This window comes from Pistacia vera, unplaced genomic scaffold (assembly GCF_008641045.1).
Source record: "Pistacia vera cultivar Batoury unplaced genomic scaffold, PisVer_v2 Contig173, whole genome shotgun sequence".
In the NCBI taxonomy this organism is placed as follows: domain Eukaryota; kingdom Viridiplantae; phylum Streptophyta; class Magnoliopsida; order Sapindales; family Anacardiaceae; genus Pistacia; species Pistacia vera.
In genome coordinates, this window is record NW_022195823.1 from 1,275,220 (window position 1) to 1,345,862 (window position 70,643).

The window sequence follows — 70,643 nt, forward strand, 5'->3', positions numbered from 1 at the left end:
CGGCGATGACATACACGTTTGGTGTGAGCTGCATCGGTATGATCCCGAAGTGATCCAGGACCGACCTGATGAAAGGATGGAAGGGAATCATCCCTCCACCCTTGAAGATCTCTTCGGAGATCGCAGCGAGGCCCTCAGCAGGATGTCGCGACGACCGGGTGTGGTCGAGGAACACCTCTGCGCGGACGTACTGTTTCTTAATCCTATTAAACTCTTCTCGGGTGAGAACCGAGAAGACGTCAAGGGACGCGTCCGCGAGAACTTCCTGCGAGGACGAGCTGGTTCCTTCCTCGGGTCTGGATGTTGATGGTTCCATTCCAGAGTCTGCAACACCGACAGACACGGTCATTTTAGTCTTCGTGTTTTGTCCCGTGTGATGGCATGGGACAAAATCCTTAAACCCTAACAGTAACCTGAGCCGCCACCCATGACTCGAGTCCGGCAACAATGGCGCTTCTCTGGTGGAACACCAGGGGACCCAATGTCGTTGCCCACCAACCAAACAAACAAAAAAAAAGGGAGAAAAAGGATCTTACCTTCTGAGATGCGTAACTAAGGCCGAATCTTGTTTCGGACGTCTGAGAAGCGCCCATCGAAAAAGAATAGCCTCTGGTTTGCAAAAGCTTATCACTCGAAGAAAAGGAATTTTAGTGGCCTCATCTGAAAAATGTTGAGTTTTTATATGGACTACGAATCGACGGTTGCTACCTCTCGGAATCGAAACAACAGCTTTCTCTCTCTCCCCGTATTTAATGCACCCCACGTCGCATTAAATGTCGTGATAAGGGTTGTTTCAAATGTGTCGTGCAGATAAAGCTGTCAAAACGACATCGAGTCAGCACACCATGCATTTAATGCACCTGACACACTACAGCACGAGCAGAGCGCCCGACAGCGTGGATGCAGGATCATTGAATCTCTCCAAGGTACAGAAAAGAGCGCCCGACGAATCCAGGTTGCTAGATTGATGGTTGTCAGGTCGTTTGGGCAAGGATTGCGCGAGGTCGTGTTCACAAAAGGTCCTGTCCCGAGCTTCTTCCATTCAGGTCGAAACAACCAAAAACCTCCAATCACGGCATGACTTAGTTTCCAAGGTTCGATCCTCAAACCTTAAAAACTAGAGGACTTCTGTTATACCCGGGAAATAGAGGGTTGACGTGGAGCCACGTGACGAAACGTGGCCTGCTCCCGTCAGAATGGTAAGCGCACGTCAGGCCTACCAAGCACCCTGGAGCTTCCATGTGTCCGCTTACCTGCTCCAAATCGTGTAAAATCAGCTTGGGAAATGGGTAATGGGACGTAAAGCCTGATTATGTTCTGACATTCACACCAACCCAAGGATTTAATGATGATTACACGCATTCAGCTTGGTATAAGAAGAGGAAGACCCCTTCATTAAGGGGATTCGATCATTTGACATTAGAATGCGTCTCCATACAGTACACCACATGCAATCAAATGATTAATGGTCAAAACAAAAGCCACACAAGTTTCACTGCAAATTGAAACGGATACCAATCAGTGCTTAAAAAAATTCGAGCAACAAAAATAAAATCATTTACAATTTAAGGAAAAACACATAAAACGAATCAAAAACAACACAGCATGAAACCTAAACCTCCATAAAAATAATTAAAATAATAAAAGCATGCCAAATTATGCAATTTCAGTGTAAAAGAAAAAAAATTGAAGTCAGCCACATTAAGCATCACAAGGATTACAATTTTCATTTAATTCATTCACGAAGCTGTAACAATATAATTACATAAGAAAAGGAATGAAAGAGCCAAAATTGGCAAAAATTAAATTAGGAATAGAACTCACGGTTTAAATTCGCATAGCATGCAATTCTCATAAACGTGTAAACAATTTTCTTCAATAAAACGAAAAGGATAAATATATGATAATTATGATAAGCTGAAGTAAAAATTGTTCCAATAGGGCATCTAGATTTTACCCTCGTCTAGGATTCTCAACCATATTTTGAGATTAATAAATTAAAAAAACAATCACAAGTAATAATTGGACATATAAGGATGATTTTATATAACCTTTCGCTGTATATTATGGCGACGGAATTCGAGCTTCGATTTCAGTCTGAATTATAAGCCAAAAAAAGACGACAAAAAGAAGAAGAAGGAAAATTTAATCATCTGGCACACGGAACTCTTTCAATTTTAAAAGATAATAGAAATACAACATCTTGGGCTACCTATCCCAAAATAAAATAAATATTTGGGCTCCCTTGGCCCAGAGTGACTTCTTGGGATTAAACGGCCTGGCCCATGGGCTTACAAGGCAATTTTAACAAACGGGAATTATCACAGAGGTTACTATATTATCAACCGGATGACGGTTAAAGATGTTTAAGAGTTATATTTAGCTTATAAATCACAAAATGAAATGAATAATAAATGTAGTTTTCTTGTACAGTATACTTCTTGTGAAAAAGTATTTAGCACTACTGTAACTGTTTTATAAAACAAAAAACTTTGTTATACCGAGAAATAAAGGGTGACGTGGAGCCACGTGACGAAAAGTGGCCTGCTCCCGTCAGAATGGTAAGCGCACGTCAGGCCTGCCAAGCACCCTGGAGCTTCCAGTGTCCGCTTACCTGCCCAAATCGCAAAATCAGCTGGGAAATGGGTAATGGGACGTAAAGCCTGATTATGTTCGAATTACACAAACCCAAGGATTTAATGATGATTACACGCATTCAGCTGGTATAAGAAGAGGAAGACCCCTTCATTAAGGGGATCGATCATTTGACATTAGAACTCTCTCTCTCTCCAAAAAAGGCTTTGTATTGCTTTTCAATCATCTGTAAGTCAGTCCGCTTTAGCGACCTGACCCACAATATAATACAATCAGTGGATGTAGGATTTGCTACCTTAGCATCCGAACCACTTTAAAACTCTCATTGCATTCATTCCATATTGATAATTCATATTCACGTGTGTTCCTTGTCCAATCAACGCTACACACGGTCAATTAGTTAGTGCCCAAAATCACGCATCAACAGTTTGGCGCTAGAAGGAGGGCTGATTAGCGTTACCCTTCCTCAGGAGAATCTTCGACCTACTGGTCCTACAGCAACAAATGGCCGCCAATCAGATCCGAGCAAGCTAATCAGCGTGCTGAAGGAGTCCCCTTGACCCAAGGGGATACCTCTCCAGGGTACTTACGTTCCTCAAAATGTCGCGGGGGATATCCCGGTAGCTTCGCAACTCGACCCCGCATTAGAAGCTACTTGGAGAGGTTCGATAATACTCTCCAAACGGTCAACCAGAGATTAGATCGTTTGGACCAAGGCATGTCATCTACAACAACTGGGGCGGTGCAACCGCCAAAGACGCCTGCAGGTCGCGCGAAAGCGCAGCAAAGGGCAGTAGCCGTGCCGCGAGCACTGCAGCGGACGTAAGGGAAAGCAGGTGGCAAAAGGTAAGCTACGGGCTCCCAAGGACCAGCGAGCGCAAATCGCGCCCCGAGCAGGGGGCGGCGAAGCTGAGACTCGCGAAAAAGTAAATCCCGAGTGTCCATGCCACGTGCAAGCGAACCCAAGCAAAAATGCCAGGGCGGATGATTCATATCACCACCAACAGAATGATCCCGATCGTTATGCGGGGGGGCCCCACACCTCGCGGGGCGGTTCGTACCACCGCGAGGGTCGTGAAAACGCTCCGCGTAATCCATCGCCTTCACACGCCTCTAGCCAGCATGTGTCGAGTGCGGCCGAAAAAGCCGGCCGAGGGAGGAGGAATCCGACCTCCGGACTTTCCTGAACCGTAATCCGAAGGCCGGACTCGCAGGAGAAAGCAACCCCCAATTGGCCCGTTACCGCAAATTGAGGAGCTATAGCGAGCTCTGGATAGGTTAAGGGAGCAGCAAAACGAACAGGCCCAAGTCGCCTGCATCCCCATTCTCTCCGAAGTGCTAGCTGCTCCACTCCCACCAGGGTTCAGAATGCCGACATGCGACCATTGATGGGGACCATGACCGCAGGATCATTGTACGAGTTCAAAGATCTGATGAAGCTCTACCAGGTTCAGACCTTGCAAAATACGGTGTTTGGCTGTGACGCTCACTTCTACGCCAAGCGTTGGTTAAGGTCGCTCGCAGCGGGATCAATCAGTTCGTGGCCTCCGATGAGCACGACGTTCTTATGGCATTTCCAAGCCAATCGAAATTTTCGATGCCTTTGAGCTATCTCAGCAACATAAGGCAAGAAAGAGACGAATCCTGCAATCTACATCGACCGTTTCCACAGGGAGCTGAACAAAGTGGCTCACGCTCTAGAAGAGTCCATCAACACTTTAAATGGAGTTTGTCGCCAAACCGACCTGTGGAAGAAAGCAGGCTGAGGACGATGTTTCTCTCACCAGATTTTACAGTCTTGCAGAAAAGTATCTCCGAATAGAAAATTCATTGGCGGCACTCCGCCGCCGCGATCAAGGTGCTCGAGCGATATGTCTGGTCAGGGAGAGAGTAGGAGAGCTGACCGCAAAGGAGACATTGATGATCAACGAAAAGGGAAGAAACTCCGCTACGAGCACAAAAGTCCTATGCTCCTGTTCCATCGCGACAGGGACAGACCTCAATACACTCCGTGAACGTTCCATATCTGTGATCTTGACAAATCGAGGAGGCCAGCCTGCTCGGTAAGCCAAAACAATGAAAACTCCGCTACGGCCAGAAACAGCAAAAAATACTGCCGTTACCATCGGGATAACGGGCACACACTGATGAATGCCGAGCCCTAAAGCAGGCAATCGAAGAGCTCATTAAAAAGGGGCACTTCAAGGAGTATATTGGAGACTCCCCAAAGGAGAGCCAAGGGGAGCAAAAGAAAAAGCGTCGTGATCGCAGCGGATACAGTAGCGTTTATATATTTTCGGAGGTCCGCACCTCGCTGGGAACACGCGGAGCGCAAGAAAGGTATGCTCGTGAAGCATATCACGACCGATCAGAGTAATGAATACTTCGCAGCAGCGACCACAAAAGGTCGAAAGGAGGAGCCGATCACCTTTACGAAAGGAAGTAGCTCGCTGCACCATCCTCACGAGGATGCCCTGGTGATCACGCTGATAGGATGTCATAATGTCTGCAGAATGCTTGTGGACAACGGAAGTGTTGTGAACATCCTGTCAAGACTGCTTTCGATAGAATGAACTTAGAAGGTCGACCTAAAGCGCCTCGATGCCTCTCTACGGTTTTACAGGGGACCACCTGATCCCAGAGAACGACCAGTACCAGTCACGCTCGGCGACTACGAAGAGGGGACTAGGGTTACCGAATTTCGGTCGTGGACTGCCCATGGCCTTTAATGGAATCTTGGGGCGACACTCTGTTGAGAAGCTCAAGGCAGTCACTTCCATTTATCACTCAAGATGAAGTTCCCCACTCCAACAGGGATAGGGGAGGTAAGTGGATCCCAAAGCGCATCTCGCGAATGCTATATAAAGACGGTATAGGGCAGATAAGGAAAGGGCATTTCGCGATGTGTGCCTCGCCAGGTTATGACGATCAGTCGGATCGAAACACAGCCTGGACCAGCGGAGGATAACATAGATCCGCGAGTCTAGGAAATCCCTCCTAGGGGCCCGGTTGAGGATCTGACCAAAGTTTCGGTTGATCCAAAGGAGCCGAGCCGAGTATTAAAGATTGGGAGCTGTGCTCACCCCAGCTCGCTTCGAGCTGATAGACTTCTTAAAGGAAAACATTGAAGTGTTTGCCTGGTCGCATGCAGATATGGTTGGGATCAGCCGGATTTATTTGCCATTCGTTAAACATTAACAGTGAGGCCAGACCGGTTACCAGAAAGAAAGAGCGATGGATCCAAAGCGGTACGCCGCACTAAATCAGGAAGTGGAAAACCTCCTCGAAATGGGTCCCTCGAGAGGCACTTCATCCAACCTGGGTCGCTAACCGGTCTTGGTAAAGAAGCCAAACGGCAAGTGGCCGACCTGCGTCGACTTCAGCGACCTCACAAGGCTTGCCGAAAGACAGCTTCCCTCTGCCGAGGATCGACAAGAGTTGATGCCACCTCAGGGCACGAGCTGCTGAGCTTTAGGAGTGGTATTCGGGATACAATCAAATCCCAATGTATGGGCTGGATGAGGAGCATACGTCCTTCATTACGGACCGGGGGCTATACTGTTACAAAGTTATGCTTCAGTCTCAAGAATGGGGCGCGAAGTATCAGAGGTTGGTCAACCGAATGTTCTCCGACCAGATCAAGAAGACATTGGAAGTATATGTGGACAAAATGCTGGTCAAAACCCAGGTCGCTTCCGGACACATTGCACGTCTCGCTGAGATGTTTGACATTCCGACTATAGAATGAAGCTAAACCCTCTCAAGTGTTCGTTCAGAGTGTCATCGGGAAAGTCCTGGGGTTTATGGTTAATCAGCGGGGCATAGAAATAAACCCCGAGAAGATTCAAGCCCTACTCGACATGGAGAGCCCGACCAGCAAGAAGCAGGTCAAGAGTCTAAATGGGCGGATAGCGGTACTTTGTCGCTTCATATCAAGGCTAACCGACGCTGTTTACCATTCTTCAATGTTCTAAAGGCGAACAAGAAATTCGAATGGACTCCGAATGCGAACAAGCATTCCAGAGTATAAAAGAACACCTAGGGAAGCCACCTCTCCTCTCTAAGCCCTTCCACAGGAAATCCTGTCCGTCTCTAGTTCGCGGTCAGTGCAGCTTTAGTGCGGGAAGAGGAAAGGCGCAGTGGCCAGTTATTATGCAAGCAAGGTGTTATCGGATGCCGAGATGCGGTATCCAGAAATTGAGCGACTAGCCTTTGCTCTGCTGATCGCGTCCAGAAAGCTGCAACCTTACCCATGCCCATACAATTAACGTAATGACTAACTACCCCCTTAGGCAGGTCCTCCAGAAACAGAAGCCTCGGGTAAGCTGCTTAATGGGCCATGAAACTGAGCCAATTCGACTGAAGTACAAGCCCAGATCAACCATAAAAGGGCAAGCTGTGCAGACTTCATCTCGGAATTTTCCTATCTCCCGAGCGAGCAACAGCCTAGCGAAGTCGTGCAAGAAGTATTCAGAACCTGTCAACCTGGAACCTCTACGTCGATGGGTCTCGAACAGGAAAAGAGCCGGTGCGGGTCTTCTCCTTGTGAGCCCTGAAGTGGCTCGAATCATGGTATTCTCGGTTCGGGTTTAAGGCGACCAACAATGAGGCAGAGTATGAAGCCCTGCTGCTGGGTTGCGACTTGCCAAAGAAATGGGTGCAACTCGCATCAGCATTGTAGCGACTCCATGCTGGTAGTCAACCAGATTTAGGGGAGTACCAAGCAAAAGAAGAGAACATGGTCCGCTATCTAAAGGAGGCTAAAACCGCTCTGGGGGCGTTTAAGCACTTCGAAATCAATCAGATCCCCAGAGATAGCAATTCTATAGCGGACGCTCTAGCAAAGATAGCCTCGTCATTGGATCAGAGGCCCCAGACAACATTCTTGTTCGTTTCGGGATGCTCCAACTATCAGCTCAACCGAACAGGCCGTACATGACTCAACCGGATTCTTGGATGACTCCCATCTTCCAGTACCTCAAGATGGGACTTTGCCAGACGACAAGGTCGAGGCAAGGGTCCTGGGAGCAAGATCTGTCATACACACATCGGGGACAAGCTGTATAGGAGAGGATTCAGTGCCCCTCTCCCGATGTGTAAAAGTGAGGAAGCAGACTATATCATAAGGAAATTATGAAGGAATCGCGGTAATCACACAGCCGCTCGATCTCTCGGGAACAAAGTTGTTCGTCAGGGATATTATTGGCCCCGGATCCAGGAAGATAGCACAATTTTGTCAAAAAATGTGACAGTGTCAACGGTTCGCGAACATTCCGCGAGTCCCCTCGCACGAGCTGATAACAATGTCTAACCCTTGGCCATTTTCCATGTGGGGGATCGACCTTATCGGTCCCATGCCAGTTGGAAAGGGAGGGGTCAAGATGTCGTGGCTCGGTAGATTATTTCACGAAATGGGTGGAAGCCGAACCGCTGGCCACGATCACGACTAGAAAGCTAAAAGACTTCGTTTTCAAGAACATAGTGTGCCGCTACAGAATTCCCCCACCCCTCATCTCGGACAATGGAAAGCAATTCGACAACGAGGAGTTCAAACAATTCTGCGACGAGCTGGGCATCCATAAAAATTCGCCTCAGTCGCAGACCGCAAGCGAATGGCCAAGTTGAAGCAGTCAACAAAACCATCAAGCACACTCTAAAGGCCAAGTCGGGGCGGCCAAAGGGAATGGGCTGACGATCTCCCCAAAGTTATGGGCGTACAGGACAACTCCAAGAACTTCACCTCAGAGACCCCTTTTTCGCTAGCCTATGGTTGCGAAGCGATGGTTCCTGTAGAGGTGGGAACTGGATCATTCGGAGGGACCGTTGATGAGGTTGAAAACGAAGCACTATGAGGGCAAGTTTGGATCTCGTTGAAGAGCATCGCTAAAGATAGCAGTCTACCAGCAGCGAGCAAAGAGGTTTTGATTCAAAGGTCAACGGAAGAGACTTCCAGGTCGGGGACCTTGTGCTAAAGGAATCTCCTTGGGACCAAAAGACCAAGTGCGGGGGTACTAGGGCTAACTGGGAAGGACGTACCGGGTTGACAAGGTGATCAGACGGGGACTTACCATCTCAAAAGATTGAACGGTTCCAAAGTACCCCGAGCTTGGAATGCCGAACACCTCGGCATACTATCAGTAATCCCGAACTCAGCTTCAATTAGTTTTTGTTAGTTTCCTCTTAATGTACGAGTATTATTTTGTTCGCTGGAAACAGTGCATGTGTTGTTCGCGGGTAAGAATTCGCATATAATAGTATGTAAAGCTGATGTAAATTGAACTTTGTATGAAAAAGGAATTGCAATTGAAAACAAAATATCTTCATTTATTACAAGCAAAAGTTAAGACTCAATTTCAATGGAGCCAAAGCTCCTACTACGTTGGTCGGTAGGGGGATCCTTCGAAGCAACACTCGAACCCTCTGCCTGGTCGGACCCCCTGGCGGTTGCTACTGCTGCTGCTTCGTCGTCTTCCTCTGCCAAGAGCCGCAAGTCTCTTGCCAACCGGTGGGAGGTCGGACACGGCGAGATCCGGGTTCTTGGCCGCAGTGGGTAAATAGCCCCGATCGCCCAATCGGCAGCCTTTTCCTCCATCTCCCTGACTGAACCCGCATTTCTTCAGTCAGTGAAGCGATCTTTTCCTGACTCTCCTGGAGTTCGGCCTCAAGAGCTCGCTTCTCCTATTCGGAGGCCCCTTTCCTGTTCAGCCTTCTGAGCCCATATGGAGGTCGTCTGGATCTCCTGGTCCAACTCTCCGACCTCCTTGGAGAGCTCGCGATTGTCCTTTGAAGTTCCTTCACTTCCCTGCACGTCGCTCAAGCTCCGCCTTTTGGAAGTCCACAGTTCGCAAAGTAGCATCCTTTGGAGCAGGTATATGTTCGCCGCTTCGAATGCTTGTATTCTTTCAACTTCGACGGACTCCAGGCTTTTCTTGAGCTTCGCGACCTCTCTAGCTCGTTGGACTCCTCGCGGCCCCCAGCCAAGCTTTCCATAGACATCCTCATCGCAAGCAAAGCCTGTGAGCAAGGAATGGTTAGAAAGAACAAATGAAATTTTTAATAGCAGCCGTTTATACCGACACCAAGCATCCCTCATAAAATGTGATACCGTAAATACAAGTATCAACCAAAACTAATTTTTATAGAAGTAACCCAAATTGAATGCACTCTTCCACCAACCATTAATACAAAAATGGCTTTGTGGATGTATGCAGACAGGAAAACAATGCCATGAAATAAATCCAGCAGAATTGTCAAATCAACCAAGAATCCCTCATAAATTATGATTTTGTGAATACAAGTTATCTACCAAAAGCACTTTTATAATCTGCTTACCTAATTGTGGTAAATAATTTCATTATCAAGCCATACAGGAATAGCCCTAATTAAGTTCATTTGACCACTATACACAGAGTTGGAAGGTTTAAAACCAAAGTCTATGCATGACCGTCTTATCAAAAAAGAGATATGAGCAAAAGAATCCCTAATCACTCATCAAATAATCCCCAAAACACAGCTCTTCAACTTGTGCATGCCAAGTGTCAAGAAACTTGAAACAAATTTACAAAGAACTTTCCAAAAATGCTGTACATTTTGATTGATATCAGAAAATAACAACACCAGAACAAGTTTTATGGCACACTCTCTAAAGAATGCCTGTCTTCAAGTTTTACTAATACCAATCATCATCAAATTTTTATATGGCAAAAGTAAAAGCCAGTAATTCTACATATTAATAAACTTGCCATTAGCAATAAAAATTACCTTTGCTACAACTGTAAGTATAGCACATGCCAGAACCTCTGTCTCCGGCCCGAACATCTGCTTCCAGCACTCTCCCAACCGGCCCTGCCGCAGCACTGCAACCAGCACCAAGAGAAAAATGCATGCGACTACAAAATGTCTTCACAGCTTTTGAATCATGGAGTACAATTATGAAGTCCATGAGTTCACCCCCAATCTGACCAACAGAGAAGGAAAACAATTTAAAACAGAATATATTAATCTCAGTAACATGTAAGAATGCCAAATTTAGTTATAAGGGATAGACAGAATAAATTGACACTGACACAAAAAAAATAACTGACATTTATATTTAAAAAAAATCTGAAAGTGGGTCCTCTTTCTGTTAACAGGAAACATTCAAATACGATGGAATTTTTCCACATTTATTTTTTCAATTTCTTTGGATGTATAAACACTGATCTTAATAATTAAAACAGAAGAACATACTCAAGGAATTTCAACCCACTAGAATATTTACCTGAGCACCCCACCCTAAACCAGCTGAGAATATGGCTGATGGAGCAGACCAGGAGCCATCTGACCTTCTAGCAACAACCAAACCAGTGCCAAGTTTGTAAGAAACTAGCACACCGGCTTTAGCAACCGTTAAGATTGCAAGGCCTTTGGCTCCTTTCAGAACAGCTAAGGGTATTGACCTCTCAGAATTCAATGCAGCAACCTGTCATATCAACAAATATAGGAAAATCTTTAGCAAAAAGATACAAGCGTAAATAGTATTTGTATGCTGAAGCACCAAATCCTGTAACAAGAAAAAAAATGCCACAAAACACAGAACTCTAATGTGGAATTAAGACCCAGAACAAATAATCAATTAGAAGCTACAAAATGAAACCATGATATCTGAGCCCAGTAACAAAACAAGACAATAGTACTATTAAACTTCAATGAAAATCAGAAACTTAACCTGTCGGTAGTTTCTTAATGTATTAGAAGCTTTGTATATCTCATATTCCATTGACAAACCAACTGGAAGGTTAAGCCATCCCCTTGCACATGTCCAATCCACAACATCATGTTTTGCCACTTGCACAGCATTGCTAATAGAGTTAATAAGAATTCCTTGTAAAGGATCAAGTCTATCATAGCAGGCATCACACACCCTCTGAGGATTCCGCTCCCTAAACTTCACAGGTAACAAACACCTCCCCTTAGTGCATGTTCTACAGAAAATCCCTCCACAAAACCGACAATGATGTCTACCAAGCGTGAGCGCTGTAAAAGGAGCAGTGCACTGCATGCACACGGTAGTAGAACTATCAGGAAGCCACTCTGGTGGATCAGCTTCCAAAACCTCTTTGTAAGCACTGTATCTAATCCCATCGGACCCAAGAAGGGGTGGCGCACTCGGTGTGTACACCGAGGAGTGCAAGTATGTATCCCCATTCTTCCCAGATCCAAGAAATGAAACATTTGAACTGGACTCTTGCTGAGTCGTGGAAACACTTGGAGCTTTGTTCCGCCCAGTTATGATTGCAAATATCCCATTCATCACATTTTTCAAGTTCACCTCAGGAGGCATATTATTACTTTGCATAGAGTAACATTGATCCTCACCTGAATCATATCCTTCATGAATAAAGTCTTCAGATTGAAGTGGAAACTGGTATGTATAATCTTTTTTGGAGGATTTTATGCCTGTTGGGTAGGTTTTCTTGTCTTCCAACACATCCCATACAGGTTCTCTATAGTCATCATCCTCATAATGAAATTGACCATTCTCCCTTTTTTCTATCTTAGAAAGCGAAGAATATACAACTCTACCATCATTGGTCTCCATACAGTACACCACATGCAATCAAATGATTAATGGTCAAAACAAAAGCCACACAAGTTTCACTGCAAATTGAAACGGATACCATATCAGTGCTTAAAAAAATTCGAGCAACAAAAATAAAATCATTTACAATTTAAGGAAAACACAATAAAACGAATCAAAAACAACACAGCATGAAACCTAAACCTCCATAAAAAATAATAATAAATAAATAAAAGCATGCCAAAATATGCAATTTCAGTGTAAAAGAAAAAAAATTTGAAGTCAGCCACATTAAGCATCTACAAGGATTACAATTTTCATTTAATTCATTCACGAAGCTGTAACAATATTAATTACATAAGAAAAGGAATGAAAGAGCCAAAATTGGCAAAAAATTAAATTAGGAATAGAACTCACGGTTTAAATTCGCATAGCATGCAATTCTCATAAACGTGTAAACAATTTTCTTCAATAAAACGAAAAGGATAAATATATGATAATTATGATAAGCTGAAGTAAAAATTGTTTCCAATAGGGCATCTAGATTTTACCCTCGTCTAGGATTCTCAACCATATTTTGAGATTTAAATAAATTAAAAAAACAATCACAAGTAATAATTGGACATATAAGGATGATTTTGTATAACCTTTTCGCTGTATATTATGGCGACGGAATTCGAGCTTCGATTTTCAGTCTTGAATTATAAGCCAAAAAAAGACGACAAAGAAGAAGAAGAAGGAAAATTTAATCATCTGGCACACGGAACTCTTTCAATTTTAAAAGACAATAGAAATACAACATCTTGGGCTACCTATCCCAAAATAAAATAAATATTTGGGCTCCCTTGGCCCAGAGTGGCTTCTTGGGATTAAACCGGGCCTGGCCCATGGGCTTACAAGGCAATTTTACAAAACGGGATATTATCACAAGAGTTTACTATATTATCAACCGGATGACGGTTAAAGATGTTTAAGAGTTATATTTAGCTATAAAATCACAAAATGAAATGAGTAATAAATGTAGTTTTCTATGTGCAGTATACTTCTTGTTGAAAAAGTATTTAGCACTACTGTAACTGTTTTATAAAACAAAAAACTTGATAATTTTTTACTAGAAAAAAAAATCCAAATGCTTCTCTAATCGTTTCAATTGGAGCCTACGTAAAGTATACAATGTGAATTTTAAAATAAACTACAAGAATTGCATCATGATAAGGTTAATTATGTACACAATGTAAATACATGGTTGTCTCAGTCCTACCAAAACGCAATTTCAAATAAAATTAATTTATTAATATATCTGATGATAATCCAAAACTATCCATTTTCTATTCTTTTATTTAACACACTCATCAAACTTTTCAAGTTCGTATAATTGGTTTTTTCTTTTTTAACTTAAAAGAAAATTGTATTGAATTAAAAAATAATAATAAATAAAGGTATACAAAAATTCCTACCAAAATATTGAAAAGCGCTACTGAAGTTTAAGTTTACAAAATTCAATTTAGAAAAAACAATTACAAATTTAAAAAAAAAATCATATTCATTTTATCTGCTACAATTTCTAATCACTGGAAGGATGGACGAGACTTTAAATATACCATATCCGATGAAGAGTGAATGAGCTTTAAAATAAGGTAGTTTTGTATTTCAGAAACTTAATTTGTATTCATTAAATTATATCTACAATGAGGCTTAAAAAGAGTAGACTACTCTGTAACATAACCATCAAAGGTATATTAACAGTTTAAGGCACCAAATCAACCACTGATGGTGCTGACCTCTTCATTTGTGCAATCCATCACCAATCCTTTAAATAAAGCATGTATCTCCCGAGGACAAAGAAAAATAATCACATATTACCATCCTTTGTAAACAATCAGAATAATCATTGTCAGTTAATCATACAAGATTGCTTCATTACAGAAAAACTATATATCATTTCAAAACAGCAGACACCGGTGGCTCCTGAATCTCTTGTTACTTCAGTTTTATCAACAAATGAAGACAGATTGCAATCTATGCAAGTTCTAAGATACATATAAATACTTTCACAGTTACATATTAGTGTCAATCATCTGTCTATTTCATACTCGAGCCTTTTTCCCAGGTTGTAAATCATCATCATAATGGCCCCCTTCACCACCGTCCTTATCCATCTTCTTTCTAGCTAATATCTTATTAATCTTGTGCAGCTCATTATTAAGTTTCTGGTCCTTGTTCTGTTTCCGTGTCTTACGCCCATCTTGCATCTTCACACCAAACTGAAAGGCAGCCTTTGGCATGGCTTCCTTCTGCTCATTGTATGTTGCCCATTCCTCTTCTGTCTCGAAGTCCCACCGATGAAGACGACCCTTTGCCTGTGGAGAAATATTTGGACAATATTATTAGCACCAGTCCTATATACCAGTTACTTCTTCACGCCAAACCATTTTTGAGTAAACTATCAAAAGATTATTGGTAAAAAATATAAAATGTCGTTTATTCACACTAGCAGAGTCTCTTAAGTAACTTCTTTAAGTTATTGTTATTCTTATGGGTTAACGACAAATTAAACCTGCTATAAGCTTTGCTCTTTTTTTCTAAATGCATTTATTCCATGCCATTCCAAACTATATAATAGGAAGTTAATTCAAATAAAAGCAAAAGCGTCATGCTTGCTCCTTATTCAATTGCAAAATGAGTTAAAATAGAACACTTACCCTTCCACCCATATCCATTTTTGACAAGTCATCTTCATCATCACTGTCCACAATCTCACGGTTATACTCTTGATACCCAGGATAACATTCAGAATAACTCTCAGAGATGAAGTTGGGATCCTTCTCTCGGGCATCTTTCTCTCTCAATTGTAGAAGCCTTTGATCATCTCGCTTGAACACAGAACCTAAGCCCCGATCCTTTTCTTCTTGAGTCATGAAGCGTGGATCTTGTGGCATGTTCAAACCTGCTTGCATATCATAATCCTGCATGTCTGGTTGTAGGTATTGTTCAGGATAAGCCAATTGTTCAGCATATTGGTAGTCCTGCCACTCTCCCTGGTAGCCACCAGCCAACGCTTGTGCTTGCATGGCATCATATCCATTCTGAGATTTTAAAGGAGTCAATGCAGAGAAGAAAAAACCATAGCAAACAAGACAGTCATAATTATTTTTACAAGGCAAAACTAATGCTGCAGTAGCTCTAATTTTTTATACTATTTCTTCCCCACACTTGTTGTAATTAAAATTTCAATTCTTACCTACTTGCTTAAACACTTGAAATGATAAATGAATGTAAGGATCAACTTACCATATCTTCCCAGCCCTGAGGTGCAGCAGGTGAAATGATAAATGAATGTAAGGATCAACTTACCATATCTTCCCAGCCCTGAGGTGCAGCAGGTGGGACGGGACCATAAGCAGGTTCACTGAAGTAGGAAACTTTTTCCTTATTTCTAGGAGACTCTTCCATATCCTCAGAAACAGGGCTTTGGCTCATGTCCTTACCAGGAACCTCATAGTCAACACCATCCCCCATAAATATATCTTCTTCTTCTGTCCTGGCAACAGCTGGACCTTGATTCTCTATTGAATCAGTATGACTTTTCCTGGGAGGTGGTGGAGGCGGTGGCAAGATCTCTCTTTCAGTTCTATTATTTGGTATTCCACCATTAGGTTTTGATGGTTTATCATCTTCATCATATTCATTACCAACAACAGTAGCAGTCTTTCCTGTAGCGGAAAATTTAGACAATATTGAGAAAACCAACCTTGGATACACAAACAATAGAAGATCTACATACTGCAGCATGTCTAAGATGAAAATAGCATGAACTATATCCCAATATCAATTACACAGTTAGATTTCTTTCTTTGTCTTAATCAGAATGCTACCACAGCCAGAATCACATTAAGCTTTGCTGGATGTGCATATTTAAAAGACTTAATGTCTTTATCTGCGAAAAACCAAAGGCTTTAATGCCCACAAAAAAAGGATTTAGCCTCCTACAATTTTGCGTAAGCATGTTTTAAGCACATCCCCAGTCTCTTAGGCACAGCACCAAAAATGATATTTTTCTTCCTCATCAACGAATTAACCACAGTGAAATGTTTTAGAATTTTATGTTTCTAATTTACAGCTTCAAGTTAATAGAATAACTCTTCTTCTATTGTGCAGCAAACTATAGCAAGATCCTAAGTGATATACCCACAATTGTGTACAGCTACTTATGACAAAGAGCAAAGAGAATAATTACCCTTTGCATCTCTTTCCTTTTTTTTCTTCTTGAGAACCTTTCCAGATGATCCAAGGCGAAGATATGTCATGATTTTAGCAATTCGATCTAGCACAGAACCATCAACACTAACAGTAACCATTTCCTGCATGGTAAATAGAAACCAAAATCAGCAAATATTCAGCATTAGAAACAATACCTCTTGAAAAGACCCTAACAGAATAGGGTGGAAAGTTTACAGACGTCTGGAACAGGACAATCAGCTTTACTCCTTTGCAAGGTAGTCGGTATATCATGAGTGTATCCACCCTCCTAGATTGCAAAAAAGAGAAATTTACGTCAGAAAACTATCTTTAAACCAATCTCAAACATGGTTAGAAAACCAAAAGCACACAACTAAGTCTAAGCTCATACTAGCTATTAGTCCACACACTTAACTAGCGTATTTTTAACTAACTTACAAAATATAAATAAAGTAAATAATCTTCAGAGGTTACATCCAGCATTTAAAAATTCAACCACTTGTGGTCCAAGTTTACAGGGAGAATAAGCACTGAAACAAGCTACAGTGTCACTGGTCATGCAAAATGGGCCACATGGTCCTTGAAAATAAATCAGCCAACAATCATAACACCATTGCATATCCTACCACATTGAACCTCCTTGGCAAGCAGGTGCACCTGGTCTTATGGGAGCAGTATGCAGTTCACCTAAATATAAGATCAATCTTGATGTTCAAATCAACCAAACAAATACTTGTATTTCTAATACGCTGGAACGCAGTGCAGTAAAAACCAACTTCAAGCAACTTCCAAGGAAAGACCATGATGATTGTTTTATGATCAAAATGATAAAATTCATATCTGGATAGAACAAACTACAAGAGCTTCCCGAACAGGCCACAAGGTTGGCAAGGACCATAGATTTATACAGTAGAACAGCTAAACATTTGCTATTGAAACAATAAGCATAGGAAAGGGGAAAACAATTCTTACCATGTTATAAATAAAGGACATTCGACCTGGAAGGAACATCTCATTTGTCTTGATAACAGTTTGAGGCTTGACTATAGATTGATACACTGACTAAAAGAGGAAAAAAAAAGTCATAAATACAAAGAATTTATGCAACATCATAAACTAAGGAACTTCTTATTTTAAAGCTAAGTTCCAAATAGGAAAATGAACCTTAGCAATTGCAGTCCGAAATGACACTTTGTTGTCTTCTTTTGAAGCTCTGCCAGTAAATGATAAATCACATGTCAATGAAACTGTAGCCAAGACTAAATTACACAATTAATAGCACAGGAATAATTGATATATTTTGCCATCCTCAGTCCATTATCTGAGATACGAATACAATGCTAGACCATGAATTAACCCATATTCAACCTCCTAAGTCATGGCATCCATTAGTAAATTGTTTATATGATAATAAACTATAATGTTTAAATCTCTCCCTATAGTGAAATTTTAAAGATCAGGGGTAATAAGGTAGAAGATGTCAACCAAAGATGAAAATTGCATCAATCAGTACATCCCTAAGGCAGAACACAGTTAGAAAAGGGATATTCCACTCAAAAACAAATTTGCAAGTTCAAGACAGTTGATTTTAATTCAGTTACCTAGACTTTCCACCAGCTTCATCTCCAGCATCTGGCTTCTTGTCAATCTCACTTCTCACCTTGTTAAGTAATGCATAATCCAACCCTTTCACCAAATGTGTGTGCTCCACATCACCTGATCAAGATACACCCAATCATAAATAAAACAAAAAATAAAAGAAAAAAAAAACTCTAACAACTAGCATAATAGGCTACAAGAACTGCTCCATATCTTGACACCTACAGAACACTAATCACAATTTTTTTAGTTCAACATCATTACAAAGAAATTATTTGAATTGAAGCTAACTCACATTGACATAACAAGCCATCAAGGATAAATAAACTTTCACAATCCTGAACTGACACAATTATAATCGGTGGTAGCTAAATCATTTTACCAAAATCAGTGAATTTAAGTTCAGAAACCCGCTACTTCATCTCATAATGTAAAACATGATACCAGTAAAATGCAATGTCACTTAACAAAGGAACAATGCTAAATGCTAGTATGATAATATATTCTTATCATAGCCGGGCCGTAACAGGCCAATGCCATTGTGCTACCCTACATAGAACGGTATACAAATTTGGAACCCAAAAAAATAAATAAATAGAAAATTCGATTACAAAAACACTAACCTCCAAGGTACTTGCTCTTCTCGATGGATAATTTTTGCGCATCAGCTGACCTACGAATGTTAAACCAAATAGATATAGTGTACAGCATAAAAAAAATAAAAACTAATAAAACGGGTAAATTCAGTAGGGGGCAAAGGGGTCCAACCGAATATCAACAGTGCCGGGAGGAGCGACAGCGTGAAACGAGCCCAATTCTGTAGCTTCATAATCAGGATTCTGATCCTCTCTTCTCTCCTTAGCTCGGTCCCGATATTTTGGTTGATCCGGCTCCTCCGGTTTCTCCTCTCTGCACAAATATATTTCAAATTCTAAAATAAGCGTACCAAATTTTTATCTGTTACAAAAAAACTTGAAAATTATGTCAATCGTTACTTTCGACGAGCGATTTTCTCCTTGTAATATTTCTTTGCAGAAGTCATTGGTGAGAAAGTTTAATATTTTGATTAGGGTTTAGAGTGTTACAAAGAGGAGGGAGATTTCAGAAGAAACGATGAGCAAGGAGAAGTGGAGAAGATTTGGAGCGAATATTGAATTCCAAAAATACCCTCGTTAACGTTGTAACTTGTAAGCTTGTAGTTTGACTTAGAGACTGTGCCACGTGCGATCACATGAGACAAAATGACTCGTACATCTCTTATGCAGATTAAACGCAGCGTTTTTGGGCTCCAATGCATTGCTGATGACCCAGGACTTTATGATGTTTCAGTCGCAGCACGAGCCCAACAGAAAAATGGGCCCAGTAGGATACGACGTCGATTACAGGTCCATGCCCAGCTTATATTTTAGGCAGGAAAGTCCATTGGACTGATATGACTTGATACGAAAATTGAAATAATTTTTAAAAAATATAAGAAATAGAAAAACCAAAATTAACTTTAATAATAATAAATATATATACATTATGCACAACATGAATTACAAAAGTCAATGGTCCCATATAAACGCACCCGTTTAGAGCTGATTTCCTTTTCTTGAAATTGTTTCAAGACATTGAGCACTGGTAGTTCCTGAATTTGCATGATTTTAGTACACAAAAAGAAAACTCCTATATTATGTACAAAAATCAAATTATTATATTTGAAATAAACAGTAATATAGTAGAACTGACATTATTCTATACTACATAAAAACTATTCAATGTGAGATGAATTTGAGTCCCACGGGAAACATTTATCATAACTGATACATATTTTATTTGACAAGCAACATCTACTATCATTGATCCTAGTCTTATACAATTTATATATAATTTATTCATCATATCTCAACTTATTTTGCATCTATCACATTCATAAATGTTAAGGCTTGATTTTAACACTAACTACTTGTACGTGTGAAATGTTAAGCGAACTCATAAGTCACACGTGATACAGGAATATTAGGTTAAATAAGGGGTGAGATGCAATGTTTAAAGTGGTTTGAATGATCTAAAGTGAATCTTACGTCTACTGCTATTGTATTAATAAGAGAGAGTGGTCATATCGCGTTTAGTGAGCTGAGTTACAGTTTAGAGAGAGAGAGAGAGAGAGCTATTTCAGCATAGAATTAGCTAATCCCCACAAATGAGAGGGAAGTCATCTATTTATGGTGGGAAAGTTTAAGGTAATGATTATGAAAACTGCAAATTGGTAGGTGTCGTGCAAATCATTTCTTTGCGTCCCATTGATCACCTGCCGGAGGGATTTCCTCGATTAAAATAGGGCTTTGACACGTGGGCGATTTCCAGCCGCTTGCTAGCCTAGCACTCACATGCTGCACTGACAAGAGTCATGCCACTTACGCTAGGCACAACGTGACCGTACCTGGACGACACAAAACCCTTCTAATCTCTGACTATTCTTTACTGACGAGGTTCCACGTCAGTCCTACTTTTTTCGACATAACAATAAATATCATAAACACGTAATGGACTGCTCTCAAATCACCAATTTCATATATTATATAATATTTATATTATCATTTGCTTCTTGTTAAATATATTTGCACATGGTTTTCCTTTAATTAATAATAAATTCCTCCAAAACTTGCATGTATCATACATCCATTCTACAAGTAATCATCCATCTTAAAATAAAATCATAACATTATGTTGGTGACCGATGGAAGTTCCTTTATTTATTTTTGATAAGATATTTATTGATTTAATGAAATTGTTTTTACAGAAATATTTTTTAAGTAAGCAGTATAAGTGCTTTTCTACTCCAATCAATACTTCGTGAAAAAACATATACATATCAGGTTTTTTGTTTTAAGAAAAAATACACTTAAAATACTTTTTTTTAGCATTAATTAATGTATTTCCATGACAAAATAGATAATGTAAAAAAAAATTAAAAAAAAATCAAATTTTATATCCAAACAGAATCTAATACAACCATTTTAATTAAATTCTCCACCAAATCAAATTTGTCAACACTTACAAGTAAGAAAATTGCATAAAAAATTTGTATAATTTGTGGGCAGAGTCGACCCCACCACCCATCCATTTGATTAGGCAAGATAGAAACTTAGAATATGCCCATCAGGATCAGAGTACCAATCAAGGTAGATGGTTGAGCGTTTGGATTATAATAAATAAATTATAATTAATTAGCCGAATGATTTGATCCATTATTAAAAAGGTAAGCTACCGTTACCTAAATAAAGGACAAACATGATAAGCACTAGGTCAATTTATGAAGTAGAACTGCAACCCTCTGGTTCAGAATTTGGGTCCATCATTTCCACTCTGATGTCGTGGGTTTTTTGTCTTATTCGTAAAATGCTATTCATTATTTTCTCACTCATAGTCAATTTCCGTAAATTGAAACCTGTTATTTGACAGGTACAACTGTAGAAAGACTATAATACCATTTACTTATTGCCTTTATAATTTTTAATGAGGTCAAATAACTTTTTTCCATCAAAACATTATAAAATGTATTTCCCACCCCTAGTTTGGTTTATATAAATTTTAGGGTTAATAAATTAAAAATTCAGAAGAAAAAAAAGTCAGTTATTCAATTAAAAGAACCAAAAAAAAAAAAAAAAAAAGTCTTCGGCAACCTTCATTGTCTGCGGAATCGCAAAAGTCAGGTGCAATTTGGTCTAAATCACATCTGGTTAGATGCGATTCCAACCAACTGAATTTTTTTTTTTTTTTTTGGGAAGCTTTTGTTTTCTTTTTTACAATTTTTCAGTTTTCTTCTCTCTTTTTTGGAAATTATAATTTATTTAATTTCTTAAAATGTATATTTTGCAACAATTACAATTTTAATGAAAAATTGTTTTGTAGTTTTATAATTTTTTTTTTTAATTTACAGATACTATTATTACAAATGATTTTTTTTTTTGTATTTTTTTAACAGAAACACAAATACTTTAAGTGAAAATATAGCAGTAAAATGTAACCTACAAAATTTGTGGACCTATATGTAATCTCAGCCATCAATCACGGTCAAACGTCCATTTTAATGGTACAAAACTACAAATTGAAGATAGAGGGACTATGGTTATCAAATCGTGTATTGAAAACCTAATTTTTTGAATCGTGTATCGTATCATGTATCGAAAACCTAATTTTTTGAATTGTGTATCGCATATCGTATCGTATCGTATCGTATCTTAAGATACACCTTTTTCAAAAAAAATTAATAAAATAATCAAAATTTTCTAAAAATTAATATCATCCCCAAGATTAATTAAAGAATTTTGTGGTATTATTAGCTTTAAATTACGATATTACATAATCAAAATTAATCACAAAATCCCAAGATCAATGTTAATATCTATATCTCTACTTATATTATTATTATTATGTAAAATGGACAATATATATTCCTCTTCACTTTTTCCATGCAAACTGGGTAAATTTGGACAGATTTTAGTGAATCGGGTTGGGTGACCCGGTTTCGACCCGAATTTTTTTTTTGGACATTTGGCCCAAATTAATAAAGTCGTATCGATTTATATCGATATTTTTAAGGATACAAACGGATACGTATCGTATCATAGGATACATATCAACATATCGAAAGATTTAGGATACACTCTCTGATACGTATCGTTGGCAACCTGTATCGAATCGTATCGTATGATACCTATCGGGCATCGTAGGATACTAACAACCATGAGAGGGACTAAGTGAGTAATTCCCAAGTTGGCGAATGCAATTGTAATCTGTTTGTATTTTATGGGTGTAAGTGACATTGACCGTATAATATATGATGGTGTGAACTGTTAAACTTATCGTCTTGAGTTTTAAGGAAGGATGGGAAAATGTTTTTTAAAAAAATCTCAGGTAAGAAAATGTCATTCGGCCATTTATGAACCCAATTCAACGGACTCTCTTGTAAAGGACAACAGAGTAGTGAAGAATACAAAGTGCATCAAAATTGTCTTATTGCTTATTGAAATAATCGCCTGCTGAAACATTAATGGAGCAAGTTCATATATATAATGAGATCAATTAATCTTGAAGCACTAATAAACCCAATGGCAAGGCTAGTTTTCTGCTTAGTATTCTTAAATATAAGTGTAATTTTGTTAGTGTTAATCGGTGTGAGGGCTTCATCAGGGAGTTCTCTGGAGAAGAGTAGTGCCTTCTTCATATTTGGAGACTCCACTGTAGATCCTGGAAACAACAATTACATACACACCATCCCTGAAAACCAAGCAAATTTCAAGCCCTATGGACAGAATGGCTTCTTTGATGGACCAACAGGACGCTTCTCTAACGGCCGTGTGATCGTTGATTTTATTGGTATCTTTCAAACACCATTTGCATATATAGTTAAATGATGCATGAATTCTGGAAGACTAATTTTTGTGTCTTATTTATGTTCAGCGAGTTACGCAAATTTGTCATTGATTCCTCCGTTTTTAGAACCCTCCGCTGATTATAGCTATGGTGTTAACTTTGCCTCTGGTGGAGCCGGTGTACTTCCTGAAACCCATCAGGGTTTGGTAATTATACAGAAATTCAAACAACTTTAATTTGAATATTCATATACTTTTGAGTTTTGAACTTGTGTATTTATGCATGTTGATGCTGTCACTGTTAGGCGATTGATCTTCCTACACAATTGAAGTATTTTGAAGAGGTGAAGAAGTCCTTAACTGAAAAGCTAGGAGAAGCAGAAGCAGACGAAGTTATATCAGAAGCTGTTTATTTCATCAGTATTGGAAGCAATGATTATATGGGTGGCTATCTGGGTAACCCCAAAATGCAAGAAAACTATCAACCTGAAGATTATGTCGCCATGGTTATCGGCAACTTGACCGAAGCTATCCAAGTAAGCTTCTTTAATTAACACTACAAGAAAAATGTGATCGCAATAGACTTTTTAGCATCGCACATCACATTTAGGCCTGAATACACTGTTAAGACTTGTTATTTTCCTCCATTAATGGCCTACTTAATTTGTTTGTGTTGAATAATTTCTTATATACTCAGGTGCTGTATGAAAAAGGAGGTAGAAAATTTGGGTTTCTGAGCTTATCTCCATTGGGGTGCTTGCCAGCCCTGAGAGCTTTGAACCCCAACAAAGACAGTGAAAATGGTTGCTTTGAAGCAGGTTCTGCTCTAGCAGCAGCACATAATAATGCTTTAAAAGGAGTCCTCACAAGCATTGAATATATTTTTGAAGGGTTCAAATATTCCAACTCCAATTTCTACACTTGGCTTGAAGATAGAATGAACAATCCTTCCAACTATGGTATGTATAAATTCTTCATTGATCATTGATCATACCTTAAAGATAGTGTTAACATAGGAGCTTTTGTTGGAACTTGTCTATTCAAAAACATTATATTATAATTATAATTATAATTATTTATTATGATTTGGAACTGTGTCCGGGTTGTTGACTAGTTTTTTTTTGTCGTTATCATCCTTTTTATTGACTTTTTCATTATTGACAAAAAGATGGGTTTAAAATGTATAAATATTATCAAAGTTTAATTCGATTTCTTTTGCAATTGATTCGGTCCGATTTCAGATTAGAATCCAATTTTAATATAAGAAAATTGAAATCGGATTGATTTAATTTTTATACGTTGAACTAGCTATACACAATAGAATGGGCTGGATCTACATAATTGCATATATTATAGATACTAGTAATTAAAAAATGTATTAATCCACTTGTCATGTGAAATTTTACAAAAAAAAAATCAGGTTTTAAGGACGGAATAAATGCTTGTTGCGGATTCGGGCCATACGGGGGAATGCTAACCTGCGGTGGCAACAAGAATATCACAGAATACAATTTATGTGGTAATCCTGACGATCACGTTTGGTGGGACTCTTTCCACCCAACAGAAAGGATCCATGAACAGTTCGCAAAGGCTCTCTGGGATGGACCCTCTTCATCCGTTGGGCCATTCAATCTCCAGGATCTCTTCTTCAGTAAGGGAAAACTCACCATTGCCGATATTGTTGATGCTCCTCACCTCAAGGACACCAGTTTCAGTAATATTATATAATGCTTGCAGTCTACTTTTTATGTGGCACAAGTACATAAAAATTCAAATCAAATAATTGAATTGTAAAATGAAGAAGAAGACCCTTTTCTTTTAAACGAGTAGGATGATAATGGGTATGATTTTGTTTTGGTTTGAAATTTTTTTTTTTTTGAAGTGAAATCGTCTAAAAGTAGGTTTATATTTGAGTACCACATTATCATTGAATATCAGTTAAAAGTTATAGACAGGAGAAATTAATGTTGAAGGGACAACTTAAGTAATATTATAATTTTTGAAAAAATTTAAGTGAGTAAGATTGTAACTAATATAATAAACATATAAAAATGTGAAGTGAAGGGAGTTAAATCTAAAAATTTTAACTACCTTTACATGGTCGAGTGATTAGATAGAAATTTTTTAATGTATTATTCAAGAGGTATTGAATTCAAGTCTCTCCTCGGATCCTAATAGAGATAACAACTGGAACTCTTACCCGACTGATAATTTTAGAATCCTAAAAGATTATTTAAAGTGTACATAAACTAGTTTAGACACTACCAATCATCGTTTAAAAAAAATCTAAAAATATTTATACAAATACATCGGAGTTAAAACAAACAATGCTCACGCCTAATATTAAATGATAATTGAAAAATGATAATGCTTATCCATATCTATTTAATTAGGTTAAGATCGTGTTCCACATGTCAAATTATCATCCTGGTCTTTTTATATCATTTTCCCAGAGTTGCCTTGTGAATCTCGTGTCTAATATCAATTAGTTTAGAGTAAGAGTTCCCATTATTGACTTATTCCGAACATCAGCTCTATTTATGTAAAGGATTTTACACTCAACACCGTCGTATGCCGTATGTAACCCGTCATATTTGATGTCATTTGCTCAAATTTTTAGCCACAAGATATTTTCAGCATTTTATGCTAGATTTATGTGGATGTGAACGTCTAACCATTAAAAATAAACAACCAAATCCTTTGAACTACCCAAATACAACAAAGATGGTCTGTGAAGTTGAAACGTTGGATGCTTCAAGTTCAAGCTGGACCATCTGCAGGCACAACAGTTCCAGTCTGAATCTTAGCCAAAATCTATAAAGAAAGCTAATGAGGCCGACGTGTTCGTGTGAAACAAATAAAATTACCTGACCAATTTCATTTAATTACCTGCAAAACTTCATATTCGTTGACTGCCTCCCTAAACGGCTAAACCACAAAAATTTAACACGTGTTCCATGGGGAAATTTTAATCTGTAAATTTCAAACAAATCTTAACAACTCATAATTAATCGACTCAATCTTTTTGTATTAAAAAGCGACAGGTCAGAATTGTTTTGAACGTCCCCACAATCCTTCAATTTAGTACATTAAATTGCATGACATCTAATATCATTTATTTTAATGGGTTTTTTTTTTATATTATTGACCCGTATCTTTATTAGGCTTATACGAATTGTTTGATTAATACTTAAGAAATTACTTAATCAATCTTGTGGTTTCAGTCGATTATGATTTTGATCCTACCATTCAAATATTAGGAAATTTCGTCTTAACTGATGTTATTAAAACTTAAATGACAAAAACACCCCTAAAGGTAATGTTGAAATTTTCATAAACCTATTAAATAAATTGCACACTTAAATAATTAAATAAAATTTATTTAAATAACTGAAAGTTTACATAATTTTAACATGTTTATATAATTATTTAACATTGTTATTTTGGGTTATTTTTGTCATTTTACTTTTAATTAATAGATTTTAAAAACTTCAATTAGATTTAGGGAGAGTTTATTAGTATTTGAAAGAGTAAGATCTCTATCTAATAAACGAAGCCCAATGGGAAAAATTAGCTTTATGGAATTAATGTTATACAAAGTTTTTTCATGATCCATATATACTTTTTAATAATTCAATTATACACAACACATATATGTATTTTTTGTATTAAAAATAATAAATAAATAAATTACTATGCGATACAAACCATAATAGATAAAAATATTATAAGGGGCGTTTGGTTGGGGGTTATATGATATTACTGAGATAATGTCATCTTATATTACTTGATTACCACGTCTGGTTATCAAGTAATATAATGTAATCAAGTAATATAAGATTCCGGTAATCTTCTAATGTCAATAGTAGTTACTGTTGATAATATTTGAGGTAATATGATAATCTTAATTTTCTTAGGTATTGTAAAATTATTTAGTTATCTTATTTTTGTTACAATTTTATCCTTTAAAGCCCGTTTGGATCGGGTTTAAATTTTTTAACAAGGGTAATATTTGTTTAATTTAGCAGATTACCGTGTTTGGTATTTTTGTAAAAAAAAAATTACTGGAAAAAAAGATGACAAACAGTGCTCAAAGGGGGGTAAATTACTAGGAATATTTGTACCTCATGGGAGGCTGTTATTAAAACGTTACCGGGTAATCATAATTTTTGTCCAATCTTGCCCGTAAACAGTATACTATGCAGACAAAAATATCATTGGCTTGGTTAATAATAACAAAACACCAAATTTGTAAAATGACAAAAACACCCCCACCACCACAATGCCAGATTCTAGCCACCACCGTTGGAATCTGGTCGGAATCTGCTGTTACGACTCAGAGTGGTCAAATCTGGCCGTTTATTCACCGATCTGGCCTTTTCCGGCCAGATCCGCCATGGATCTGGCTGGAAAAGAACAGATCTAAGGCCAGATCTGGCCGTTGATGGTCAAAAAAGGTCAAATCTGACCATCAGACTCTTTGGCCGTCGTTGACTGTCAACGACGGCCATTTCTTTGGCCGTCGCTAACGGCCAGATCTAGCCTTTTCCGGCTAGATCCACCGCGGATCTGGCCGAAAAAGGCCAAATGGGTGAATAAACGACCTTTTTCGGTCGTTTTTAGGCTGTTGTGACAGACTCTGGCCACCAGTAACGGTAGTTGCCAGAATCTTGCAACTATGGGTGGGTGGGATTATTTTTGTTAATTTTTAAACTTTTCTTTTCTAGGGGTGTTTAATTAAGTTAATAAACTTAAGGGGTCTAAATGTAATTAGAAAAATAGAATAGTATTTCCCAAAATAATTAAACAAATAAGTAATAATTAAACAAATAAGTATTCTGGGAATAGGATAAAGAATAAGGTTTCAAATAATAAAACAAACTAGCCCTTAATTATTTATATCTAGTAATCATCTAAAGGACATTTTAGTAAAAGGTATTTTAGGACATATGTTATTACTGTCAACCAAGCACATTAATTATTAATACATCCCAATTGAACCAAGCATAATAATAATTTAAACTCGGTAATCTTTCCGGTAATCTTTCTTTCCGGTAATCTTATTACTAAGATAAAAAAACATTATATGATGCAAACGCCCCTTTATTAATAAATTTTTTGGACAATAATGTCTTTGTTTTAAAATAAATTTACATTAATCTACCATTACAATTTTACTCTTGTTCAATTAAGTTTTTAGATGATAATGCTCTTATATTTAAAACAAATTGCAGGCCATCGCCGCCACCAGCTGGCTAACCACCACTTGCCACTGTTGGGAGTTGCGAGAGTCGTCGGGAGGCTCTAATATGGTTGTTTCTGGTCATATTGATGGCCAAAAACCACCATATCGGAGTAGATATGGTCGTTAATGGCCAGACCCATGGCCTTTATCAGCCATATTTGGGCGAGATATGACTGTCAACAGCCAGATTCTTGCCCAGATATGGTCGATAAAGGCCATGGATCTGGCCGGTAATGGCCAAATTTACTTTGGTATGGCCGTTTTCGGCCATCAATATGGCTAGAAACAGCCATATCGGAGCCTCCCGGTGACCCACGACGATTTACAACGACTTTCAGGGACTTTCGGCAGCTGATGGCGGTGGTCGACAATGGCCAATGGCAGATCTAGGATTTTTGTCTAGGGGGGCCTCCGCGGCTCTGTCATTATTTGTTAAACAACTAGTAAAAACTTTAAAAAATCACCAAACCTTAAACAAAGAAAATAATACAATATCAAGAACCTAAGATAAAAGAATGCAATAACGCAATACTTTCCTGCTTTAATAAATTCATGAGAAGCAAAATTTTGAATAAATGTGTTAAGCAAGCCTTGAGCAAAACCTTCTTTTAATTTTTTTATTTTTGGCTCTCAAAGATTATAATATAAATTTTCATTACTTTGACAAAACATACCTTAAGCTAAAGTCAACCAAAACTTAAATCAAATCAATATTGCACTAACTTTTAATATAAATTAATAAAAAAAAAAAAATTTCTCGATATAAACATAGATAGTAATTCAAATTTCTTTATTTATTTTGAGTAGCAGAACGGTGACGTTTGAAATGTATGAAAGTGGTAGGTGAAGAATAACGTCTTTTAAAATATAGTTAAGGTTTTAATTTGGAAAAATAAGTTTGTTCTTAGACACAAAACACAAAATAAACTCACAAGATCCATGTCTTTTCCCCTTAAATTATAATAAAAAACCTCAAAAAAAAAAAAAAAATGATTCAACCATAAAATAAACTAAATTGAAATGAGCAATACACATACCTAAAATTTATAAAATAAAAAACAGAGTTAATTGTGACACCTTGAGTAGTGAAAGCTTCAACAGTTTCGATCTTCCAAAGTTTTAAGATCGAATAGTATGAGGAAGAGAATGAGAGAGTAAAGAATTTTAGAGATAAAATCATAAAAAGTAGGTGGAGCCGGAAGAAAGGTGGAGAGAGTTTAAAACTTTTAATATGATGTGAGCTTGAAATATATATATTAATAACAAGTTTTTTGTGGGCCTAAATATATGTATAATAATTTTCATTTTTTTTAAATCCGAGGGTTGACTTCGGTATATATATTAATAACAATTTTGGTGAGTCTATATATTAATATTTAAAAAAAAAAAAAACTTGAGGGTAGGCCTAGGGGTTGGATCCGCACCTGACAATGGCTTGGAGTGGTGGGGTGATTTTGTTATAAATTTAAATTTTATATAAATTGGGGTGTTTTAACTAAATCTGAAATGTTGAGGGTTAAAAAAATTATTCAAAAATTAATAATAAAAAAAGTATTAAAATTTAAAAAAGAGCAATTTAGTCATTTAAATAATATATCCATCAATTTATTTTTCCTAAGTTCTAACTAAATATATTATTATAACATACCCACCAATTTATTCTAATTAAACAAACATATTTTCTTAAAGATTTTAATAATTTTCAAGATAATTTAACTTTCATAAATATAATATTCTTAGTAATCCAACATTCTTTAAACCGATCACACACATAATAGTGTTATGTGAAAATGTGAAATTCAATTGCGTGATCATGATGAATAAGATTATATCATATGTTGGAAAAGTATAAATTCTAGTTTAAATTGATTACTGTAAAGTGACAAATTTCTGGGAATATGGAATCAAATTATTCTGTTCTAAAAAGAAAGTAAATAAATTAATAATAAAATAGGGTATAGTAAATCAAATTGATGAAGAGAAGGTAGCATTTTAAGTTGGATTGTATACGGAAGCCAGTTAAGTTAAGAAAACATCGACGTGGAGAGTCGTGAATGGAGGGAGAAGGTGAGTTCACGTGAGCTTTCATTTCAGAAAAATAAATAAACCTGTCCATGTATGTTACTTGCTTTTAAGATTTCAATGAATCAGTCAACTAATTATTACACAATTTGCCAACAATTTGTCTGCTTTTGGTATCTCAGGGTCATGGGGCTGCTTTTGTATTTGGAATATATATTTTAAATAAATCTATTTTATAAAATTTATTCTTTTCGAATAATATTTATCAGATTTTTTAGGTAGAAACTGACTTAAATTTTTAATGTGTTTTATAGACCGTTTGATTCAATAATAATAAAAGATGTTGAGTTGACATTAACTTAATTTTTCTCTTATAACGATTAAATTAACAAAGATAAATAACTTACATGAAATGTAAAAAATAAAGTCAACAAATTTTAAATTATAGATTCCAACCCAATTTTTTAAATAAAATTAGACCGTTTTAATCTTAATAAATTATTTTACTGCTTTAGTCAATTGCTACAAATTATATGCAAAAACAATTTATCAATTTTTAGACTAGTGTTGTGTCTTCATAAATAATTAATTATATCTAAACTTAGCACTCCAATTTTATTTTATTTTATTATATATATATTTTTTGTGAATCGATGTGTCTAAGCCAATTTACATATACCTTGACTAATCATTTAGAGTCTTGAAGTTAACGACCGAGAAAATTCTCAAATAACCACCTCTATTAGTAATTGAGAGAAATCGAATTCAATATCTATTGAGTAATATACGCAATAGTCTATATCGTTCCACCTGATCACTTAGAAGTGGTTTCCTTTTTTTTTTTTTTTTTGATAATTATTTTTGAAAAGTTATTAATTTTTAAACTAATAAGTCTATAATATGTTTTTCACAATGTATTTTGGAAATTTAATTTGTAGTTGCTTTTGAAAATCACATTTTTTTTTATAAGTTTATTATGCAAAAAAAAGAAAAAAAAAAAAAGACAATTACAATTATACCTTATGGTACTTGATTAAATAGATAATTCAATAATTTTTGTTTTTAGGAAAAGTAAATACTAGAAGCGAATTGTTACATTATCGCTTTCCGCCAATTATATGATATATTTGGTGAACATTGTGATCAATTTTCATTAATATATCCAATCATACCTACATATTCAGTAAGTGATGTAACGTTTTACCATTTGAGTTGACTAGAGACTTGAACACATTTGTATAAGTCGGTCACAATCGACCACAAAAGTGCTAATACAGTACAATAGAGTTCGACAACAAGGGTAACCACAATGCAATGTCTATTCTGTTAAAAACAAAATTTGCCAAAAATATTTATACAAATTTATAGCTTATAAATTATAATGATCCCATAAAAAGTATACCCTAAGCTACTTTTATAGTTAGATCAGCATCAAATCTAATTTAAGAATTTTGAGATGATAAATCAAATATCGTAAATGTTAATCATTATTTTTTTATTTAAGTTGTTATACCAAAAAAAAAAATAAAAAAAAAATTCTTTCATTGTTTAATGAAGAAGCTAATACTGTATATCTTTTTTTTTTTTTTTTTAATCAATAAAAGCTCCATTTTTATCATATGTATAATGTATTTTTGTCTACGCAATTTGGCCCCCATGATTTCAATCAATTATATTTTAACCTAAACATTTGAAAAAAAATGACAAATACACTCAAAATATTGACAACCGTTTAAGAGATTTGACAACTAACACAAAATATTCGATGTAAAGAGATAGACACCTACACTGATCCTTTTACTAAAATAAACACATCTGAAAAAACAAAAATTACAACAAATGGAAAACAAATATAGAATGCTAAAATTGAACAAACATTAAATAATAATGATATTGGGATTTAACACAAAAGATGAATAATCCTAATACACCATTGAGCAATAAAACCTAACAACACAATACTAAACTACAGATCTTCCAAGTTAAAAAAAGAAAGTAAAACATTTGAAAAGAAATAAGTCATCATCAATTCACTGGACATGCTTTCAATTTCTATTGTCTCTGTTATCATTTAAGACGATGATACATAACACGAGTGATCGAAATTACTTGATCCACTAAATCATTGTAAAATAGTCACAAAATACAGTTAGAATTTTGACATTAATGTCGTGCTACCCCTATTAGGCACTTTTAAAATAATTTTTTTTATTCATGATATTGACAATTGCCAAATTGTCACCTCAATTTTTCTTATGTTTCACCAAACAACAATCACCCAAAAAAAAAAAAAAAAAAATCAAAACTCATCTATCCTCTAAAACCTAATCCTCTATAAATCTTTATCCATTTATTTTCAACAAACAACTGGTAAAACGAAGGGAGGTGTTTGGTATATTTAAAATGTAGTAATGGAAAACATGGGGGTGGATTTTAATTCCAATTTTGCTAATTCTCACGTATAAAAATCTTTAGTAATAGAATAATAAATAATTTAATAAGAAATCAATGTGGATGGCAATGAATAGTGGGCAGCCTCTGCCAGGTAGTTTACAGGTAAGTCGTGGATGCAACTGTGTTGAGTCTTCTTCCCCCTTTTCGTTTTATGAAATGAATCATGACTGCACATCACCAATCTATAGACTATAATCAAATCATTTCATTTCAATAACCATTTAATTTTTAATGTTCTCACAAGTCAAAATCTCAACTTATAAACTACTGGTTGGTTAACCAATCTTCAATTCACACCCAACATATTCCAAATATGAAACATTATGATAAACTATTTATCATATTAATACCAGTTCATATAATATAGTTTAATTTATTTATTTTTTAAAAAAATATCATGGAAATTATCTAATCAAATGTGAAAGAAAATTTATGGTGAAAGTAATTGGAAAAATTCAAAAGCTTGAAAATACAAGTAACTGATTTAAGATTTAGAAAGGTTGGTCAGGTAAATTATTAAGCAGGTGAAAAAGAGGAAAAAAAAAAAAAAAAAAAGAATATTAAATAATATAATGATTGCATAAATACAATGTATTATAAGTAAAACAAACATAATGTAAAAATGTGTGTGGATGGAACGGTGACCGAAGTTGTGGTTTTCATTTGTTGTTGGTTGTTTTTGGATCTGAGAGCTTCACCCTTTCTCTCTCTCTCTCTCTCTTTAAGAAAACAAAAACAAATAACAGCTACAGCATACAGAGCGAAAACACATATAAACATAAATCAATTATATAGCTTTAGTTTCTCTCTTTCTTATTTTCGAAAAACATTTTGCTTCTTTCTCGAACCTCCCAACATCCCTTTCTCTGCTCGATCTTCTTCTCCTCCTCCTCGTATCTTTTTACTTCCTTTTAAAGCTTCCATTTTCAACTCTCTCTCTCTCTCTCTCTATAGCTAGCTCTCTAGGTTTCTTGATTGAAGATCACGAAGAATTCAGAAGCACTGTGTTTCGCTGTGAATGGAAAGAGACAACGTGCTTTAAGTTCTTGAATTTCAGTAGCGGAGCTTGTATTATATTATTATTATTATTATTATTTTTTATTTATTTGTTGTTGAGATGTTGTATTTGAAGCAGCCTAGCTCTATTATATGTAAAGGCTGTGATCGTTGGGTGTAAATTTATAAAGAATTCACATACTGGTGCATGCTTTTGTGATAATTTCCCTGAGCCGGTGGCTCGGGGAAGATCTGAACTGTAAATTTTGAGAAATTTGAGAGAGTGTCCAGTGATGGCGTCATCAGAGAATGGGACCTCCTCTCAGTCGCTTTGTATGCAAAAATTCAGGCTCTACGAGACCCGATCGGTAATTTTCTTTATCACTATTTTCTTCGATCTCTTCAATTTCGGCCGCATTTGTTGCTAAATATGATTATTATGTTTGGATTTCGGATTCTAGATTGGATTTTTATCGTTTCCATCTAATTTAAAGACAGGATAGTTTAATGCTGCAAAGAATTTAATGAACTAGCAAATTCGTATCTTATAGTGTTTAAAGATTTGTGAATTTTGCTGCTAGAACATTTTGTTCATGTATTCCGCTATTTGTGTAATGGTTTTAACTGATAAGTTTTGAACATTTTATGTTCAGATGTTTTACATGATAGGAAGAGACAAGGACAGAACATATTGGAGAGTGCTAAAGATTGACCGGTCAGATCCTTCGGAGCTGAACATTCGTGAAGATTCTACCACGTATACTGAAGGTCAATGTTCTGAGTTGTTGAGACGGATACATGAAGGGAACTTATCGACTGGTGGACTAAAATTTGTCACTACCTGTTATGGAATTGTTGGTTAGTTGATTTTTGTTTGTGTTGTAGTATTTTTGGATTGATTGTAATTGTTACTGTGATGCTAATGGAGGTTTTATTTATTTATTTTTATAGGGTTTGTTAAGTTTTTGGGGCCTTACTACATGCTGCTTATCACAAAAAGAAGGCAGATTGGTGCAATTTGTGGTCATAGTGTGTATGCTGTTTCCAAGACTGAGATGATTCCACTTCCGAATTCAAGTGTCCAGTGCAGTATCGCTGATTCTAGGGATGAGAACAGGTCTATTGTCCATTTTGTGTATAAATGTATATTGTCAGGGAAACTATCAATATTTTTTCAGAGATAAATGGTGTTCTAGATCTTATTTTATTTTCAGTACTTTGTGGAAACTATAGTTTTCTATGTGATTCTATGTGTTCCTTTAACCTTTTGCAAACTAGTAAGTGGGTTACAGTTCATGCTTCATCTTTCAACAATATTAAAAGTGTTTCACTTCTTATGTATAGCTAAAGTTATAGATTTGAAAGGAAGTATGCATTGGCAAACCATCGTATTGGTTATGATATTTCATTTGATATTTTGAATTTAGAGGCAGTATTGATAAAATTCTGCAGTTTTTGGAGGCAAACTTCATGCTTGCTTGTTTTAATTTGATCAGCAAATGTGTTACTAGGATTTTGTTCCTTTTTTCTTTATTCAGATATTTTCTTGTAGTTTAGTCATTTATTTATTTTTTTGGTTTCTCTATCTGGTGGTGACATTTTGATCTGAGGTTTGTGAGGGTTTTGTTGTTGATTTGAATATTCTGTGTTTCATTGATGGCTTAGATACAAGAAGCTTCTGTGCACGGTGGATCTTACAAGGGACTTCTTTTTCAGCTACTCATATCATGTTATGTGTAGTCTTCAAAAGAACTTATATGATACTCAGACAGGGCTGGTCCTCTATGAAACCATGTTTGTTTGGAATGAATTTTTGACCCGGGGAATCCGGAACCACCTCCAGAATACTATGTGGACAGTTGCATTGGTGTATGGCTTCTTTAAACAGGTGAGTCATGGGTGGTGTGCTGATGATCTGACCCTCTGATAACTCAATGTATAAATTATGAGTATGACCAATAGAAAACTTTTCCCTTCAGACGTGTGTTTCAAGACTGCCTTGTTTGTCAGTTGTATTGGATGTTATTGGCCAATCATTAATTGATTTTTTTAATTATGGGATATTGTGCCTTCAATATAAACCATAATTCTTGATATCATATTAACTGAACAAGGAGAATTTCAGTAATCTTTGTCTTTCATTTCTATTTTAGAATGCTGGTTTGTAGGCATATACTTTTTACTTAAAAAGTTTCTTTTGTTAGACAATGATTGAATTTATTTGCGGTGTGGTCAGTTTCCTGAATCACTTTTGAGTTTTAGAACATACTGGATTTTCTTTATCCAGCGTTAGATTTTATGTTCCTATCTTCTGAAGCTTGTTTGACCCTTTTTCAAGTATCATTGTTTGATGTTTTACTTATGGCTTCATGCTACATGAATATAGGACACACTTTCTATATCTGGACGCGATTTCAAACTTACTCTCATTGCTAGACGTTCACGACATTACGCTGGTACCAGGTATGATATTACATGCCATTGGAAAGTTTGCAAAGATATATATTTTTTAAATGTTTGCCGAGGTTGTGAAAGTTTTAGTTGTGTTCCTGTTGTTACTTTTTGTCATAGGAAACCAAAGGTATGTGTTCCAGTTTTAAAGCTTTAACTAGGATTCCATTGCTAAGAGAAATTTCGGTTATGTCTTTAAAAGTATTTATTAGGAACCTACTGGTGTTAGATTGCTTGCACACATACTCTTTCTCTCAATAAATTTATATATATATGAAAAGTGGTGATTGATATTGGCTATGATTGTTATTAATAAAAAAAATTAATATCGTTAGAGATCAAGATTTTGTAAGTTCTTGTATTTTCTAAAGCATCACATTGTCTGCTAATATGTAACTTTGATGTCTGTATAAGTTAACTTTATAGTTTTTTCTCTCTCATCCTTAAGGTATTTGAAACGAGGCGTGAATGAGAAAGGTAGAGTAGCTAATGATGTTGAGACGGAGCAGATTGTGTTTGAAGATGTCCCTGAAGGTTTTCCAGTGCAAATAAGTTCTGTTGTCCAGAACCGTGGTTCCATCCCACTTTTTTGGTCACAGGAAACCTCACGTTTGAATATTAAACCAGATATTATACGTATGTGCTTGCAGTTGTTACATTACTTAAGGTGATGTATTACATATTTCTTTCAACTACTAACTTCTTTTTCCTTGCAGTGTCAAAGAAGGACCAGAATTATGAAGCCACTAGACTTCATTTCGAAAATCTTGTGAAGAGATATGGAAACCCTATTATTATTTTGAATTTGATTAAGGTCAGTTGCTTAAATATAGCATTATGGGTTTTGCCCTCCTTGCTTTTCATAACTGTCACCATTTTCTTCATCTTTACAATATCATATTGGATATGCCCTGTATTTCATCTTTATGACTGTAGTATACTGGTGTAACAGCTGGATAATATGTTCATTTATGATAGTATATGGACATATCTTGTTATGAGAGTTGTTCCCAAATTTCAATAAGTAGATTATAGACCATGGGCTTGATATAATGCCTACAGAGCATAGAGTGGTCTATTCTATTTCGTTATGCAATGGTCATTTTGACTCCAACACCAGTAATGCTGTCATTTGCATTTATTAAATTAGTGTTAGTATTATTGTTATTATATAAGGACATATCCTTCTAAATTAATCATTGTTGTTGAAAAACTCTTTCAAAATGATTATACGAACACCATGGTGTAGAATTAAAAGTGAGTTGGATGTTGTAAATAGTGAAAAATCTTCAAATTATTCTGTTACTAGCAGAAAATGAGGGGCTTATGTAGCTCCTTCAATTTGTGTGAATGTGATTAGCAGAATTTGGATCGTTTTGGTTTTTTTATTTTTATTTATTTAAAAATACTCTTTTGCTTCTCACCTTTCTGCTATTAACAGACACAAGAGAAGAAGCCTCGGGAGTCAATTCTTCGTCAAGAGTTTGCTAATGCAATTGATTTTATTAACAAAGATTTATCAGAGGAAAATCGCCTGAGGTTTCTTCATTGGGATCTACATAAACATTCTCGAAGGTATATAAGCTTAATTGTTATAGGTTTACGCTCCCTTCCCCAGTGATGCCCTTCTGAATATATTATTCTCACTGCAAATATTTTTCCTCTCTTCCCAGCAAAGCAACAAATGTTTTGCTACTTTTGGGCAAAGTGGCTGCATATGCACTGACGTTAACAGGGTTCTTTTATTGTCGAGTAACGCCAGCCCTGAGGCCAGATGAATGCGTAAACTGGCCTTCTTCGGAGTAAGTTCATCGCGTTTCAGCAATTTCTAGTCATTTATTAAACTTTGCTCCGTATGAATTGTTGTGAAGTTTTGGATGGTTGATTAGTAACATGGTTCATAAGCCAGTCACTTTTCTAGTCCCTTTTCAGCAACTTCTTCTGATCATGTTACTAATTTTCTATTGTTCTTGTTTTGTTTTTAATTATGGTTCAATAACAGCAAAGTTGGCATTTAAATTGGATGCAGGAATGTGGACAATGGCAACTTCTCTCCCCAGAATCATTGTGAAAATGATAATGAAGATTCACATAGCTTAGAGAGGAATCATATTGGTGGTAATGGTGTTGCTAATGGAAACCATTCTATTAAGCCTTCCAAGTTACAGAGGGGTGTGCTGAGGACCAATTGCATAGACTGCCTGGACCGTACAAATGTTGCTCAGTATGCGTATGGGCTGGCTGCTCTTGGACAACAGCTTCATACTCTAGGGTTTATAGATACCCAAAAGATTGACCTGGATGCTCCATTGGCAGACGATTTGATGGGGTTTTATGAGAGGATGGGTGACACACTTGCACACCAATATGGTGGCTCAGCGGCTCACAATAAGGTATTTTTAAGTTATGATGCTGCTTTGAAGAATTTGCTTCTTTTTTTCTTTCTCAAATAGAGTTGTATGTTGTAGATTTTGGGTATATTTGGTTTCTATTCTTCCACTATGAGAAGTCACTTAACATAAATTTGAATGTATGAGTGGCAGGAGTACAATTTTAATTTTAAGATTACATCAATCGATATAAAAATTCTTACATCAAAGCAAAAATCTCTGATCCAGAATTGAGTGTGCCCATGCTAGATCTCACCAATTTTGAGTCCCCAAATTTGTTAATTAAAGATATAGAGAATTTTCCAAGTTGATCAAAGTGACTGATTGGATTTGACTAATAATGTAGAAGATAACTGAATTTACCACCATAAGAACAGGAAAAACCAAGCGGTGGTTGTAAGCTCTAATAAAGGAAAGACATATAAATATTTCATTCTGACTGTAAATGTAAAGAGTTGCGGTCACCATTGCCATCAGTAAGTAGCTTCCCAAGGTTTATTCTTCATCTCATTCTCACTCCAACTCTCTCTGTCATTATGTGTGAGGATAATTGCAAGTAATTTTTTATGGCTTTACCTGTTCTCTAAAAGATTTGAAACTTTAATTGAATTCAGTAACCTTGTGGATTTGATGATGGACCTTGGGAATTTGACGAGCTAGTTATTGACCCTGTGTTTGTGGATCCCCATATTGACAGTGACACTCCTACTTTTCATAATCTAGCTGTTGACGTAACAATATGTGATCCTCCATTTATTAATTGACCCATTTTTGTTATGCACAGATATTCTCTGAGAGACGGGGTCAGTGGAAAGCGGCTACCCAGTCCCAAGAGTTCTTCAGAACTCTTCAACGGTATTATAGCAATGCATACATGGATGCAGAGAAACAAGATGCGATTAATGTGTAAGCAAGTTGTGTTTTCTGTACTGCTTAGCTTGGTTTCCTTTCAGGGAAATGTAGGGCTGTCTTCAATTACTCATCTTTTTACATGTGTAATTGAATTTCTAAGTTAATCCATCCACTTGCGACTTTTGTGTGTTCAAGAAATAACTGTAATTTGTTGTCTGGTATAACAATCATTTAGTCTGCTGCATGTGGTATTTTTCAATTATGCATTCTGTTTGTTCTTTCTATATTACAAATAATTTTTTTCTCTTTTTGTAGATTTCTGGGCCACTTCCAGCCACGACAGGGTAAACCTGCACTCTGGGAGCTGGATTCAGACCAACATTATAGTATGGGAAGAAACGGGCAAACAAATATTGATGATGATGGAAGGTTAGTTGACTATACAAAGCCTCTAACTTTTTAAGTACATTTCCTTCAGGTGAAATAAACCAGTCATTGCTTGCTTATTCCTGGAAAAGATTTCATTTGGATCTCAAACTACATTCAGTACCTTTCAATTTCATTTTTCCAATATTCTCGAATTAGGCCTTTTATCAATAAGCTGTACCTTCCATCTCTTTTTCACCTATGAAGATGGGAGGTTTATTGTATAACTGCCAAAGCTTAGAACTTCAGTTGATAGTAATGGCTTTATTATAGTATTTAAGTTTTAACCTGTTTCTTCACATACAGGAGGGTTTTAATCAACAGGCTTTTTCAAGTCAATCAAACACAAACGTAATGTATTGTTACTTAATTAATTACAGGAGGATTTGGACAGAAGGCATCTAGGTCAAACTCGCTTTTTTAATATTATGTTGGGTAACCATTAACCTTTACTTTTTAAACTAATAAGTAAGGTATTAGCAATAATATTCAATCTCTAATTTGATGAAACACTAATGTGGTATCGTTCATTCGTTTGGTAAGTTTCACCATTGGGAAATTGTATAATTCTTACTCTCTATTTGTTTTAATGTGAGAGACGTTTTGAAGAGTTTAGGATGCTAAAGCTTTGAAGTTCCTATATGTTTTCCTGAATATTTTTTAGAAAATTTGTTTAGCATGAAAGAGTCCATGGTCCATCTATCGTGCTAGTGGTTGATTTATGACATTAATGTATCTTCAATCAGCTTTAGAAACCTATTAATTTTTCTTGGAAAATTTCTTTTTCAAAACAAAAAGACTTGGAGCATTGCATTCTCAAGTCATGGTCATCAACCAGTGCATTTTTACATGGTGCTTGGTTTTCCATCATCTGGCTGAAAGTTTACAATCTATATTTCACTGACTTGAGCTATATGGTGACTGGGTGTGAGGAATTCTGTTTGTTGATTATTAGAGCTTAAGCTTTTTGGGGTTGGTAGTAATTTAATATAGTATTATTAGTACCAATCAAATCTGTGGTTTAATCTTTGTTGAATTTAAGCTTTTTGGGTTTGCTCATGCTTGAAATTGTGGTTCTGGTTGTAGTAGTGGTTTAATCTTTGTCTTGCACATGAGGGAGCATGTTAGAGCTTTAACCTTTGTTTTTAGTGGTAAATTGATACTATGTTTTTAGGTGCCATTTTTTTTAATAGTATATTTGCTTTAGTGTGATCTATGCATATCATCTTAAGAATTTTGTCGCTGTAGCTTATCTGTTTCTGATTATATAAGTATTTTCAGGTCATTTTTCAAGAGATCGTTTTCAGATGGAAACATTCTTCGTGAAACTGGGACACCCATGTCTGCCACGAATCTCAAGCAGGAGAAATTTTGCAATTCAGGTTTTCCCAATCAATTGCAGGGAGGAAGCAATTGTCTTTCAGAGTCATCACCTGAGATATCGACTTCTGAAAGTGATATGGCATTTTCAAGGTCAGCATAGTCCTCTTTGGTTTGTTGGATAACTATAGTCCTCTTCAGTTATTATTTCTGCATCAATAGCCATTGATACTCACTTTCGTGTGTCACTGGGAGTTGGAATCTAGGAAGTTTTCCTGGCTGTATGCATACAGTGTTTTGCTTTCAATTTCAGTTATTTCAAGTTTAGCTATTATTTATCTAATTATTTATTACTGCTGGTTTTTTTTTTATCTGAACATTGTTTCCAAGCAATTGTGGTTATTAGGATAAATAGAAAAAACTATATGTGTTGATCAAGTCTTTGCCTTCTATAATTGCATTTCTGGATTATGAGCCTTTTTTTGTCTCAGTTTGTTAATTAGTTAATTAAATAAATTTTGAAATTGATTGTTGCATTCATGACAAAGTTCATTGTAATGAATGGAAGAAAAAGTTGTTTTTGTGCTACATGCTAATGTTTCAGACAGTTTCTTGTTGATTTGGCTGGCTAATTAGCTATTAATTTTACTTCTTTGTGTAGGTATACTCCCTCTATGCCTCACAAGCAGCTGTTTGGAGATGTGCAAAGAGATCGATACCTTGAAAGTGATCATATATACTTCTCTGAACATGGAGATACATCCAGTTTCTCAAATTTTGTTGATCTAGACTGGCTATCATCCTCTGGAAATTCATGCGAGGAAGAGCCATATGAAAGGTATTTAACGAGCTAACTCTCTTCTTCTTTATCCTTTCATTTTCCCCCTTTTTTCATCTTAGATAAATTATGGCCGGTAATTTCTGTTCTTTTGGTAGTATATTTAATTTTTAGAACAATATGCCTGTTAAATATACAGACTCTTTCCATTAAATTCAGGGTTTAACAGAATTATTCACTTAAATTCAGTGAGAAAACTAGGGCACAGTAAATGGATCACTTTTCAGTGAAGGGTTTATGTGTGTTTTCCATTTCTTGAAGTTGGCTAACTACGAATCAAGGGATAACTTGTCTTGTGTAACTTTAACGTGAAAAATAATACATTTTCCTCATTTATTTTTAAAAATATCTGCAGGTCATCAGTGCTTACGAGCTCACCAATTGGTGGGCTATCATTGGAGAATGTTGTCAATGGAGTAATTGGAGATGCTACCCCTTCCACCAGTGAATGTGGATCCAGCATGAAGGTTAGTACCTTCTATGCAATGCTGGGTGAATTTTTCCTGTCAAACTTACTTCCTGATTACACCGTAATCACACTATCTAGATATCAATCTGTCTTTGATTCACTGCAGTAAATTATTCGTGCTCTTATGCTGCAGGACAATGTGACATGCATGGAAGCAACCATCGGACCATTACATCATTTTTTATTTGGGTTTCTACATAAGTATGCTAAAAAAGAATAATTGCATATATTTCTTATTGTTTTGAGAGTTATTTTGGCCTAATCCATTTAGATTATAGAATAAATACCCAAAAGTCAATTCATAATCTCTTATTTGAAAATTTGTGTTAAAGTGTGACCATCACATACATGTGATCTTTTCCCGAGGGATGTTGTCTTGCTGTTGTTTTAATTGTCAAAATATCAAAAGAAAATAAATAATTAAATTTTTTTTGAGAAGAATGGTTGGTCAAAAGTTCTATTTTTGTTGGATAATAGTTGATATGATATTGTGTTAATATTACCCTGGTTTCTATGTTATGTTGTGTAGGGAAGGGAGCAGACTGGAACAGAAATAGAGCTATGCTACAGTGATGCTCAGGATTCCAATGTTCTTGAAGACTATTCTGATAGCTTTGTCCAATGGGTAACCCATGGAGAGACGCTCTGCCATTGAAGTCAGACTTACATTTCCCCGGATTTAGTTATGCGTCCTTCATTGAACTGAAGAGGGATCTGAATCAGTCAATTCATTGATACAGAGAAAGCTTAACAGAGATAGTAGGATCAAGGAGAAAGAAAAGCAGTGGTACGGTTATCCAGTCTTCTTTAGGATGTAATTGAGGCAAAGCAATCCTTCTGTTGTACGATTCACGGCATTGATTTCGTCTGAAAAACCGCAACCGGAACTGATATCAAAGTACAAAAGAGTAAATAGCAACAGTAAAAATTCTTTTTGGAGCCCATAATTTGCTTGTTCCATCTTTTTATGGACTTTTAGGCGTCAATGTCAATCTTGTAAATATATGTACTTGGCTCTACGAGAGCTCCACTTTTAGAGTTTAAGGTCATTAATTCTTTATTTTTGTTCATGTTTACTAGTGGTCCGTGCTCAATTACTAAAATTGAAGTTAAAAGTATTTTGGAAGAAAGACCAACAATAATAGGACTCATGTTGTTACTAAACCAAGGTGTCAAGTTTTAAATCCACGACTTCTCTCAAACTTTTAAGCTCTTCTCCTTATAGTTATTCAGTGGTTTTTTTCTTTTTTCCGTAAATTTTAAATTATTAATTATGCAAAATTCGAATTTATTTCATTTGCCATGAACCAAACTACGCGTTTGCTTTGCAAATGGAGTAACTTTCAAAGCTACATCTTAGCATCTCAACACTAATTTATATTTCTCTGTTGGTAACACTGATTTTTGCCGCACAAATTTGCAACGTTACTATTATGATAATGGGTTAGTATTATTTTGAATTATTAGATGGGTGCTAAAAGAATTAACTTATAGTTGTTGACAATATTACTAATAGTTTCTAATAGCAAGATGTAATAATGTAAATAAAAGTAGAGAATATTATTTGTGGGTTCTTTAAAAAAAACAGATTTCAGTAGTGCATTTTGGAGTTTACATTGTGAGATACAGGGATAACTTTTATTTAGTTAAGTGGCATGAAAGTCGAGTGAGTTTCTTAAAGGATACCAGAGCCAGAGGCTGATATGTCACCTCAATTTTCAGGACCACAGAGATGAAGGTAATGCCACGAGACATGTCAATTATTTGGTTTTGGTATTTGCTTTGTTGTCTTGTCATGTGAATACAGTTGTAATTGTAGCACTGAGTCACTGACCAAGTCCAAGGGTTAAATAAAAAAAGATAAATAAAAAATTAGTATAAAGAGGGGCGTTCCGAGAATCGAACTCGGGACCTCTCGCACCCAAAGCGAGAATCATACCACTAGACCAAACGCCCGACTTGCTGAGGAATTCAACAATATTCAAACATTTTAAACCGAGAATAACAAGGAAATTTCAGACCATCCCAACGAAGAAAAAAGATATATAATTCATGAAGCAGTCAACTTTTAAAACTCTGCTGGTATCATTGTTGTGTTGGTGTTTATTTTACCGATAATCCTAAATGTCCAAACAAATATTTGATGTGTCAGAAAATGAATGGAAGAGTGAATATGATAAGTTTGACTTTTTGTACCTATTCTTCCATTCATTTTCTGCCACATCAGTTTGTATATAAATCTTTGTAAGAGTTATTTGTACATATAGTATTACTCTTATTTTACTCACTGCCTTGAGATGAGGTAGTTTAAACAACCCCATAGTGGAACAAGTTTGCGTGTAAGATATCCAACATCTGATATTTGTATAGGGGTATCCACAACTCCTTTGCGGGCTTCGTAACAAGAAATGATATATTCTGTTAACGACAATCCTTTGTATAAATTGTTTTGGATGGATAAATCAATAATTTGTTCTTGAGGATCAGACATTAATCCTCTCATACTTGCTAATTGGTGTACTTGAGTGCATTTCCTCTAGCTCCCGAAAAAGACATTATATGGACAGGATTAAACGGATCAGCCATCTGAAATTAGGATTCATTTCTTGTCGCAATTATCCACTTGTAGCATACCATATCTCACTGGATTGACATAGCTTTTCTACTGCATGTACGATCCCATAAAGATGGTGTTTTTCCAAATGATGTTTTTTTTTTTTTTTTTTAATACTTTATTAGATGACTGAATGATAATCTAGTGAGGTACATAATATTTTCGTAAAACTCGGTTTTTTCAAACTTTTGATCTCTAAGGGTTAGATAATAAAACCCAATTATCTTCAACACAAACATTACATATTAACATTATTAAGTACAAAATTATTTATAATTTTCTATTATTTTCAAACTAAACAATTTAAACCAAACCCTTTCCCATTCTAAACATGAGTTTATATTAAGATGTTTTTTGTTCAACCTAAGATTCAATTGATTGAACTAATTAATCTCCACAAAAAATAAATAAATAAATAATAATTATTCTTATTAGTTTAGAGATTAGGTTAATTTAATTCTACTTTCATTTAATAATAAAAAGGTTAACATTATTGGAGTCAGACTTTTCTCTCAAATTAGAAAATTCCAAATATGTCACATTTGTTTTAATCAAAAATCTGTTTCTGACAATGTATTATTTTTTAACCGGGGTGTCGGATCCATTTAACACATCTAACTATATTCGGAGTTTATTGAACACCCTACAAGTTTTAAGAAATTTCTGACAATAATATTATTGCTCAGAGGTCATAAATACCTCAAGAAGACGAAAGGAAAAAAAAAAAAAAAAAAAATGGCTTTTATGATTTGAAAAATAGATTAGGAAAAAGCCTATGTCAAGATCAGTTGGTCTTTTGCAGAAACTGTTTCGAAGGAATTGGGTTTCAAAGGTAGCTTACTGTCTTTTGCAGAAACTGTTTCGAAGGAATTGGGTTTCAAAGGTAGCTTACTGAGTCTCATTTGCAGTTGTTTCAAGTCAGTAACTTAATCAACTTTTAATAAATGATTAAATGGTGAACTTGCTAAACCCTGCTCTCCTGAAAGAGGTCTCAGTCTCAGGCAAGGTGACCTTTATCCCTGTACCTTTTTGTTCTGTGCTTTGAAGAATTAGGTCATTGCATTACATATGTTAATAATGGACTTTGGAAGCCTATTGAAGCTAGTGCTTCAGGTCCAAAAGGTTCTCATCTCTTTTTAGCGGACGACCTCATGTTGTTCTCAGAAGCTTCTCGTTCCCAAACTCAAGTGGTAAAGGAATGCCTTGACAAATTCTGCTCTTTATCAGGCCAAACAATTAGCTTGACAAAGTCCAGAATTTTTTCTCGCTTAATGTAACTACTCAAGATGCTTACTCCATCAACAACTTCTGTGGCATACGTACTATATGGGTGTGCCCTTGTTCATAATAAAGTCACTAAAAGTTAAAAGTACTTACGGCCATGTGGCTGAGAAGATCAAATCCAAACTCTTATCTTGGAAAAGCAATTGTCTCTCTCTTGCAGGTCAGACTGTTCTAATCCAATCTGCTTCTTCCACCATTCCAAATTACACAATGCAGACGGTTAAGCTCTCTTCCACAATCACTAAGAAGATTGACTCCTTGAATTAAAAATTTCTCTAGGGTAATGTTGAAAACTCTACTAGACCCTACCTAGTCAACTGGAAAGAAGTTTGTAAACCGAAAATGCTCGGAAGTCTTGGCTTAAAAGACAGAAAACACTTGAATAAAGCCCTCTTAGCTAAAAATACTTGGCGTTTGTTCTCTAAGGATCAAAGTTTGTGGTCTGACTTACTTTCTGAGAATTACCTCAAGAATGATCCTTTGATTGGTGACAAAATCCTCAACACTACCAACAATGTTTCTTCTACTTGGTGAGGCATTCTTGTAAGAGCTGAAACGTTGAAATCTGGCTTAAAGTGGAGGGTGGGGAGTGGTATGAGCATATGCTTTTGGACTGATATTTGGGTTGGACAAATGCCTCTTTTTCACTCTGTTATCTCTGAGGCCTGAATCTTTGATATTGGTGCCAAAGTTTGTGCCTATCTCCTGGGAAATGACTGGAACATAGAAAAACTAAAAAGTAGCCTGATCCTATTGGTAAGATTTTAGCCTTGCCTTTGGTTAATTCTCTGCAGGTAAAGACACTCAAGTTTGGGGTCATTCTTCAAATGGCGTTTTTACTGCGAAATTAGCTTACGCTGTCAAACACAACCTAGATCAATCTCAAGAATGGAGCTCGGCTTTTATTTGGAAGATGAACATCCCTCCAAAGTTGAAGACTTTCTTTTCTTGTGGTTTTTAGCTAAAGGGCGACTGATGACAAATGAGGAATATTGTAAAAGACACTACTCAGATTCAGATAATCCTGGGTGCCTTAGATGTTGACGACTCTAATCATATTCTCAGACAACGACCCTTGACCTGAAAAATCTAGCAAGCGGTTAGATGGTCTCGAAATGCAATTCATACCGTTGTTGGCGATTTTGATTTCCACCAATGGCTTCAAATCAATCTAAAAATTTTCCTAGGGGATATTAATTGGAATATCCTCATTTGGTACGCTTGGAAGGAAAGCAATAGAGTAGCCTTTAACCCCAATGATCATTCTCGCCTTTACACACACTTTACAGTGGTTCATAATGCTTTAGACTTTAGACTGGGTCAACAACCTGACTTCTAAAGCACATTAAAAACTTCCAACGGTTGATCTTTTTCATTGGGAGTATCCTCCACAAGGACACTTTAAACTGAACACTGGTGGTTTTAAAGCTAGGAATGACGGCACCATCGGCGTAAGAAGAGTTATCCGTGATGATTGTTGTAGCTGGTGTTGGGGGTTTAGTGCCAACAAAGGTTGTGGCTCAGTGTTGGACGCTGCATTGTGGGGCTTGCTTCATAGTCTTCAAATTGCTCTGGACAAGAATCTGGTTACCATTTGCCTCCTTGGGCTCTTGTTTGTTTGTTCGTGTTGGGCTATGCCCCTTGTTTCACTCAAAAAGGTAAACTTAAACATTACTATATGGCAAAACCAGAGTTGCGGCAAACATTCATAAGACAACAAAAACAGAGAACTAAATATTATATTCTTCGATGAGAAATAGAATAACTTCGCCTTCGTTTTCAACGTAATAGCAAAACAAAGGAGTGCAAAATTAAGCAGTCACCTTGCCATAATGCTATGGTGGAACTTCAACAAATCTTAGAATGACAAAGCGCATCTGCTTAAATCAAAATTAAAAATTCTTGGACTCTACTGAAACTCAGCCAAGAATGGGAAAGATGCGAGTAATGTGCTCCAATGGGATGTTATCAGCAGTGTTTTTCTTAAGCTCAGGATGGTTAAATTCACTGTGAGGCAAGATGATAAGTTGGCCCCTCCCATGACCCTTCTCAAGAATCCAGCCACAATTGGCCTCCTGATGCTCTAGGAATTTGTCAAGGGATAGACCTTCGATATTGATAGCCTAAGATGATCATGTTGAATCAGAAAATTTACATCGGAAGTTAACAACGAGAGCAGTTAAAAAACAATATTTGATTCATACTCTAGGGTGAAACAAAGACTACAAGACAGAGACATTTTGAGTATTGCTCAATGACACAAGTTTTTTGCCAGCTACCTGGTCTAGGAAATAAACCATGATTTTGCTATATATTGAACAGACAAAGAAGATTTGAGCAGTATATATGAAAATAACACATACCTCAGCAAGCACAGGCCTGGGAACCTTTTGATAGGTCAAGGAAAGAACATGAATTGCATAGGATTGGATTGCTTGCTCAAAACCTGCAGTTGAACCCTTTTGTAAGCCATAGGACATTCAAATTCCCCTCACACGCAAATATGGAAACAAGAACAAAAAGCATAGTAGCAGCAAAATAACACTAAAGCTGATATTTCCAGTGCGGGATGCCAGACAATCAACTTGTCTCAAGGGCAGAAAATCAGTTTCCCTAGTTCTAAGCTAGAGGTGGCGATGGGCCGTGCCGGCACGGCCCATAATTTTTGTGGCAGGACATGAAAATTTCGTGCCGTGGGTTTAGGATTTGGCACGTGGGCTGGCATGGCATGGCCCACGAATTTAAAATAAAAAACAAAAAACAAAAAAAATCAATATAACCGTTGCAAAAAGCAACGGCTACAATTGTAGCTGTTGGGTGGGCTGGCTTATATAAGCCGCCCACCCCCCTCTCCCAATTTCCAATTACTTTACTTCCAAATTCCAATTTCAATTATTCTTCCTCTCCCTCATTTGAGAGAGATGAAATGTGAGAGAATAAGAATTAGAATTTAGAGGTAGAAGTAATCGAAATTGGAAATGAGGGAGAGAGCCCACCCAACGGCTACTTTAGTAGCCAATGGCTACAATTGTAACCCGTTGCACTTGAATATAGCCATTGCTTTTTGCAAAGGCTATATTAATTTTTTTTATTTTTTTAAATTCGTGGGCTGTGCCGTGCCGGCCCACGTGCCAAATCCTAAGCCCACGGCACGGCACAAAATTTTCATCCCGTGCCATGGTGGGCTGTGCCAAAAAAATTGTGGGCCATGCTGGCCCGCATCTCCACCTCTACTCTAAGCTTTAGATGCAGGAAAACAAAGGACCATCTCACAAATAAACAACCATAGCATATGGACTTAATCAGATTAACCTCAAAGTCCTGGCTCAGAACAGGGGTTAGCATGCCTCAGAATTCAGATTTGTCAAATAAGCCACCAATCATGCACTATTCTTATTTATAAATATATATCTCTTCCTTAGTGTGAAAGGCATCCTCTAATCAAATTATGCAGGGAGTAGTACCAAAAACAAAATTTAAATCTATAGATATATAACCAAAGTTTCAATATATTTTTTCCCTTTAATATCCAAAAGTCCCTCAACCTTTCATAAGTGTTTGTTATGTTCTAAACTAAGGACTATTGTCAGACTCTATAACGTCAGTAATTAGGAAACTGTGGAATATAATATTTCAAGTAGGTGGCCCCAAGGGGAGTTAATCCTTGACCCTCTTGGATTTAACCAAAGGTCTTAACCAATTAACCCAACCATTGGGTTAGATTTCCCTAAAATTAAAATATAACTGAACATATACTAAATAGATAAACCAAAATAATACATCTAGGAACATACACCAGTGGATCATCACATAAAAACTTGTTATTACCTGGCACAGATTCAACTATATGGCGACTCTTAGCTGCTTCATCCCAAAACTGACGGAGCCTTCCTGTCTGCAACAAATGTAGGCATGAAGCAATCAACCAATTCATAGACGTTTACTTCTACAAACAGCAAAAGTACATACCTCCAGGTAGTGAGAGAGAACAATAAGTGTCTTAAACTGCTCTTCCATTTGCTGATAACACAGTTAAAAACTTCTATAATCAGCCATTAGAAGAAAGTAAAACACTGAGACTCTAGAACAAGCACAATTTAGGGCAAACAAATTTCTCAGTAAATTGATAATAGTTCTGTCAATACAGACATTTGACTACCACATGTAAACTCTCAAAATTTTCAAAGAACCAACAAAACGTACTCTCCTTGTCTCTATAAATTCTTGGTAGCCCCTCTCTCTCTCAATGCAAACATATATGCATAAATAGACATACATTCAAGCAGCATGTAAAATGTATGTATATACATAGTCTAGAAAGGAAGAAATTGCCCAGGGATAACCTACAGCAATGCTCATTCAAGCAAACTTAGTTGCGGATGTCTAACTGCATAGCACTAGTATGCCTGAGACACAAGAAAAGATATTGACAGAAAAATACCACTCGTTCTGGAATTAGAAAGAGACAGAGGCTGAAATCCGGAGCTGGCATAGCCATGAGCGCCTGCTCATAAGAAAATAGAAGACCAAGCATCAAAAACACATTATATGTCAATCTGCAGCAAATGCATTCTAATGTGGTTTGAGCAAAAGCTTAAACAGACCTTAACCAAGATGCGAGCAACAATTTGAGTACTCATCCGTTCTGGCTCAAACTGCATAAAAAATCACAATATTATGCAAAGGACACTTGATAACTTAGTTTAACTAAATCTTCTGAACTAAAAGGGAAAAAGAAAAAGGAATGACTGAGAATACCTGATAAAGGCGAAGAAGGCAAAGATTTGCATCCAGACTGTATGTTTGTGATGAAACCTAACAAACATAGAATCTCTTATTATAATGATATATCTATAAACTTGTTCCTAGTTTTTAAAAGCCAGATTGGTCAACAGATCTATAATCAAAGACTACACATTGATCAGGGAAATTCATCAACTTCAGGCCATGGACGATTTTCAGTTCTGTTTAGTGTTTAAATTTGAGCATATGAATACATGAACTAGATAGCAGCTTTACTAGCCACCAATGAATGCATTATTGAATTCTATCAGGAAAACATTTAATTCCTACAATTATACCAATGAAGAAAATCAAGGCCTTCAAAATTACTTCCACGATCTAAAATAGCAATTTAAAAAAAAAAAAAAGGTGAAGTTTCCCCTAGGGAAAGTACAAAACCATAAAAAAAATGGATCATTAAACCTACCGGCTTGGAACTTCTATAACAGTAAAAGAACTATTGAAACTTAAAATCGTGAAGGCCATAGTTTAAGAGTTAAAATTATAGCTACACAATAACAACCAGCATCTTGAAGGAAAATTTTTATCACATAATTAGAGACTTAATCATATAAAAAAATGCATTAAGCAGTAAATTTCAAATACCTGCTCGTTGACGTAGTTTTCGAGATCTGGAAGGATGTCGGGGTTGTACGGATTGACAGCAATCAGCTGCTCAACAGTATACGAAACCTGTTGTGGTTTCCGAGTCTCTCTTTCTCTACTCATGTTTCTTTACTATATTTCGTAACAGTACTCTCTTCGATTGATAAACTAAGACAGTGACAACCACTTCTCAGAAACCCTAGCGGAAGCAGAGAGAGGGAGAAGAAAACGAACAAGTAGCTAGTGCGAGGGTTTTAGTGAAACCAGTAAAAAGACTTGCCTACCCTTTATTTTTCGTTATTTTATATAATTTTTTAGTCTATTAAAAAAAAGAAAAAGAAAAAGAAACGTTTCTTAAACGTATGCTTATATGTACAGTATTTGTATTGTAACTTATTTTTGTCTTTTTATTTAAATCTTACTATAACAAAATTTATAAAATTGAAGTGAAAAGTAATTCTCGAAAGATAGAGAGATGAGTTTCAATAAATTTTACTAATCTTAGTTATTATGAATTATTTACTCAAAAGGTAACAACACAATTGGAATTTTGTCAACTAATTACATCCAATATAACAGTTGAACAGTGCCATTGTAGGATGATACAAAATGCCCATACAAAGACAGCTTCTTATTTTTCATTTTCACGTGAAGTAATTACAAAACACCAGCAGAATTCTTAAGCCGGATTTGGTTAGAAAGATTAGGAGTAAATTGTTACAGATGTAAGAGATTTGATATCAAATTCCAGCCCATCCATGATTTCTTATCAGCAGGGTTGGCAAAAGTTAGCTCAAACATCTCCTTGCTAGCATGTTCACCGGACTCGCAAAACCCAACGAGTTTTGCAACAATTTCAGCACTCTCTTTCACATTTTGTATATTAAGAGGGTCTGTCCATAATTTGTTCACCAGTTGCAACCTTCTCTGTTTGCCTACTGGTGGAATATCCCATTTCATGTACAGCATTTCTCTTTCCTCTGCTGTCAGTTTCGAACTCACTCTCTTCGCTAGATATTCCCTTTCTTGCTTAAGAGCCTTGATACTGCATTAAATATCACCTCAGTAGTTAATGTCATTTTTCTTATAACAAAAAGCTTCAAAGATGTATACGGGAAATCATCATAGGCTTCTATCTATTCATGCAAATTATAACATCATTTTTACGCCATCAAAAGGAATACTAATCTAGTGGGCTAAACATTGCAGTAATCATTGGTTAACGAAGAAATGAATATTAGAAAGCTAGAAATGAATGAAATATACTTACCCAAAAAAAAAAAAAAAAAAAAAAAATGAATGAAATACCTTGACGAAACAGAGCCTGCAGGTTCATCACCTAAGAGTGCAGGACTTGCATTGCCGAGCTCTGACAAATGCTGCTCTAACCATGTCAACCTTCTAAGCTCAACTTCCATATATATTTGATCCATCGGATCCCCTCTGAATAACAAATAAAATTGTGTACGGTGTACAATTGAAACGTGGCACAAATGCCATAACATGATGATCTGCTTTCTCTGCTCCTCGAACATCAAGTGCCATGGCATGGGAGATTGATCCATCATATCTGTCTCCTCAGTGGAAGCATCATTTGCCTCCAGCTCTAATACCTAATGCAAAACATGTGGCAGAAGTATAACTTGTTAGAAAGTCACAACACACTAATTATTTCACATCTGCAATAAGTACTCAAATCTAAAGCCTTTGAACTTTCTGATTGTCATCCACATTTTTTATTTCTTTTCGGACAAGTAAAATCATAGTGCATAAGAAGGATGCAAGAACAACCAGCCTCAAAGAAAAAGAAACACAGACACAAAGCATTAAAAGATTTCATGAATATACGAGAAATCTTGACAAGCGATCTTCATGGGCAGTATGTTACAAACTCTACTTATAAACGCATATACATATCTTGACAAGCGATCATCAATATTCAGGCCAGGGAAAAATAAATCCTTTTTGGAACAACAATATATCTGAAGAAGTAGAAACTATTTGCCAGATTGTTTTCACTTATAATGCACAGTGATTCTACTCCCTGACTTAACAAAACTTAGGCATATCTTCTTGAGATCGAATAGTGAATTATGATATCAGAAAACCACACATGATATACATATGGTTCTAACCTGGCAAACAAGAAGCTGCTTCTGGTATTGTAGCTTTGCCACCCGTTCTTTTAACTCTGTAACATAAGCTCTAATGCTGCGTATGTTTTCCTCAGCTGCATTCTTGAACATCCTCTGCACTTTCTTCACATCAACAGAATTTGCTTGCCGCACTGGAGTTCCCTCCCTTGATGAGATAGAGTTATTATTCCCATGACCCTTGATAGGGGTATCTACAAATGACTGAGGCAATGTATTGCTACAAGGCACCATATTGTTATTGTCAGGTGCCTTATTCTCAGTCTCATGTTCCATTATCTTCCGAGAAGAGGATAGCGGCGAGCACGGAGACCGTATTATATTTTGCATGTTTGCACTGTTATTCAAGGAGAAAGGACGCATTTTCTTCTTCTTGCATTGAGTCTTGAACTCTGGGGTCTTAGACTCTAGAATCTCCTCACTGTTCTGAAAAGATGAAACGAGAATGTCCATAGATTTCTGAACATTCTCAAGCTTCCTTTCTAAAGAAGCAATCACACTCCCTTGAGAGTTCAATCGAGTGAGTTCTTCCTTCAGGTTAGCTTTATCTCCAATGACTATATCTTCAGGAATAGAGCCAACTGCTTGTATGTCCTTAATATCAGACAACAGCCTCATTATGCTTTCAGCCGTTTCTTTGCTCCCCAGTCGATGGGAAGCGACCTCATTATGAAGTACTTCAAGTGCTCGATTTGCTTCCTCACCAAGCTGCCTTTGCCGTTGCTCAAGCTTCCGGATTTCATGCACAAGCATGGATGGATCTGTTGAATTAACTGACTGTCTCACCATTGCCTGTCTTCCAACAGCATTTCTAGGTCGAGTTTCTGAAATAGGTTTATTTAAAACTGTTTCATTTTCCACTGGAAAGGAAAGACACCTGGCTGTTTGAGAGGAAGGCCCACACTGGTTCGAACCCTGAAATTGTGATAGCCATAAGTTGACTGCGAACAGTGGAATTGAATTTATATACTTCAGTCACACTAAAGTACCTTATGCTCTTTATGTGCCTTTCTTTCTAGTTCCAGTTGGGATTGTGCGAGGTCTCTTTGACGCTTAAGCTCTTTCATTTCTCTCTCCATCTGCAATTTTATTTATTTCACAGAGAGCAAACAACAAGAAAAAGTTAAACAGAGAAAGAGGATGGTTCTTCTCATCACATATCTAGCTTTCTCTTTTTAAGCTAAAAAACAGAAACATTTCCGTATCAAGCAAAATAAGGAAAAATATATACATTGATGGCAGAGAGTGAAAGATATAATTATAGTAAGTGGTTTGTTCTTGTGTATATTCCAAGAAAATAAAAAAATGATGCCAGACCTACATGGCCGTAGAAGCAACCTTGCTATTTAACATCTAAAATGAGCAAACAAATTTAAGAAAACGTGTGCAATAGCAAACATAGATTTGTTGAAATTCCTAGATACGTAAAATAAACTGAAAAATGTCGCACAAAGGGGTGTCTAGACCCAAGTTGTCAATTGTTCCAAAGCCACAATTGTCTCTTGAGGTAAAGAAGTGACTTTTTTTTTTTTTTTTTTTTTTGGTATGATTAATAACAAAACAAACTTACCTGTTGAATTTTCTGCTCCTTTTTCATTAACAGAGACCTGAAGCATGAGGAGGAAGAAGGGTCTGGACTTCGTAACTCAGCTTCAAGTCTGGCCACTTCCTTCTGCAAATGCTTTACCAGTCTCTTGTCTGAAACAACCTGAAAGAAAAATATCGTCCCAACTTAGAGAGGCATCAACAGTGTAAGGTTTGTATATTTAGTGACAACCATGGAGAACCAGCCATGCAAAAACTAGTGTTTTGTTACATGACATTACCAGAATTGCTGTTAAAAGTTAAAAGGTTAATGGGAAACACCAAGTATATTTTAAATGAGAATACAGAGGGCTCACCATTAGTCCCATACATAAAAGTGCAAAATAGTAAAATATTTCCAAATCATTAAAATAAAATAAAACTAACTTGTGATGGATTGAAGTACTATACCATGTTCACTTTGGCATTGTTGGTAACTTCCTTTGCACTACTTGCAAATGAGAGTGTATTCCTTGTTTGCTCCACATGACTCAAAGAGGGACTGATAGTACATATAATTGCTGTTCGAGCATTTCCACCAAGTGAATGCTGCAATATTCGAGTAAGTTTTGAATCTCTATAAGGTATGTGACTGCTCCTTTTTCCACCACTGCAAACAGAAAAAACAAACAAGACAATGAATCCTAGACAGTAAAATTTGGACCAAAATACCGTCAACCTAAGGCATTGGCTATATGCTGGTTGTCAACTTGTCATGGCTAAGGTAAAGTACAATATACAGAATCTATATCAGAATGAAACAACAGTACAGAAAATTACAAACATCATTTTCCAACCCCTATGCACACGTGAAATTTGCTCCATATCTCATAATCAAAATTTGACTAAATTTCTTTATAGCATAATCCAGATTGATAATATTTCAACATTCCATTTGATCATCACAAACACACTAGTAGGCAGATCCTATATCATTCAATATTTTTGTTCATTTAGATAATCCAATATCAAGTTCACAGAAGATCTTTGCAACAAACCAGCCATTAAAGAACTCACCAGACCACTGCAAGAAAACTTAAATAAATATTATGTGACAATTCAAGTTTTTACTAGATCTTCTGCTCTTTGGCAAACTGAACTTTCAAATTTTATGGCTCTTGCAAAATAAAAAAAGTAGACAACACAATACTAGGACACAAGCCATGCAGACAGTATATATGACTGAATGGCATCCTAGGGGAGCTTCAAGCCCCTAATGCAACCAAAACAAGGAGTTTCACTATCATCCTTTTGCTCTAGCTCACCTCAGCTTTCTGATAACTGTTGTAAGTGTCAACAAACTACGGTTAATGTGACTGCCTTCCTTAAGTCTTATTCCATCCGCATTTGTTTGAGAGGCACGTTCACTTCCCGCAAGGTCCACAAGATTCTGTAAATTTTATAGCGCTTCAACCAACATAACTAAACTCTTGCTGACACAAGAATCTTATATAAGATGAGACATACCAAACTTGCTAGGAATGACTTTACACGGCCTGAATTTTCCCGAAGACTGCTCTCGATGGTCTGAAATAGGCGTGATCCATCAATAGAACGTGTTAGCACTATGCTTGCATATAAACCAAAAATGTAATACATGGCCAAACCAGAAAAGTAACATGTGATTACAATTAAAAAGAACTCCACCTCCACGATGATTGCCAGTAAACTGTAAAATGAAGGAAACGAAAGAACTAGTTCATGCTTGCATTGACATAAAGAGTTAGCGAAAGAAAATTACTAACTCAACAGAAATCTTATTAGCTGTGATTTCAGCAATAATTTGATTAATCAAATTGATTTAGTGAAAATTTCAAAGAAAGAGGAGGTCTAAATGAACCAAGAAGTATGTAAACATGGTTGGTCCCCGCCAATTGACCATTAAAAGATGGTTCCAAAGAGGCATTAAGGTCTACAGATTACCAACAAATTGAAAATTCCTCGTTCTTACCCCTGATTAAATGTTTAATAAGACCAAATGATAGAAACTAGCTCAGACCTAAAGCAGCCATAATTAAAAAGCTGAATGAAAATTATGTCTTGCAAATGATAGATGCTGTTACAGCTTATTGCAAACACTAAAGCAGCCATACTAAAATGCTGAATGAAGTTTATGCACCATGTGAGAAAAATTAAGAAAATTTTATCTAAACATATTAAGCTTACCAGTCTGATTATCTGATGTGATCTTGAGCTATTATCATTTAAAGCAGTTTCTCCCACTTGCCTTTGAGCTGCAAAGGAAAACATTTTCGATTTGCAGGTTACACTAGTCAAAACAGTGAAGTTGATTGTAGAGTTATGTAATTAAACCAAAATGAGTTTAATTTTATCAACAATTGGAGTAGACATAAAACATAGCATCACCATAAATACTTGAAAGAAAAAATTACAGCTCACATGACAGCATTGGACATTCAATAGCTAACCAAGCTCACTCAACTGAATGCTATACTTCTTTAGAATTTCTTTCTATTAGGAAAAAGAAAAGCATAAAAATCAACAGCCTACATTCTATAATCCTCTTTATTAGCAAGAAAGCTATTATGAAGACATGATTCTTTCAATACCTTCACAAATGCCAATTAAGTGCCTTAAATGTTGGCTGTCTTGAACAACTTCTTCAACTAGCTTTTCCACAATGGTCCCTTTCTGCATATGGAAACAATATTAAGAACAAGAGTTAATATTGAAATGTAAAAGAACCACTAGGAAATTACTGGTCAGTTGAGAAAAAAAATACCCTTATGTACCTCAGGATCATCCAAAAGCCGCAAGGAACTAGACTCATGATTCAAAAGGTCTACTACAGTCTCATTGTAGATCTCCAAAGCAGAAATTTTCAAAACAAAATCCCTCTCCTGATTCTGTAAGAGTAATACACAACAAGAGCAAGTATAGACTCAGCTAAAATTTTACTTAATCCAAACTATTTGATCTCAAGCCATTGTTCTATGCTAAGATTTGAATTATGAAGAAGTTCACCTAATATATATCAGGTAATATGGTGAAAATTTAGCTGTCCATGCATGGAAATTTCTCCAGTATCTTAACTTAACATGATATCATGTAATTCAACTTGTACAGCATCTTGCAAATCTGACTACAATAACCTAAAATGATGTGAAATATACTTACATTTTTTATGTGTTCATAGATGTCCTTAATTGCATTTTCGGATATTCCTCTCATGGTGAATGTCTTACCACTACCAGTCTGGCCATATGCAAAGATTGTTGCTGCAAATTGTATTCATAACAGAAAAAAAACTTTTAATTTTTTCCCAAAATAATATAAAAAATCTTAAAAAGAAATCATTACAAGGTGCATAATTATCAGAACAGTAAATAATTATGCATAGTTACCATTAATTCCCGTTAGAGCAGATAAGGCAACATCCTTAGCTCCTTCTTCATAAACCTTTTGAGTTGAACAGGCAGGCTCAAAAACTTTATCTGTCACGTATACATAACAGTAAACTAAAAATTCAACTAACTAATTAAATTGCACAAGAAACTAGAAATCAAAACCAGTATTCTCTAAAAGCACACTCCAGATTCCACTCTCCTAAATCTATTCAGTTACATCAAACCAAATGTTATTCTTTAAACCTCCTCTAGTTAATAGTCATTGACACTGAAGGTGGGACTAGTTAAACACAGGGGAAACATACCAAAGGTGTAGGGGATCGTGGGCCGTTCATGGTTTGGATTCTTGAAAACAATCTTCTGGTCGTCTATGCAATCCCAAGCGATGAGATCATACATGGCTTGTTCTTTCCGGTTCAATGGCCTCATACGAACAGTAACTAATATCTTCTCCTCGCTAACTTTTGGACCACCTGGAGTACATGAAGGGGTCCTTTGTATCTTACATAAAGGTGTGGCTGGTGTCCCAACCATGTTTATCCCTAAGTATCCCCTGAAGTCCAAAATCAAAATGGTATATGTTATTGGTAATTAGAACTCAGATTGAAAACCATGACTAACAATTTTGTCATTACCAAGGAAACCATCCCTTATTATGGCTAAAAGAATTTGGTTTTTTCATTCAAATTTTAGCAGTTCGCTTGCATTGTAGTATAAAAAAGGATTTGATTAGAGCAAATCTAATAAAAAGTTTATAATTACAGGAGATAAATTATGGCCGTGCTTTATGCTTAATAAGCATCATTAAATCCTTCATAAAAAATATACTCTAAGATTATCAATATAAAATCAAAATGAATTTAATATATTCTATTTTTGTCTTTCCTTTCTTATAAATAACAAATTAAGCTAGAGTAGACACAAAACATCATAAATTATACTATGTCAGCATTATTAAGTCCTTTAAAAAAAAAGAAAAAAAAAGAAAAAAAAATGCATCAAGAAACTTATAAACGGAGAACTAGATCAATTCTTGCACATTCAACAAATTTCGCCTAAAGAAACAGAAAAATTAAAAATGAAAGAGATAAATATTTAACTAAACTAAAATCACAGAAACTTCTTCAACTTGCAAGAAGTACATTTCTCTCTCTCTCTCTCTCTCTCTCTCTTTTCCTTTGTATTTTTGAACAATCCAGCAAAAATCACCTGAAAAAAGACAGTAAATAAACAACGAAAATGCATCACTTACAGTCAAATCGAAGTGTTAAAAGATTCAAAAAGAGAGACGAGGCGCGTGAGTTCTTGAAAACCGGCCGCCCTGAAATCAAGAAGTCAGTGAAAGGAAGGTGTAAGGACACCAATTCCGTCTTTCACATGAGAAGTTGAGTGAAGGTGAAGATGAAAATTACTGCACTGTTCTCTGAGGTTTTTGAGTTGAAAGTGATTGACAGAGAGAGAGAGAGAGAGCGGGTATTGAAGAGAAGTAACGGATATGTTTTCGTTTTGTTTTTATTATTATTTTTCTGTTACTTTTCCCGTTCTGTGCGCGCACCAGAAGAGAGAGGCGTCTGACATTTTGAATTTAAAGGTTCGATCGCCAGGCACGTGTGCCAATCAAATGCTACAAGGTTTTATGGGCTTATTGGGCTCAAAAGATAATTTAATAGGCCCAACTGAGCTCCTGGACCTTGATTTTTGTTTTTCGTAAAAGATATTTAATGATTTATGAGTTTCATATCTTCTCTATTTTTCATACCAATAACTATTTGAAATGAGAGGTTTAGCTAGAATATTTACATTTTTACATTTAAAATATTTTTTTTAATTGTATAATGGTTTTGAAATAACTTGTTTCTTAATAATGAACCTAAATAATCTTCTACATGCAATGCATGAAGTATAAAAACTGTTACATGTAACTGGAAAAAAAAAAAAATATATATATATATATATATATATATATTCAAGAGTCATATTTTGATAGCATTTAACCTAAAAGGAAAAAAAAATCTTCAAGCAACATACGAATATAATTAAAGAAAAAGAGTTCTAATGTTAGAGGAAGTGGATGTGGAGCCCATTCCCAATAGGAAAAGGTCCAATTCAAATAAAAGCCCAAGGAAAATGTGAGAAATCCATGAAAAAAAGCAGGTGAGATAAGAAACAAAATGTCTAAGAAGCAATCAAAGAGATTTATTCTATTCCTTGAGTTTTTGGATTCAAACTTTAGGGTTATTGTGGTTTACCTGATTCATTAGATTTGTAAAGTATTCAAAGGATCTCGAAGATTAGTTGAGGTACGCACAAATTAAGTCGAACAACCCGGTTACCAAAAAAAAAAAAAAAAAGAAAGTCTGATGAAAAAGTAACCAAAGTTCCCTCCCAAAATTTCTTGTGTATGAAGTTTTAACTTTGTGGGAAGTCTCCATTTTTTCATAACATATTTACCACTCTTTGTATTTTCCTGCTCAACACACACAAATCACGAATCTATTCTGAAAAATCATTGAAAGAGTTCAAAACTCTTTCAAATTACAACTACTTTTGCTTCTTTTGATTATATGAAGAGTTTTCAGAAATAAAAAAATAACTAAAAATTGTTTTTAGAAAAAACATGTGATAGATGATTTTAACAAAGAAGTGTTTTGGCATTTCCAGAAGCATGTAACCAGAAACTAAAACCAAATTTCTTTCGACTTCTTGAAGCCTGCAATGGTGTTGGTATTGACGAATGTGAGAAGATGTATCCATCTTACACTCTGTTTAGTTGGTGGATGGTCATTGGTTTGGTAGGGACTTCGTCATTTACTATAAGCACTTTCTCAATATTAAAATAAACAGAAGACCTTTTCTTTCATTTTCAAATTTTTACCTTTATCATTTTTTATAATTAATAAAACTTGTTTTCTCGTAATTACAGTATCATTATTATAAAGAATTCTTAAAGTTATATAACTAAATAATTTACTGATTTTAAAAGTGTTCTTTTTACTAACAATTTAAAGGACAACAATATATATTTTGTTAGGGACTAAACTTTAATTATAATCTCATTTCTCAACTTTATTATAAATTCTATTTTCAAATTTTTTTTAGATATTATTATGTACTTCAAAATTTCGGAAACTATTAAAAATCCCCTTATAATTATTGAAAACCCTCTGACAAGGGAGAATTTTTAATAATTAAGGGGTGTTTAAAAATCAACGAGGATTAATGGTTTCGGAAAATTTTGGTATGCTTCATATTAAACAATCTCACAAAAGGTATATAAAATAAACCTCTACATGAAATTTCAATTCTAAGTTTTATAGGTGTTGTGTGTGATTTTTCTGCCAAGCTCGGGCCAACTCGAGGATATATCTCGATCCAGAATGAGCTTGATAACTATGATTGATCGACCAAGCATAAGTTTGAGCATAAGCTAGTCGCGAACAATTCAAGGAGTCGTTCAATCAATCCCCAAATTATTTCAAATCCCAAATATTGCGGGAAAGACTGGATCAACGGTGATCACTGCGCAATCACAGCGCCCGATCACGAAGATATCGGAATTATGATTCAAATAAGTTGTAATCCCCTAAATTTTGTTTTTTCCTTTGTATCAATCTTGTATATAAACTCTCTCAGACAATGAGAAGGGGGTTACGAATTTTAGATAAAAATCTTATTGTAAGCTCTCACAGCCATGGTTGTTAGTATCCTATGATGCCCGATACGTATCATACAATACGATTCGATACAGGTCACCAACGATATGTATCAGAGAGTGTATCATAAACCATTCGATACGTTGATATGTATTCTACGATACGATACGTATCCGTTCGTATCCTTAAAAATATCGATATAAATCGATACGACTTTATTATTTTGGTCCAAAGGTCCAAAAAAAATTTCGGGTCGAAACCGGGTCACCCAACCTGATTCACTAAAACCTGTCCAAATTTACCTATTTTGCATGAAGAAAGTGAAGAGGAATATGTATTACCCATTTTACATGATAATAATAATATAAGTGGAGATATAGATATTGACATTGATATTGGAATTTTGTGATTAATTTTGATTATATAATACCGTAATTTAAAGTCAATAATACCACAAAATTCTTTAATTAATCTTAGGGATTATATTAATTTTCAGAAAATTTTGATTATTTTATTAATTTTTTTGAAAAAGGCGTATCTTACGATACGATACGATACGCGATACACGATTCAAAAAATTAAGTTTTCGATACACGATTTTATAACCATGCTCACAGCAAATACAAAAACACAGTGGACATAGGCTGTTAACCCGGCCGAACCACTTTAAAAATCTCTTTGTTGTTAGTTCAGTTCATTCATATTCATTGTTGATTTTCACTAATCATGCAAACATCGGTTCCTATCTCGGCAAGGTCGATCGAATCACACTGGTTGGTACATAATTTTGTATCAATATTTTGGCGCTAGAAGGAGGGCTTCCGCCAATATTTCAAATATTTTGGCAAACATTCACTGCAATTTACCTGTTCTAGGGCCACAGTGGTGTACACCAGATCGAAAACTACCACCGAAAATCACGAGAACGTGGAAATCACCCACCAAAAGGTGCAACAGGAGAACGTTGGACGTCGACCACCTGTGTCGCCAACTCAGCACACTGCGAACAACCAAGGGGCAGGGACGTCAACCCCCGAGAACAACCAACTAATAGAGATGATTAGGACAATGGTTGCACAGGCGGTGCAACAGAACGTGGCTGAGCTGAGGAACCAATAACCCCTTGGCCAAAACCACGACCAGCCGCATTTCTCCAACGCAATCCCAACAGGTATGAATTCTGCAGGTGGACAGTCTATTTCTTCACCGCCAAGGGCCGATCAACACCTCCAACCTCTCAGGCAACACTCCACGAACGAGCGTGAGTCTCGCGGGCAAACAAACCCTGGGAGGTGGCCGGGGAAACAGCCATTGAGGGAAAGTGAAGGCGACGGATACCACCGAGAAGCTCGGCAATATCCCCAACGTCAACGTGCCAGTTTTAACCCACGCCCAAGGCAAGATCGATCTTCCCATGCTCGTGAAGTGAGTCTTGTGCGTCAATCTAGCAATGACCGACGTTCCGATTATGACCGACGTAACGAGCAACGCACTAACGAGCATGATAGCACATATCTACCCAGCCATCATGACTCGACCTCGCGCATCAATACGCACACCAGAGGAGCTTCGCAAGCAACATACTTGCGGACTCATTTGCTCGAGGTGAGGCTTAACAGAGCCAGCCAGGGCAACCAAAATGAAGACTTAGATCGCATGCAGTGGATGCTTGATGATCTAAAAGCTCGCTAGAACAACTTGGCGGAGGAAGTAATAAGTTTTCCCTTTACGGAGGAAGTTTGTCAGGCCCCACTCCCACAAGGGTTCAGAGCACCCGAAAGCAAGTTTAACAGGAGAAATGACCCCAGCGACCACCTCGACAACTTCAATAACCTGATGGAGTTACACCAGGTCAGTGACTTACTTAGCGAAATGTCGGTGCTTCGCAGTCACATTAGTCAGAGATGCCAAGAGGTGGTACAAAAGGCTCAAGGCGAACTCCATCAACTCCTAGCAACAATTCTCCTCGTTGTACTGCAATGTCTGTAGGCTGCTTCATCCCTGAAGTAGCCAGAGCCTTCGTGATGGCTGTAGAGGTAGCCGTTTTCTTCTTTTTTGGCTTTTCAACCCACATTTCTTCAAGGAAAAAGGCAAAAGAGTTAGCAATCTATTTACGCGGGAAACCAAGGCGAGCAAGTAACAATTTAACCTTTCTCCAAAAGCGTTAGAAAATTGGCCTCGTCCCGACAAAAGTCGTACTCTTTCAGGTGAGGAAGCGTAAGAAGCTCATTAATGTTACGTAAATTGTCTGAAAAATCACTAAAACGCTGCAGCCTCTGTAAGCTCGTAGCTGGAAGATAACTTTGCTCGACATTAACTGCAAAAAAAAGACAGTACGATCAATTAGAATGTTCAGCTCGAGAAAAATCCTTGCACGTACACGGGAAGCCCGAGCCTTACTCTTTTTTGCAGTGAAGACACCGGTCTCTCGTGCTTCATAGAAAAAGAAGTAAGAATCCCAGTGTGAAACTTACTTCGGGATGTCGACCAGTCCATTGAAACGTACTCTTCTCACTTTGGAAAGGTAGTACGTCTAGTCTTGCCCTTTTTTGAGCCTGTACAAGTGGACGAGCTCTTCAATAGATGACTCGCCCAAGTCAGCGATCATGTACACGATGTACATCGCGATAATGATCATGTAAGAATTGGCCGTCAGTTGAAGAGGAATAATGTCGAATCGCCTCAACACGTTATCGATGAAGTAGTGTGGGGGAATGAATACCCCGCACCTAAGGAGAGTCTCAGAGGTTGCTACCCATCCATGTGGGGGGTCCTTCTAAGAATATCCCCCCGGAACCATCAAGTTAAGTTGCGGGGCGTAGACTGCTCTTATGCATTCAAGATCCCCAAGAGTGATCGAGGATTGTGGTTCTCTTCGTAGCCTATGGGTTAGAGACAGTGGGGATTGGGTTAGCTGAATCGAAGCATGATTGGATAAGCTCGCAGCGTCGGGGTCTGAGCTTCGAGCGACGAATTCTTCAGAAACCTCGGGGGACACATCCCTAAGGGTTGCCAAGCCTATCGGTGAATCGAACATTCGGTCTATAGTATGACTACTGGAGGAAGACATGGTTGTAGCTTGTTTCTGTGTACTTGAAAAAATAAGCGAACATGTGTCAGAGCTCGAACAAATCAACGACCATTCCACACTCGCTTCTATTTCAGGCACCCGAGATAGCTCGTGCAATACAACGAAGAGACGCGACCTACCCGAGATACCCGCGACCACCACATCACCACGTTAAACCCCTTTAAAACCTGAGACCCTCGAAGACGCAACCAAAAACCCTACTAAAACCTTAAAACATCCAATGTGGCCACTACAGTAGCCACCCTTTGACGCAAAAAAATAAAAAAATAATAATAAATAAAAAAATAAAGAAGAAGAAGAAGAAAATAAGGAAAAAAGCCTTACCAGAATAAGAAAAGTGTTGGGAACTCGTGAGAAAGACCACGGGATGACATAAGAACAACGAAAAAGGAGAACCAGAGTCAGAATAACTTTCAGAGTGACTATTCTGAGGTTTTTCGCTACCTTTTATAGTGGTTTGTATAAGAGGCGAAAGGGCGGGGTTTAATCATGGTCGTTGACTTACAATCAATCCTGACCCTTTATTCATCGAGCAATCTCAGCCCATAATCGTGGCCACGTGTCGACCATCTACAAAGAGCGACGAACCGTCAGATTGCTATAATGATGACCGTTACTGCATGTCGCCTCGACTTCGCGCGTGAATAGTTGACTTCACCCACACGCGACGAAACGTAACTGACAAAGGCTGTCGCATTTAATGCGGCATGACCACGCAGAAATTACATGTATATCCTGATTGTTCATATCTTGAGTTTTGACAGGTACCATAGGGAATAAAGATTCAAGTGTGAGGTATGTAGGTCAAGCATAAGGTCAATCACGGGGGCCCAGTCAGACACGCACTCGGAGACTCATTGTTGAAGCCAAGCTTAGCATTAGATCGAGCAGTAGTCTTCGAAGCCTGAAACAAACATCGAACACTAGGGGGTAGATGTTGTGTGTGATTTTTCCGCCAAGCTCAGGCTAACTCGAGGATATAGTTCAATCCAAAATAAGCTCGACAACTATGATTGATCAACCCAGCATAAGCTAGTCACGAACAATTCAAGGAGTCATTCAATCAATCCCTATATTACTTCAAATCCCAGATATTGCAAGAAAAACTGGATCAATGGTGATCACTGTGCAATCACAGCGCCCAATTGCGAGGATATTGAAATTATGATTCGAATCGGTTGTAATCCCCTAAATTTCGTTTTTTCCTTTGTATCAATCTTGTATATAAACCCTCTCAGACAATGAGGAGGGGGTTACGAATTTCAGATAAGAATCGCATTGTAAGCTCTCATAATAAATACAAAAACACAGTGGATGTAGGCTGTTAACCTAGCCGAACCACTTTAAAAATCTCTTTGTTCTTAGTTCATTTCATTCATATTCATCACTGATTTTCACTAATCACGTATATATCGGTTCCGATCCCAACAAGGTCAATCAGATCACGCTGATTGGTACAGAATTATGTAACAACAATAGGTTGGTGACATTATGTGGTTAATGATATAACATTTAAAATGTATTATATTGTTGTAAATTTTATTTATCAAATAAAAAAAAAAAGTTGAGTCAATTGAAGAGTATCAAAAAATTACGGAATTTTCGTGGTTACAAATCCACTAAGAAGCCGAATAAGTGAAAAGGAAAGAATATTTGGTAAGTGTAAAGTTATGTTAATTTGATGAGGTTGAAAAGTAGGGAAGAAAAGGTGGCAAAGTCAATTATGGTGGTTATAGGTTGATCCTCTTATTTTATAGGCACAATGAAATATTCAAAACCAACGGTTTCGGTTGAGAAAATATTATTAGCGATAGCTTTATGAGAGCAAGTGGCATAAAGCAAATTATTAGGTATGAGACAAAACCCACACCCACACCGACAACGTGAAATTCAAGGATAAATTGTTGAAATCAGAAAACCATGTGAGATGTTTGTAATTTTATTTATTTATTTATTTATTTATTTTTAATCATTTTTTAGATGAGTTTATGCAGATTTCAATTAATCTTTCGTGAAACTATTAGTCATGATCCTGAAATTATAGTCACTCTGATTAATATTTAAGAGATTCAAATTTAGGAGTTCATGAAATCTTTTTTGTTCTTTTACTATTAGACCACTCAATGATGATTTGTTAATAATTGTTTTCACTATTTATCTCTCTCTTATTTATCACAAAAAAAATATATTTTATCTTATTAACATTGCATTTTCCTTTTCCATGATGCATATGCTTCTTATTTTCTCTTTACTCCTGACTTACTTAGCGAAATGTCGGTGCTTCGCAGTCACATTAGTCAGAGATGCCAAGAGGTGGTACAAAAGGCTCAAGGCGAACTCCATCAACTCCTAGCAACAATTCTCCTCGTTGTACTGCAATGTCTGTAGGCTGCTTCATCCCTGAAGTAGCCAGAGCCTTCGTGATGGCTGTAGAGGTAGCCGTTTTCTTCTTTTTTGGCTTTTCAACCCACATTTCTTCAAGGAAAAAGGCAAAAGAGTTAGCAATCTATTTACGCGGGAAACCAAGGCGAGCAAGTAACAATTTAACCTTTCTCCAAAAGCGTTAGAAAATTGGCCTCGTCCCGACAAAAGTCGTACTCTTTCAGGTGAGGAAGCGTAAGAAGCTCATTAATGTTACGTAAATTGTCTGAAAAATCACTAAAACGCTGCAGCCTCTGTAAGCTCGTAGCTGGAAGATAACTTTGCTCGACATTAACTGCAAAAAAAAGACAGTACGATCAATTAGAATGTTCAGCTCGAGAAAAATCCTTGCACGTACACGGGAAGCCCGAGCCTTACTCTTTTTTGCAGTGAAGACACCGGTCTCTCGTGCTTCATAGAAAAAGAAGTAAGAATCCCAGTGTGAAACTTACTTCGGGATGTCGACCAGTCCATTGAAACGTACTCTTCTCACTTTGGAAAGGTAGTACGTCTAGTCTTGCCCTTTTTTGAGCCTGTACAAGTGGACGAGCTCTTCAATAGATGACTCGCCCAAGTCAGCGATCATGTACACGATGTACATCGCGATAATGATCATGTAAGAATTGGCCGTCAGTTGAAGAGGAATAATGTCGAATCGCCTCAACACGTTATCGATGAAGTAGTGTGGGGGAATGAATACCCCGCACCTAAGGAGAGTCTCAGAGGTTGCTACCCATCCATGTGGGGGGTCCTTCTAAGAATATCCCCCCGGAACCATCAAGTTAAGTTGCGGGGCGTAGACTGCTCTTATGCATTCAAGATCCCCAAGAGTGATCGAGGATTGTGGTTCTCTTCGTAGCCTATGGGTTAGAGACAGTGGGGATTGGGTTAGCTGAATCGAAGCATGATTGGATAAGCTCGCAGCGTCGGGGTCTGAGCTTCGAGCGACGAATTCTTCAGAAACCTCGGGGGACACATCCCTAAGGGTTGCCAAGCCTATCGGTGAATCGAACATTCGGTCTATAGTATGACTACTGGAGGAAGACATGGTTGTAGCTTGTTTCTGTGTACCTGAAAAAATAAGCGAACATGTGTCAGAGCTCGAACAAATCAACGACCATTCCACACTCGCTTCTATTTCAGGCACCCGAGATAGCTCGTGCAATACAACGAAGAGACGCGACCTACCCGAGATACCTGCGACCACCACGTTAAACCCTTTTAAAACCTAAGACCTTCGAAGACGCAATCAAAAACCCTACTAAAACCTTAAAACATCCAATGTGGCCACTACAGTAGCCACCCTTTGACGCAAAAAAATAAAAAAATAATAATAAATAAAAAAATAAAGAAGAAGAAGAAGAAAATAAGGAAAAAAGCCTTACCAGAATAAGAAAAGTGTTGGGAACTCGTGAGAAAGACCACGGGATGACATAAGAACAACGAAAAAGGAGAACCAGAGTCAGAATAACTTTCAGAGTGACTATTCTGAGGTTTTTCGCTACCTTTTATAGTGGTTTGTATAAGAGGCGAAAGGGCGGGGTTTAATCATGGTCGTTGACTTACAATCAATCCTGACCCTTTATTCATCGAGCAATCTCAGCCCATAATCGTGGCCACGTGTCGACCATCTACAAAGAGCGACGAACCGTCAGATTGCTATAATGATGACCGTTACTGCATGTCGCCTCGACTTCGCGCGTGAATAGTTGACTTCACCCACACGCGACGAAACGTAACTGACAAAGGCTGTCGCATTTAATGCGGCATGACCACGCAGAAATTACATGTATATCCTGATTGTTCATATCTTGAGTTTTGACAGGTACCATAGGGAATAAAGATTCAAGTGTGAGGTATGTAGGTCAAGCATAAGGTCAATCACGGGGGCCCAGTCAGACACGCACTCGGAGACTCATTGTTGAAGCCAAGCTTAGCATTAGATCGAGCAGTAGTCTTCGAAGCCTGAAACAAGCATCGAACACTAGGGGGTAAATGTTGTGTGTGATTTTTCTGCCAAGCTCAGGCTAACTCGAGGATATAGTTCAATCCAAAATGAGTTCGACAACTATGATTGATCAACCCAGCATAAGCTTGTCACGAACAATTCAAGGAGTCATTCAACCAATCCCTAGATTACTTCAGATCCCAGATATTGCAAGAAAAACTGGATCAATGGTGATCACTGTGCAATCACAGCGCCCAATTGCGAGGATATTGAAATTATGATTCGAATCGGTTGTAATCCCCTAAATTTCGTTTTTTCCTTTGT

The 70,643-nt window shown here is 36.6% G+C and overlaps 6 protein-coding genes and 1 non-coding gene across 8 annotated transcripts; 2 read left to right on the plus strand and 5 right to left on the minus strand.

Annotated features, from left to right (window-relative positions):
• Positions 1–10,324: 10,324 nt before the first annotated feature.
• Positions 10,325–12,935, minus strand: LOC116125935 (lateral signaling target protein 2 homolog). The gene is made up of 4 exons (XM_031411654.1): positions 12,802–12,935; positions 11,303–12,234; positions 10,856–11,056; positions 10,325–10,552 (listed from the first exon to the last, which is right to left on the minus strand). Exons 2-4 carry the CDS (start codon positions 12,173–12,175, stop codon positions 10,340–10,342), a joined length of 1,287 nt encoding a protein of 428 aa, XP_031267514.1. The 5' UTR covers positions 12,176–12,234; positions 12,802–12,935; the 3' UTR covers positions 10,325–10,339.
• Positions 12,936–14,241: 1,306 nt separating this feature from the next.
• On the minus strand, positions 14,242–19,153 carry LOC116125928 (suppressor of mec-8 and unc-52 protein homolog 2). The gene is made up of 11 exons (XM_031411641.1): positions 18,988–19,153; positions 18,761–18,901; positions 18,616–18,665; positions 17,995–18,109; positions 17,558–17,606; positions 17,366–17,455; positions 16,614–16,682; positions 16,392–16,515; positions 15,509–15,867; positions 14,857–15,240; positions 14,242–14,514 (listed from the first exon to the last, which is right to left on the minus strand). Exons 1-11 carry the CDS (start codon positions 19,032–19,034, stop codon positions 14,242–14,244), a joined length of 1,701 nt encoding a protein of 566 aa, XP_031267501.1. The 5' UTR covers positions 19,035–19,153.
• A 3,766-nt stretch (positions 19,154–22,919) lies between these two features.
• Positions 22,920–25,175, plus strand: LOC116125913 (GDSL esterase/lipase 5-like). The gene is made up of 5 exons (XM_031411627.1): positions 22,920–23,356; positions 23,441–23,559; positions 23,658–23,888; positions 24,050–24,311; positions 24,773–25,175. The coding sequence occupies exons 1-5, from the start codon at positions 23,053–23,055 to the stop codon at positions 25,078–25,080; spliced, it is 1,224 nt and encodes a 407-aa protein (XP_031267487.1). The 5' UTR covers positions 22,920–23,052; the 3' UTR covers positions 25,081–25,175.
• Positions 25,176–33,754: 8,579 nt separating this feature from the next.
• On the plus strand, positions 33,755–43,650 carry LOC116125851 (phosphoinositide phosphatase SAC3-like). Of its 2 annotated transcripts, XM_031411562.1 has the most exons (17): positions 33,755–34,437; positions 34,723–34,927; positions 35,021–35,186; positions 35,735–35,957; positions 36,456–36,532; positions 36,969–37,156; positions 37,237–37,334; positions 37,962–38,095; positions 38,194–38,322; positions 38,550–38,913; positions 39,695–39,816; positions 40,078–40,191; positions 41,470–41,661; positions 42,170–42,346; positions 42,702–42,813; positions 42,949–43,016; positions 43,345–43,650. In XM_031411562.1, the coding sequence occupies exons 1-17, from the start codon at positions 34,363–34,365 to the stop codon at positions 43,370–43,372; spliced, it is 2,472 nt and encodes an 823-aa protein (XP_031267422.1). In that variant the 5' UTR covers positions 33,755–34,362; the 3' UTR covers positions 43,373–43,650. The 2 variants fall into 2 exon arrangements, with proteins under 2 accessions (XP_031267422.1, XP_031267421.1); XM_031411561.1 differs by lacking the exon at positions 42,949–43,016 and having other exon boundaries at positions 33,758–34,437.
• Positions 43,651–44,699: 1,049 nt separating this feature from the next.
• TRNAP-UGG lies at positions 44,700–44,771 on the minus strand. Its single transcript has one exon. It is a non-coding gene; the product is annotated as a tRNA-Pro (tRNA).
• Positions 44,772–48,425: 3,654 nt separating this feature from the next.
• On the minus strand, positions 48,426–52,359 carry LOC116125903 (eukaryotic translation initiation factor 3 subunit K). The gene is made up of 8 exons (XM_031411613.1): positions 52,102–52,359; positions 51,472–51,528; positions 51,318–51,368; positions 51,155–51,217; positions 50,683–50,733; positions 50,542–50,608; positions 49,077–49,159; positions 48,426–48,836 (listed from the first exon to the last, which is right to left on the minus strand). The coding sequence occupies exons 1-8, from the start codon at positions 52,222–52,224 to the stop codon at positions 48,633–48,635; spliced, it is 699 nt and encodes a 232-aa protein (XP_031267473.1). The 5' UTR covers positions 52,225–52,359; the 3' UTR covers positions 48,426–48,632.
• Positions 52,360–52,707: 348 nt separating this feature from the next.
• On the minus strand, positions 52,708–59,851 carry LOC116125861 (kinesin-like protein KIN-7B). The gene is made up of 14 exons (XM_031411578.1): positions 59,512–59,851; positions 59,204–59,293; positions 58,977–59,077; positions 58,592–58,705; positions 58,409–58,490; positions 58,005–58,072; positions 57,306–57,365; positions 57,104–57,228; positions 56,250–56,448; positions 55,825–55,962; positions 55,244–55,333; positions 54,237–55,169; positions 53,410–53,714; positions 52,708–53,146 (listed from the first exon to the last, which is right to left on the minus strand). Exons 1-14 carry the CDS (start codon positions 59,738–59,740, stop codon positions 52,819–52,821), a joined length of 2,862 nt encoding a protein of 953 aa, XP_031267438.1. The 5' UTR covers positions 59,741–59,851; the 3' UTR covers positions 52,708–52,818.
• Between the last annotated feature and the right edge of the window lie 10,792 nt (positions 59,852–70,643).

What these genes read in the sequence shown, in the direction of transcription:
- LOC116125903 (XM_031411613.1), bottom strand. Translation starts at nt 52,224, where the DNA reads ATGAGTAGAGAAAGAGAGACTCGGAAACCACAACAGGTTTCGTATACT. An exon ending in GCCTTCTTCGCCTTTATCAG is followed by an intron (nt 51,369 to 51,471) that starts GTATTCTCAGTC and finishes TTTTTTATGCAG; the next exon opens with TTTGAGCCAGAACGGATGAG. An exon ending in TTCTAATTCCAGAACGAGTG is followed by an intron (nt 50,734 to 51,154) that starts GTATTTTTCTGT and finishes CTGTGTTATCAG; the next exon opens with CAAATGGAAGAGCAGTTTAA.
- LOC116125928 (XM_031411641.1), bottom strand. Translation starts at nt 19,034, where the DNA reads ATGACTTCTGCAAAGAAATATTACAAGGAGAAAATCGCTCGTCGAAA. An exon ending in GAAGAGCAAGTACCTTGGAG is followed by an intron (nt 18,110 to 18,615) that starts GTTAGTGTTTTT and finishes TATCTTGATCAG; the next exon opens with GTGATGTGGAGCACACACAT. An exon ending in GAAGCTGGTGGAAAGTCTAG is followed by an intron (nt 17,607 to 17,994) that starts GTAACTGAATTA and finishes ATTTACTGGCAG; the next exon opens with AGCTTCAAAAGAAGACAACA.
- LOC116125913 (XM_031411627.1), top strand. Translation starts at nt 23,053, where the DNA reads ATGAGATCAATTAATCTTGAAGCACTAATAAACCCAATGGCAAGGCTA. An exon ending in TGTGATCGTTGATTTTATTG is followed by an intron (nt 23,357 to 23,440) that starts GTATCTTTCAAA and finishes ATTTATGTTCAG; the next exon opens with CGAGTTACGCAAATTTGTCA. An exon ending in ACTTGACCGAAGCTATCCAA is followed by an intron (nt 23,889 to 24,049) that starts GTAAGCTTCTTT and finishes TTATATACTCAG; the next exon opens with GTGCTGTATGAAAAAGGAGG.
- LOC116125935 (XM_031411654.1), bottom strand. Translation starts at nt 12,175, where the DNA reads ATGGAGACCAATGATGGTAGAGTTGTATATTCTTCGCTTTCTAAGATA. An exon ending in CATTAAGAAACTACCGACAG is followed by an intron (nt 11,057 to 11,302) that starts GTTAAGTTTCTG and finishes TTGATATGACAG; the next exon opens with GTTGCTGCATTGAATTCTGA. An exon ending in GTTTAGGGTGGGGTGCTCAG is followed by an intron (nt 10,553 to 10,855) that starts GTAAATATTCTA and finishes TCTGTTGGTCAG; the next exon opens with ATTGGGGGTGAACTCATGGA.
- LOC116125861 (XM_031411578.1), bottom strand. Translation starts at nt 59,740, where the DNA reads ATGGTTGGGACACCAGCCACACCTTTATGTAAGATACAAAGGACCCCT. An exon ending in CACGATCCCCTACACCTTTG is followed by an intron (nt 59,294 to 59,511) that starts GTATGTTTCCCC and finishes TATACGTGACAG; the next exon opens with ATAAAGTTTTTGAGCCTGCC. An exon ending in AGGCACATAAAGAGCATAAG is followed by an intron (nt 55,170 to 55,243) that starts GTACTTTAGTGT and finishes TCACAATTTCAG; the next exon opens with GGTTCGAACCAGTGTGGGCC.
- LOC116125851 (XM_031411561.1), top strand. Translation starts at nt 34,363, where the DNA reads ATGGCGTCATCAGAGAATGGGACCTCCTCTCAGTCGCTTTGTATGCAA. An exon ending in GAGGAAGAGCCATATGAAAG is followed by an intron (nt 42,347 to 42,701) that starts GTATTTAACGAG and finishes AAATATCTGCAG; the next exon opens with GTCATCAGTGCTTACGAGCT. An exon ending in AATGTGGATCCAGCATGAAG is followed by an intron (nt 42,814 to 43,344) that starts GTTAGTACCTTC and finishes TATGTTGTGTAG; the next exon opens with GGAAGGGAGCAGACTGGAAC.